The 72,089-nt window shown below is 41.9% G+C and overlaps 1 long non-coding RNA gene across 2 annotated transcripts; it reads left to right on the forward strand.

The window, feature by feature from the left end:
• The first annotated feature begins 15,577 nt into the window (after positions 1 to 15,577).
• Positions 15,578 to 40,249, forward strand: LOC129526415 (uncharacterized). 2 transcript variants are annotated; one of them, XR_008671088.2, is made up of 4 exons: positions 15,578 to 15,627; positions 27,334 to 27,489; positions 35,651 to 35,925; positions 39,891 to 40,249. It is a non-coding gene; the product is annotated as an uncharacterized lncRNA (long non-coding RNA). The 2 variants fall into 2 exon arrangements; XR_008671089.2 differs by having other exon boundaries at positions 35,651 to 35,832.
• The last annotated feature ends 31,840 nt before the right edge of the window (positions 40,250 to 72,089 follow it).

Genomic DNA, 72,089 nt, shown 5'->3' on the forward strand with positions numbered 1-72,089 from the left:
TTTTTGCATAATCTGTAAGTTTAGGGTGAATCAACACATTCTTGTTGTGTGATAAAAGATTTTTTTTTTCCTCCCTGTAAAACACTAGCAAGTAAAATGTGCTCTACCCTGGGTTTGTTATGTTTGTTCCTAAGGAAAGTCTTAAGTATTGCACTCGTTCTGCTACTCAAAAAGCACCTTTAATCACTTGGCAGATGTGTCAGTGGCAAAGGAAAACGTGAAATCCTGAGCAGCTCATTAGATGAGCTGTAAGATAGAATTGGTTACATTTAATTTCAAAGTTCTCTCACATTTCTCTGTAAAGGGCTTATTGCAATATAGAATTATGAACTGGGAGGTTGTCTTATCTTGGGAAAATTTAATATTTCATCTTGTCCTTTAATGTGCTTGCCAAGGTATTTAAAGAGCTGAGTAAAAATTAGGATGACTGGTATTAGAATGATGAAAAATGCTTTAAGCACTTTAAATTCAGGAAGATAAGGTTAAGAAGCCCGCGTATGCTGCCACATGGTAATGTCAAGGTTGAAATGGACATGGTGACATTCCACAGTGCAATGACTGACAACCGAGTGCAATCAGCTGCCTCATGTAGCCAGGTCTCCCAAGACTCATCAGTGGCACTGATGGGGGTCATATCAACACCGATAGCTCAGCTTGTGCCCTCACCTACTGACAGCACCTCCTGCCTTGGAAAGTTCCCTCAAGGCAGGTTTCAGTGTTCCTGGGGTTTCATGTGTGTATTTCTGAGTGATCACTCCCCTAATAGCTTTGCCATGTCTCCCTTCTCTTCTATGTTGAAGCCTGAGGAAGAGGTGTGGGGAAGGGTGAAAATGTCCCCATCTAGTTCATCTTATGCTCTGTGAGCCATGGGGAATGCAGGCTGCTAGTGCTCTCAATGATAGAGGCTGCAAGGAAGCCTCTCTCTTACTCTCCTTGCAACCTTTCTGTTCCTGGGATGCAGACCATGAAGACAGACATGGGATAGTCCATAGGACAAACACTGCCAGACTCAAAATAGCCGTTCTCCTCTGGTTCTGAGGTCTGATTACCTGGCCAAGTGGATGCTTCTGTTGTCTTGGTTCCTTAAGGGGGATTTTTTACAGTTAGGCTTTCTGTTCTGTGAAGGCAGGGGCCATACTTGTCTTGTTTAACTCTATATCACTGCAGGGTGGGCAAACAATAAATACTTCTTATCGCTCTGCCTGGGACTCTCAAGTCTTTTGGAAAACAGGTTCTCCTGGGGCTGGCCCCACAAGTTTGCTGGAATTGCCTACGTTCCATCTTGGGCTCAAGCTGGAACCCTCACTGAATTTAAAATGTCTCATAATATATCTTCTGGTAGTTACTTTATGCTTAATTGTTTTATTCCTAGAGAGCTTTGAAATTGTGATAACCTTTATTGCCCAGGTTGTTATCATTTCAACTTATGTTTTTCCTGACCTCCACCAGTTAGTTTTCTGTTTAAACGTAGACTAACATGAGCATGTCAACATTTTAATCATGACGAAATAATTGCCCCTTGCCTTGACACTAACAAATCATATGACCTTGGGCTAGGGTTGCTAGAGAAAACACTGACCACCCATTCAGTGCGAATTTCTGGTAAGTAATGAATAATTTTTGGTATAATTATGTCCCATGCATTTTGGTGGTAGAGCGTAGTGCCAAACTTATGCTAAAAATTCTTTTTGGTCTGAAATTCAAATTCAGTGAGTTTTCCTGTTTTTCTTTTTCTTTTTTATTCTGGACAAATCATTTTTATTTTCTTTGTTTCTGCTTCTTCATCTACAAAATGAAGTATCAACCTTGTGTACCTTGTTAATCTAAAGCTCAAATGACATTAAGTACATTAATATTTGTTCATAAGAATTTTCAATAAAATGTGAGATATTGTTAGTCATACAATAATGTTTATTGGGTATCTGTACTTGCTCTTGCTGATGTTAGCCACATTTGCTCTAGTGAATTAAAAACAAGTAGAAGACATGTTTTGCTTTTAGGAGCTTTGTAGATAGCTAAGAAGATAAGCTCTATGGCCTTTCAGACACTACAGAAGATAAGCAAACACAGTGTAAGGTAGTAAGAACTGTAGTGTAATGCTAGATGAGACTGGACAGGCAACACTCCAGGAGGATGCTGAGGATTGAGTCTTGCATTGGACCTGAAGGACTTAGTGGATCCTGGACTCCTTGCTGGGAATCCTCAGCAATCCTGTGTGTTTCCCTCTGTAGAATGACAGAAACAGGGAACATTATGAAGTCCAGAAACAAAGCTGAAAAACAATGAGGAAATTTGCCTCTGGAGCATAACTTCAGATCCATGTTCCAAGTTCCAATGTGAGTTAATTTGTTCCCATTTTTAATTTATTTTCAACTTGGAAAACAAGCTAACATAATGTTCTTTACAAATGAGAAAATCCTCCAGTCCCCCATATAATCCCTCTCTTAAGTACGTATTCAAAATGGAAGATTATGCTGTTTTTTAATTCATTTATTAATTATTCATTTAATAAATGGGTATTGAGCACCTGCTATGTACCAAGCAGGTGCTAGGTGTATAGGGTTTTTTTTTCATTATTATTTCAATAGGTTTTTGGGGAACAGGTGGTGTTTGGTTACATGAATAAGTTCTTCAGTGGTGATTTCGGTGCACCCATCACCAAAGCAGAACCCAATGTGCAGTCTTTTATCTCTCACCCCCCTTCCACCTTTTCTTCCAAGTCCCCAGTCCATTTTATCACTCTTATGCCTTTACATCCTCATAGCTTAGCTCCCACTTACGAGTGAGAACATACGATGTTTGGTTTTCCATTCCTGAGTTACTTCACTTAGAATAATGGTCTCCAATTCCATCAAGGTTGCTGCAATGCCATTATTTCGTTCCTTTTTATGGCTGAGTAGTATTCCATGATATATATATATATACCACAGCTTATCCACTTGTTGATTGATGGGCATTTGGCTGGATCCATATTTTTGCAATTGCAAATTGTGCTGCTATAAACATGCATGTTGATGTATCTTTTTCATATGACGACTTCAAATATAATCAACTATCAAATGATAGTTGTACTTTTAGTTATTTAGGGAATCTCTACACTGTTTTCCACAGTGGTTATACTAGTTTACATTCTCACCAGCAGTGTAAAAATGTTCTGTATAGGGTATTTAAAGATAAAAATGGGACAACTTCATTGAGGAGCTCACTTCACATGCTTCTATAAATGGATCTTGAGGTCTTGTGTAGAGATTCTAGTGGGACAGCTAAGCTTTGAGTGTGCCCTTGACCTGGGAACCCTCTTTCTTTCTCTGTGAGGAATTACTTTTCCCAGTGAACTTGATATTTGTGTAGGATCATATGATCTAACCAGCTGATCAACTCTGGTCTTTAAGAAAGTACAGTTCACTCCAGCCTGGGCAAGAGACGGAGACCCCGTCTCTTAAAAAAAAAAAACGACTGATGTTATAGTCAGATAACCATCATTTTTGAAAAACAAAATGAAGTCTGATGCAGAAGACAGGCGTGTCATGAACATAGCTAATACAGTAGGATAAAGAGATTGTGCAGATGCGGTAGAAGCAGAGGATACGGTGCCTGTGAGGGATTTCAGGTTGGCTTCTCAGAGTAGGTGGCCCTGGGCTTTAAAAGAGCAGGGAGCTCACTACGGTGTGAACGTGGGGAAAACATTCCTGGCAGGATGAACATCTTGTGCCTTTGAATAGCATTTATCGTATTCTGCCTCACGGCTTCCTGCCTTCTTTGCGCAGTTCCACCACCAGATTGTGGGTGCTTCCAGGCCCAATAGTGCTGTGTCTTAATTGTTTTTATATCTTCATCATCTAGCATAGTGTCATTCAAGTTGCAGTTTTCACTCAATGGGCTAAAATTGTGTTGATAACCTTTTTGAATAGAATTCATAGTGGCAAGGTGGTATATGCAGAATATGCTCTACTTATTATTAACAGGCACTGTGAAGACAAAGACTTTGGTTCAGACATTGGCTGGCCGCTCACTGGATTGTACAGTCTTGAGCAAGATACCCTCCCTGAAACTTTTCCTTAGAAGAAAAATGAGAAAAATAATATCTACTTTGTATGTTGAAGACTGAATGAAATTGTGTGTAAAATGTGACTGGCATAATTGCTGGCATCTTATTCAATATTAATTCCCCATACTCACCCATAATATACTCCTTAAGCTGACTTAGAATTTAGTTGTACATTTGTTGGAAGAAAAACTTAAGGACCTAAAATATAGTCCACTACAGAATAAAAATTCTGCTTGTGGGAAATATAACTATGTTTACAGCTTCTTACACATTGTTACGTACCCACATATTGCAAATAGATCATGTTTACATGATTCCCCTGTGGGGGATGCTTTGGTTGGCGGATGGTTATGCATGCATCCCAGATGTGTTCTGCTGAGGCTGCATCTGGAAATCAGGAGGATATTTGCAAGACATCATGAACATCTGAAATGTCAAATTTAACAAGTATTGAATATATATTTTGATGCAGAATCATTATAGATAAAGAATAGTAACACATGAGAGGTGTTTAAGAAAATAATTTTGGGGAAAGAAAACTATTCCCTCCACAAACCTCTGTGAATCAGAAGAGCTGATCATTATTTGATTTAGGGACATGGGCAGGGATTAGAGCTGTCTCAGGGCACCTACATTCCTCAGCAGCAGGGTCTGAGTCTCTGCTTTGTTAGATGAAGCAGTTTCAGTGAAAACTGATTTCTAAACATTTTCAACAGTTTGAAACTGGTGTGCTTCCAAATATAGACCCAGCCTTGAGAAAGGTAGGCTATTTTGGGGAATGGTCAATTTCTGGAAGACTAACTGAAGACTTAGTTTAAGCATTTGGATAATATTAGAGGATGTAAAAGTCCCCATTCCCCTTGCCCATCTACCGAATTCAGTATCACTTTTGAGACAGGGAGTCATTCTATATCCAGATTCCCAATCTTCTATGTTCTCCAATTGCCTGTTCTCTACCAGGGATGAAGAGAGGAAGCTGAGATTCAGGAGGACTGTGTTCGATGGACAGTGTTTTCTACTTTCTATCCTGGTTCAGCAGGATGCAAGAGTAAACCTCAGATTGGGTTGAAAGATGGATGAATGTCTTTGTTGTCTCTCATGAGTGCAATGCCCAGGACAGAGGGTTTAAGTGGCTTGATCTGTGTGAGACAGTTAACATTCCTGGGAAACATCTTCTAAGTAAGGAAGTGGTGAGGGGTGGAGGTCCTATGAAATTGAAGACAGCCTTGCCCCTCTGAAGAATATCACAGCCTAACTCCCAACATCTCCAGCTGCATCTCCTGGCACATCCTCTGTCTCCCAACACATCCAATATGCCAGCCACATTGAGCTGATAATGATGGTATCATGACCCTAGGAGGATTTCACAGAGCTGCAGAAGGGAAGTATGCTCCAAACACTATTTGTCCCTACACATGCTATTCATTTTGCTTGGAATACACTTCATCCCATTATTGGCTGGAAAGCTCCTATTCATCCTTCAAGAACTTCAGCAAATATCACCTCTTCTGTAAAATTTTCTTCAGCACCCCAAGGCAGTTAGTCAATTCCTGGGGCTCTTATGGCACATCTGCTATCTCAATTATAGCATGTTTTGCACTATTTTGCAAGTCACCTGCTTATGTGTCTGCTTCCCTGCTGCACACATTGTTTGCTGCCTATTAAAAACCTTTCCTGTTACCCACCCCTTATTTCTTTCTTTTTTTTTTCACATTGGACAGAGATTTTAGTAGATTCTTTGAACCAGTAAGCTTCTAGTAGTTGTTGAGGGGGCTCTGTGTGCATGTTAGGGCAGGCCTTTATTGCTCAGCTAGGCAGTTTATACTTCTGTCTTAGATTTCAATTCCTGGTTATGCAGAACCTCAGAGTCAAACAAAAGTGTGAAAGCTTAGGTCCTTCTCCGGTCTGAGAACACAGCCCTTGGCATATCCACAGCATTACACATGCACATGACCTTCCAGGTATCTATCAGAGTTTTTTTTAAGCCTGCTGTGGACATCTAATTCTCCAGTTTTTCCTGTTAATCTTTTTGCTTAGCCTGCTGGTTGCTCTCCTAAGATCCACTTGCCTCAAGCAGCCAAGATATTTAACAGTTTCCTCTAATTGTTTTAAACAATTGTCCAGGGAAAAGGCTATCCTGTACTAGGTGAGCTCTGAGTGACATCAAAAAAGACAGCCATAGGAGTGGTCTTCCTGGGAACCACCAGACAGATCAAATAATGATAGTTTTCTGGCAATGGTGGTTTGAAGGAGCTCCATCCAACCCCATTTTGCCGCCTCCATTGGCTGACAGGCTGCTGCTTTTCAAGACTAATGCCTCTTCTTTCTTACTGATGGAATCTTGATGTTGTTCAGGTAACCAGCTTCAAGGAAGGCTGGGCCTTCATTTCAGCTCCTGGGGATGTATCTTGATGAGCCCAAGCCAATCATGGCAGTTCTGGTTTGCCTGCCAGTAACTGATTTCAGGATGAGAGTGTGAGGCACTTCTGGCTGAAGATGAGTCACCTGGGAAACAGGGACAAGGCAGATTGCAATTGTGTAAGTCTAGGGTGGGCCTGAGTGTCTGGATGTCTCCCCAGGGGAGGCAGAACTAGATACTGCCAGTGTGAGGTCCACACTTTCAGGAAGCTAGATGATTTCTAGGTTAAGCCTCCTCCTTTAAAAAAAGAGATACAAGAGGCCAGGCATGGTGGCTGACGCCTGTAATCCTAGCACTTTGGGAGGCCAAGGTGGGCGGATCATGAGGTCAGGAAATCGAGACCAGCCTGGCTAACATGGTGAAACTACGTCTCTACTAAAAATACAAAAAAATTAGCCTGGTGTGGTGGTGCACGCCTGTAATCCCAGCTAATTGGGAGGCTGAGGCAGAAGAATTGCTTGAACCCAGTAGATGGAGGTTGCTGTGAGCCAAGATTACGCCATTGCACTCCAGCCCAGGAGACAGTGCGAGACTCCATCTCAAAAAAAAAAAAAAAAAAAAAAAAGAGAGATGCAAGAGAAGAACAGGTCCTTTAAATGTCTCTGATGTTGGCTCTGTGAAGTGTGTTATCTGGAGCTGTAGTGTCTTGTGGCCACTAAAGAAGTAGCCAACATGCTGGGATGGCAGAATGGAAGGATGCAGACAGCCCTGGCCAAGAGCTGATGCTGTTAAATTGTTGAGTGCAGCAACCCTGGAACTGCCAATTTTCAGTACATTTTACCGTGTGAGATGATTAATGTCCTTGTGGTTTCAATCATTTTGATGTGAGTCTTCTGTTGCTTGCAGCCAGAAGTATCTAAAGCATCCTTTGTGGGATGTGGGCTCCTTAAACTCAGGCGTCCTGTGTTGCTAATCTTGGAATTCCCAGCACCAAGTATAGAGAACCTGGCCCATGGTAGTCGTTCCATACATGTTTACTAAATGAATGAATGAATGAATGGATGAAGGCCTCGTGGGGTCAAGGAGATTGTCATTAACAGCTTGGTCCACAGGCCCTGAATTAATAGAGCAAGGCCTGAGATTTACATATCTGGATTTGAGGACTGTTGAATGTTGAACCCCACTTCTGCAACACATTCTATCTGAGATTTGGGTGATATTGATTAGCCTAAGTCCTGTAAAATGTTAAATGTTTGTATTCCATCTCCCAGAAAGCCCGACAACTCCTTCAGATGGGTTTAGGTTAGCGTTTTTCAAACTGTGGATTGTAACCCCTTGGTACCTTGTGAAATGTATTTAGTGGGTTGCAACCAGAATTTTAAATCAACAGAATAGACCAGGAAAGAAAGTATCAGAGTGCGTCCTATGTATCAAGGATAAGGCATTGTTTTATGAAATGTTTATTTCCATTAGGTATGTGTATATATCTACTGGGTCATGATGTAAAGCATATTTCTTACTCTAGGTTATGGTCATAAACGTTGGAAAAACGCCAGCCTGGACCAAAGGGCCAGTGTCCCTCCGAGGAATTATGCATGTGCCACAATCCCACAGGCGCTCATAGCCACTCCTCCCATTCCTTCCCTCTCCAGTCTCCAAGCCCCATGCTGAGTGGCCCGGCCTAGGAACTGTTCCTTTTTTTGAACTTTGCTGACTCTCCGAGGAAACAGCATTTTGCGGTCGCTTCTTTTACTCTTCATTCAACTGTTTCCTGTATTCAGCACTGAGGCTTCTGAGAGGCTCTCTGTATCCCCGTGAGTGAATCGGCCTCTTGCCAGCTAGCTGGCTCCAGGCCAGACCACACAGATCACAACCAGGGACTGCTTGGCCCCTGGGCCCAGCTGTCTGTGCTCTGCCCCAGCAGAGACCTTGGCCAGGGCCAGCATTTGGGGATCAAGGGGCTTTAACTATTTAGTGGCCTCCAATTTTGAGCCACATCTTGCTTTGCCTGCTTCTGGTTTGGGGCTAGATCTTGCTTTGCTTGCTTCTAGTTTTAGGCTAGATCTTGCTTTGCCTGCCTCTGGTAGTCCTGAGGAAGAGACATATTTAAGGACAGGACTTTGGTCCTGAGTTTGAGACATCAGTCTGTGTGGAGACCCAACAGCCATGCTTACCCTTTAGGGAGAGGATGTAGAAACCCAGTCCCCATCTCTTTCCCTCCCTGTATATCCCGAGTCCTACTTATAATCCCAGTCTCCCCTGGGTCTGCAAATCAGCAGATGTCGGAGGTGCTGGAGAGGGGCATTCTTACCTCTCCTTCTTCCTATACAGTTTCCGTCTGCATACAAACCATGTTTCAGCCAAAGCCAATCTTCTGCAATTTCCCACCTTTGGGCACTTTCTTAGGCTGTGCCCTTCATCTGAAATTGCTGCACCTCATCCAGCTTCTACATGTGGAAATCCCATCCATTTGCCAAGGTAGAGCTCCCATGCCACCATGGGCTTTGAAAACTTCTCACATCTTCCTTGCTGGATTGAACTGTGCTTCCCTCTGGGTCCCCCAGGGTTTTGTTGGTGCTCATATCACATTCTGCCTCACACTGTGGTTATTCAGTTTCCTGTCTGAGCTCCTCTGCATGATTCTGAGCTCCTTGCAACTGTATTTTCTTCATCTCTTCTTAGCAAACTGCTAGGAACATAGCAGGTACTACACACGTTGTAGGAGTGATGTGCTGTTATTTCGGGGTTAAATATGGTCAGTGACATATACGATCCATTAATTTTCAAAAAGCGTGCTAAGACCATTCAATGAGGGAAAGGATGGTCTTTTCAGCAAATGGTGTTGGGGAAATGAATCTCCACATGCAAAAGAACGAAGCTGGACCCTTACATTACAACACGTACAAAAATTACCTCAAAATAAATCCAAGGTCCAAACATAAGAGCTGAAACTGTAGAAAATGTAGAAGGGAAAAAGTTTCATGACATTGGATTTGGTGATGATTTTTTGGATATGACACCAAAGACACAGGTAGAAAAAAAGAAAATAGATAAATTGGACTTCATCAGAATCAAAACCTTTGTACATCAAAGACCACTATCAAGAGAGTAAAACGACAACCCACAGAAGGGGAGAAAATATTTCCAAATCGTGTATCTGATAAGGAGTTAATATCTGGGATACGTAAGGAACTCCTACAACTCAAAGAAAAATACAAACAACCCAATTCAAAAATAGGTAAAGGACTTGAATAGAGGTTTCTCCAAAGAAGATAAGCAAATGGCCAAGTAATCACGTCTGTTCACAATCTGTTCAAAATCACTAATCAGGCTGGGCACGGTGGCTCAAGCCTATAATCCCAGCACTTTGGGAGGCCGAGGCGGGTGGATCACCTGAAGTCAGGAGTTCAAGACCAGCCTGGCCAACATGGCGAAGCCCTGTGTCTACTGAAAATACAAAAATTAGCTGTACATGGTGGCCGATGCCTGTAGTCCCAGCTGCTTGGGAGGCTGAGGCTGGAGAATCGCTTAAACCCTGGAGGTGGAGGTTGCAGTGAGCTGAGATCATACCACTGCACTCCAGCCTGGACGACAAGAGCAAAACTCCATCTCGAAAAAAAAAGTCACTAGTCATCAGGGAAATTCAAATCAAAACCTCAATGAGATGCCACCTCATACCCATTAGGATGGCTGGTATATAAAAAACCCAGAAATAACAAGTATTGTTGGGAATATGGAGAAATTAGAACTCTTGTGCACTGTTGGTGATAATGTAAAATGGTACAGCTACTATTTTTAACTTTTCAAGGAAGCTGTATACTGTTTTCCATAGAAAAATTAAAAATAAAATTCTCATATGATCCAGCAATTCCACTTTTGGGTATAAAAAGAATTGAATGCAGGATCTCAAGGAGTTATTTGTACACCTATATTCATAGCAGCATTATTCACAGGAGCCAAAAAAAAGAAGCAACTCAAGTTTCCATCAATAGATGAATGGATAAACAAAATATGGTCTATACATGCAACAGAATATTATTCAGTCTTAAAAAGAATAAAATTCTGATGCATGATGAACCTTGAGGACATTGTGCTAAGTGAAATTAGCTGGACAAAAGAACAAATACTGTCTGATGCCACTGATATGACGTGCTTAGAACAGGCAAATCCATAGGGACAGAAAGTGGAATAGAAGTCACCAGAGGCTAGGGGAGGGGAGAATGGGCGGTTACTTAATGGGCACAGAGTTTCAGTTCCACATGATGAAAAAGCTCTGGAAATGGATACTAGTGATGGGTACACAACAATGTGAATGTGCTTACTGCCACTGAACTGTATTCTTAAAAAGGATTAAAATGGTAAATTTATGTTATGTATGTTTCACTAACATAAAACAAAGAAAAAAAAAAGCTCAGTGAATTGCTAGCCTAGATGAGTAGGGAGAATGGTATCTCTTCTCCCGAACGGAGAAGAGTGATCAAGGTATTCCCAAGTGCTCAGGACCCTGGGGGACCATGAGATGCCTAAAACCTGCCCCACTTCCATCTCTGCCCTCAAAGTCTCCAGCATCTCTACAGAGGTGCAGGAGGTTGCTAAGTTGCCTAGTTGTTCTCTAAACTTGTGGTTCTAGAGGGTCCTGGGGTTCCCAAACTTCTCAGGTATCACAGTCAGGGGAGAGACCAGTGCTCCATAATGTCTGTCTTTGGCTCTGATAGCCAGTCAAAGGAGGAGTCTGGGACCTCTGTTAGTGAGAACATGAAATTGTGGGCTACTTGGGCCAATGTGAGGAGTTCCGGGGTACTATATAGTATTGGAGGAGACAGTGCGTCAGGGCAAGAGCTTCCCACGGGGTGTCTGCTGCTCCCCGAGGCCTGTGCCCCAGGAAAAGTAGTCTGATGGGGACACCCTGAGAAATGGTGGAAGGGCCAGCTCTCCTGAGAGCAGCCCAGAGTCTGTGATCTGTGAGCTGCTGGCCCTTCTTGAGCAAAGACCTGGCTCTGGATCCCAGTCCTTGAACCAGGTAGAGGATCCCAAGTATTGAGAAAACAACTATCTTTCCCTTTGAAATAGGAATTTAGTTTAGCCTAAATGGAATGAGTTTCTGGTTGCTGTTCTTGTTTTTAACCCATGGCTTCTTGTTGAACAGTGGTTTCCTTCATTGCCTTCACCTAGCTCTCTTATTCTTAACTTGTGCTCCCCTCTTCACCCATGTCCTGGGCACAGTGCAACTTCATACAGATTCCTTTATCTTTCAAAAGTCCTTCCAAGATCTCAAGACCCTCTTCAATGGGTTGTGGCCTAATGTGATGGCTGCCACACACCCATGGTGTCTGGCTGACCATATGGGAGTGTGTTAAAACCAGAGACTTTGGGAGGCCAAGGCAGGAGGTCAGGAGTTTGAGACCAGCCTGACCAACACAGTGAAACTCTGTCTCTACTAGAAATGCAAAAATTAGCTGGGCTTGGTGGCGGGCATCTGTAGACCCAGCTACTCAGGAGGCTGAGGCAGGAGAATCGCTTGAACCCGGGAGGCAGACGTTGCAGTGAGCAGAGATCACGCCATTGCACTCCAGCCTGGGAGACAGAGTGTGACTCCATCTCAAAAACAACAACAACAACAACAAAAATAACAGAGATTTCTAGGCCCCATCACCCTTCATCCTGGGGTAGGACCCAGAGTGCTATATATATTTTTTAACAGCCCTATTGAGATAAAAGTCACATGGGATCTCTCTTTTTAATAGCATCTCTGGTGATCCTGATGAGAAGCCAGGTTTGGGGGCCACTGGCTTAAGAGGGGAGTCAACCAGACCAAGCATAGTTCCAGGGGATACGGAGGGAACAAGTTCAACAACAAAACAATCCCACTCTCATTAAGTCTACATTCTATACAGGAATATGATAGTCTATTAGTAGATAAATAAGTTCATTTCAGATGCTGAAAGGTGCTATGGATAAAACAGGGCCATGTGAAGTTGACTGACTAGGGAGGATGATTTAGCTGGAATCCAGGAAGATTCTCTGAGCAAGTAGAGTGTTGAATGGTGAGAAGAGACAGCTATGTGAGGGGACAGGAAAAGGGTTCCAGGCAGAGGGAGTATCCAATGCTAAGACCCTGGAGGAGAGTGAGGCTGGCAGGTTTGAGGACTGAAAGCAGGGCAGGTGGCTGGAGCTTAGTGTGTGGGTGGGAGCTGGAGGCAGGTGAATTACAGAGGAGGCAGCAGGCTGGTCATGCAGGCCCTCTAGGTCTAGGTTGGGGTAAGACAGTGTGAATGTTATGATAACTGTAATTATCATGTTAAGCAGAGAAATGACATGGTCTTATTTATAAAGATCATGTGGCTGCTATGGGAAGATAGACTAGGGGCATGTGGAGCCAGGGGCTGTTGCAGAAATCCAGTTGCAAGAGAATGAAGATTGGGTTAGGATCATGCCCTTGGAGATGGGGAGAAATGGGATCCCATCAGATTTGGGATCTACTTTACAAATAGAGCTGATGAGCCTAATAATGGATTGGATATTGAGCATGAGGAACAGAGAGGAATCAAGGATGATGCCTAGGTTTTTGGACTGATCAGCTACAGAGTGGAGCCATTTCTCAAGATAGATAAGGCTTGGGGTGGGGATAGATGGCAGATGTAGGGGAGAAAATGAATATGTTTTAGTCATATTCTTTTGAGATGCTCATTGGACTTCCTAAGACAATATGTTAAGTAGGCACTTGGGTGTAAAGTCTGGATCTGATGGAAGAGTTCAGGGCTAGAAACACACATTTAAGAGTCAACAGAGTGTATGATCACCTGAGGGAAGAATATGGATTGAGATGAAGACCAAGACCAGAAAGCTGGGGTCAGTGGGACACTTAGAGCTTTGGTGTAGGAGGGTGTGATAACGCAGGAGATGGAGAATGATATGTGGGAGGTGGGAGAGAAGCAGATGGATGTGCAGCCTAGAGAAGGCGGCATTCAAGAAAGAGACAGTGGTTGACCTTGCTGAATGCCACTGAGAGAGCAAGCAAGAATGGACAGTGAATTGAATGATATCTTTAGCAAGATGTAGGCCTTACTGGTTTAGTAAGGCCTACATCTTACTTACTGATGTTGTTTTAGTGGTAAGGGCAAAAGCATAACAGGAATAGAATGAAAAGAGAATCCTTGTCCTAGTTCTCAGAGGACAGCTTCTCTTCCCCACTCAAGAGATTGACTCACAAAACTGAAACTGTGTACCCGTTAAACAACAATTCTCCATTCCCTCTTCCCCCAGCCCTTGGCAACCACCATCCTACTTTCTGCTTCTATGAATTTGACTGCTCTAGATACCTCATATCAGGGGAATCATACAGTATTTATGTTTTCGTGGATGGCTTATTTCACTTAGCATAGTATTCTCAAGATTCATCCATGTTGTAGCATGTGTCGGATTTGCTTCCTTTATAAGGCTGAATATATGAGTTAGACTTTCAATGTATGTTTATGTTCTGTTTCCCTCTCCACCACCCCACAGTTTCAAACAGATAGTTGTACTTTTGTTATTTCTCCTTATCTCAGGGATTTTTGCAGGACTAAAAAGAAGAACCAGTTGAAATTAATTGCTCCTGTATTTTAAAAAAAATCTAAGCCACTGAAGACATAACTCAAGATTGATGGAGGCAGGGCATAGTGGGGACAGAAAGGATAGATGACACCTCCAGGACAGGAGGGGACACATGAGAGGGTCGAGGAGTGGCACGATCCTCAGAGGAAATGGCTCGTGGTTGCTCAAGGAGTATGGGCTCCACGATGCAGATTCTGTGCCTCACCTGTTGCATGAAAAAGCACGAGCTTCAAGGGATCACATGAGCTGAGATCAGAGAATACAGTAGCAGCTGCTATGGACTGGAGGTAAAGGACCCTTTCTCCGTTTCACAGTCATTTCTTAAGCCTCTTGCATCTAGGGCTATCATGAGTGATACTGAATTTTCTTCCAAACCACCGGGATGAGGCCTCAATTCAGAATTAAGCTGCTCTAAATAGAGTACTATGTCTTTTACACCTGAGTTTGTGGAGTAAAATTCATTCCCACTATGCTCTGCAGTTTCCTTCTAAAGCATTGTAATTAACTTCCATGCATCATAGCATAGAGGTTTATAGAACAGTAGGATAATGGATGTGAAAACACTTTGAAAGGTTATAAACACCAAATAAATGGAAGGGGAGAAATAGCAATGCCACACTCAGAATGAAAATCACCATCCCATTAACCCAGAAAGCTCCAATAAACCAGAGACCTAACTAAACTAGAGAAGGTCACTCTTTTTAATAGTGTATGATCAACAATATTAGCTTGAATATGTTAACATCTTTTGTCATCAGAAGTTCCAGGAGAGTAGGAACTAGTATGAGATGAGCCCAGCTAAATGTTAAATATTATTAGTAGATTGCCACTTTTTTGTTACAATTTATGTTAAACAGAGAGGAAATGAGGAAAGAAAGGAGGAAGAAACATTTTCTTTTCTCTACCTCCTTCCTGAAATTCTACCTTGCATCCTAATAATGTAAATACTGCTGGAAAGGGTAGGCTAGGGTAAGAGTAAGCTATTATCAGTCATTCATATTTACACTTGGCTCTTTCATAGGAGCTGAGCAGATTTGCTGGAAAGTGTAGTAAGCCTGTGAGCAGTTAGAGAAAGCTCCCTGCTAGGGAAAAGCACTTTCCCTCTCGCTCAAATTATTTAGGGTGATAAGAATAAACTTGAGTGACTTTGATATTTGGTCCAGGGCACTCCAATCAGCACCAGACCAATCCGCCTTTGATGCAGATGGTAATTTGATAATTTCTACAAGAAATGGTTCAGATTCCTGCCCTACACTCAACAGTTCAGGCTTCAATCTCAATGTAGTTTAATCTTTAGAGGACCATTTGTTTTTTGCCGCAAGGCGTTCTTTAAGTAGGCAGCCTGGCTCACTTGAGCACAGGCAAACCTGCACGTCGCAGCACCCAATCCAAATGGAAAAAAAAGTCCAGGGAAAACATTAATCAGGTGTGAATCTTACAGATGAGAAAATTGTGAGGGGCAGCAGGATAGCAGAGGAAAAGCATCTGTCTAGTGTTTGTTGGATCACCAAGCCCGGGAGGATGGGTTGCCTAGCAACTCCCAGTCACTTCAGACCAGTGCTAGGCAACAAGATGCAATCTGTCAGCCACATCTGATCGGTGTTTTCTCCTGGTTTTTAGAAGACATGTAGGTATTCCAGCAGCATCTAATTATCTTGATTTCATTCACTTCACTGTCTGCATCGGGTATCTAGTCTCCCCCCATCCCTCCCTCCTTGTAATGTTCAAATGCTCTTCTCATACAGGAAAGAACCTAAACCTTGGAGGGAAATTTCATCCATTTCAGGGAAGAGGAATATGAAAATGTGTCATTTTTGTTACATTAGGCATTTCCCACTTTTCATTAAGCCAGCTGTCTATGATAATTTTCAGGGTTCCTTACAGACATACAAATCGTTAGAGAGACAAAGAGAAATCAACTGACAAATGCCTAGGAAACCAGGACCTATATTTCATGATGATGGTGGCCATTCTACCGCCTTCTTGCTTCCCCATGGGAGGAGAGATGGGCACGTGGTAATATGGCTTCATCTGATTTCTGCAGTCCAGCAATCAATGGTGTTTATTGAGCCGATTGAGCGCTTTCTGTGTATTCATTTTTTTTCTTTTTAAATTCTCACGGTAACCCTATTGCTAGTTCCATTTCACATTTGAGGAAAATGTCTCAGGAAGCCCAAGTCTCTAAGACACACAGTTCCTTGATGGCTCTAGGTGTCCTTTGGTATCTTTCCAAAGGTATATGTGACATGGTCTGTGCTCATGGTCTGTGCTAGTTGGGAAACTGGTAATGATTTTGAATTATTGGATTTTTTAAAAATTCAAGACAAAATGGAATTTAGAGGGATTCAGAATAGGGGAAGTCTATGGTTGTCATCTTGCGGGGAATGAGCCTGTAAAAAGGCTTAAAGAAATTGAGGAGAGGATTCCATGCTCCCCTGAATATTCTTCCAGTAAAGCCACTAAAAAGCAGTGGCATCTTTTGGGTCTTCAGGCCAGTCTTTAACTTTCAGAGGGCAGTGCAAAAAGTGGAAACAAAAGTGAACCTAGACTGTACTCTGCCCCTGGTTTTGGTTGAACTTTAGACTCATAGTTTTACAAGCCCCTATATGCATGGATCTCCAGGCACCCCACCACTTCATATAGGTCCTGGCTGCCACGTAAACATCCACCTATTCAGAGACCAGATTGAAAATGAGATAAATATTAATCTTTCCTGGCATGGCAGTGCCTGATTTTCCAATTAGGAACTAGAAAACAAACTGAAAATCAAGTTGCCCAGAGAACAGAAAAGGGCGGGGGCAGGGGGAACGAATCAAGAGGATTGGTTCAAGGTCAAAGTGAATAAGGTGATAACTTACCAGCATGTGAGCTATCTTATTTTTAGAATAGCTCTTTCTAAGGTTTATTGCTTTTGGAAAGAAGTTTTAGGATATTATTATATTTGTATGTTCTAATGCCTGGGTATCATCCCCTACACACACACACACACACACACACACACACACTCACACACATCATGGCTTTGTTAAGCTATTGAGTCTCAGATCACCTGTAAAGGGTATTAAGTAGGGCAATGATTCTTAAACTTTAATGAACATATAAATCATCATGCCAAAAAGCAGATCCTTAGGTGAGGTGAAGCTCAAGATTCTGTCTTCCTAACAGACTTCTGATCCAGAAATCATATTCTGAGTAGCAAGGCTTTAGAGGCTTACTGATTAGAATCAGAAATTGGGTTAGAGGATCCCACAGGTACTTCTGCTTTTTAAGATAGTATTCATGATTAGAGTGTTGTTTAAACTCAAACCATCAAAGGTAGCAAAAATTGGCAGACTCACTGAATCTCAGCATTGGAGACCACTCTGTTCTCCGGAAAACTCCCTGCTGATGTAACCTATTCTTTTTCCCCAGCACCAGTGAGGTTTGAAGTGATGCTTGACACCACGGTACAGAACCTCTTGGAATCCTTGCCAAAATTCTTTGAAGTAACTGTTATTACTTTTATTTTCAAAGTGAGGAAATGGATAGGAATGGCCATGAGGTATGTGCATGAACTGAAGAGAGGTAAACAATGATCAATAGCAATGTCTGCTGGGCTGCTCCAGGGATCTTTATTGCATTTTATCTAACAGCCTCATTAATGGTCTAGAAGAGGTAGATGCTAACAGAACTTTAATTAAATTCATGGTGGATATTAAATTGGAAGTGATTGTGAGTCTCAGGAAAGGCAGAAAGGCAACCTCAGAGTACATGATGAGTAGAAGATAAAATGAAATCCACCATTAATAGGTGAAGAGAAATGCCTTCTGCACATGGCTGGCATGGAAATAATAAGGGTTTCAGAGACTGGGTTACTGTGTGCCAGACATTGTCCTGGGTGCTTTGGAGATTAAGTCTTTTGTTCTTTCCAATAACATGATGGGGTGGACGCTATTGTAATTCTAACTTTAGGTACCTAAGGAGATTGAGGCTGGGAGAGGTGAAGGGGCTGACAAGGTACCCTGGTGGCAAGTGGTCTAGAAATTTAACAAAATAAATCCTCCTGAGTCTTTTGGTCTTATAGTTATTTTCCTATAGAGTTACAAAAGAGTTGTAAAACTATGCTTTAGAAATGTTTCTGGTTATTTGGCTTAAGTGAAATATTTTTTGTGTATTAGCCTCAGGACAACCTATTTCAAGAAATCCTTTTTGAGAGAGATGTTTATAGCATCCATTTCATGACTGCCATGACTACTTGGGCATCCAGAAAGGGGCCCTGGGTGTCAGAAAGTGGCACACACTTTGGGGGTAGAGGCTTGATCTGTTGGTTTACTCTACGTCTCCAGTTTCTAGAAGAGTGCCCGGCATATGGTAGACATTCAAGAAAGAATTACTAAAAGTATGTCAATTAGTCCACGTTGATTTAGCATCAATAGCTTTAACTTGGTATTCAGAAAGCATTAGGTAGTGGGTTTAATGGCAGAGACAAAGGCTGTGGGTGTTGGGTGGTGACACATTTCTGCTCCATGGACTTAGAAGTTTGACCTTGGCCTTACTGCCATTTCTAATGTGTAGCCTGGGCAAGTAATTCATCAAGGTTTTCTTGCCCATAAGGAGGGATCATGGTTGTGCCTTTCCTTGCCTTCATAGATGGGGAGAATCATATAAGAAGAAGGCTGAGAAGGCATGCTGTCAACTGTAAGCCACAATACTAATGTTTGTTATTATCATACAATTAGGATCTCACACTGTGTTTATCAAATTTGATATCCCTAGGCTAATATTTGGGAAACAATTAAGCTAGCTTAACCACTCAAATAAATTCACTGTAACACTAAGCTAGTCCAAGAGAGTATGGCTCATCACTTTGGAGCAGATGGCAACAGACTATATTTTCTTTGCTGGGTGAACTTCAGAATCTTTGGAGACTGGGCCCAGGAATGTTGTTATGAAAAATGCCTCCATATGATTGTGATGTTCTACCAGGTTTGAGAATAATGACAAGGTGAAGAGAAAACTTGCTTCCTAAGGAGAAAGGGGAGGGCTCTGAGAACAAATGGCTGGAAGGCAAGTAAGTGGTCAAAGGATGCCAAAGGGTGGGGAGTGCTGGACAACCTTGACTTTAGACAGGAAAGAGGTAATAGGAAACAGTTTCAAAGTCGATGTCACAGGCTGTGCCTTGCGTGGGTAATGCAGGGGCTCCCATCACCCAGCTCAGGGTGGAGTGCTTAGTGTCTATACCAGGAGAGGAAGCAGAGTCAATATTTGCTAGTTCTGGTAATTGAGGATCATTTTGCAAACAGATGTTTCTAGCGTTGGCTTTCATGCCACTGACTGAGCTCCCTCCTTCACGTAGAGTTGCATTAGTTTCCCCTTTCTTTGTACCTTCTGACCCATCCATTTCCCCATGCCCAGCAGTGGGTGTAAGTCACAGTCATTCATTGATTCAACAATTATTGGTTGAGTGCCCGCTCTTTGCCAGCCCCTATGAGAGGCCCTGAGAACTCTATTCCCAGAGAACAAAACAGACAAGTCCATGCCCTCTTAGAGACCACATTGAAATGGGGAGACAGACATGAATGAAATAAATAAATGCACATAAAAGTTTAAAAAACCCCAAAACTCTGTGTGTACCATGAAGGAAATGTGTGGGGCTGATGAGAGCTTACAGTAGAAAGGTGTGCTGCAGTGAAGGTGTCCAGAATGGTGTTCCTGAAGGAGTGGCGTTTGTGCTGGTACCCAAGGGTGGTGGAAGCTGACTAGGTGAGGGGAGTGGAGGAAGGAGTAATTCACAGTGTTCAGGAGTGAGGGATCTGTCACAGGAAGACAGGCGTGGCTGGGGACAGAGATGGTGGCCTGGCAGGTGTCTGGGTTGGGCCTCTGTCTTAAGGGAAATGGGAGACCTGGAAGTTTCTAAGGAAGAGTGGCAGTGTGCACAGGAGGTATATGAGGAAGAGAGAGAGAGGGAGAGAGAGAGAGAGAGAGAGAGAGAGAGACAGAGAGAAAGAGAGAAAGAGAGAGAGATTGTACTAGTTTGCTCTGGCTGCCATAATAAAATACTGGGTGGCTTAAAAGTCAGGAGCCTGGAAGTCCAAGATCAAGGTGTTGGCAGTGTGGGCTCTCCTGAGGCCTCTCTCCTTGGCTGTCTTCTCTCTGCCTGGTGCTCTCTCGATGTAGTTCCTCTGTGCATGCAACCCCTGAGTGTCTCTTTCTCTTTTTATAAGACACCTATCAGATTGGATTAAGGCCCACCCTAATGCCCTTATTTTAACTTAACCATCTCTTTCAAGGCCTTATTTTCAAATGCACTCATACTCGGAGGTACTAGACTACAACATACACATTTTTTTTTTTTTTTGGTGGGGTGGGGTGGGGAGGGGGACACAGCTTGGCCCAGAACAGGGGTGTAGGAAGATTTATGGCTTTTTTCTTTCTTAAAAATTTGTTATTTCCATAGGTTATTGGGGAACAGGTGGTGTTTGGTTACATGAGTAAGTTCTTTAGTGGTGATTTGTGAGATTTTGGTGCACCCATCATTACCCGAGCATTACACACTGCACCCAGTTTGTAGTCTTTCATCCCTCACTCCCTTCCCACCCTTTCCCCCTGAATCCCCAAAGTCTGGTTTCTCTGGCCTCAAGTGGAGAATGAATGGAAGCAAGCACCTAGCTGAAGCTCCCACGGTGGCCTGGGCTCAGTTCATGCCACGTGCTGTGGAATATGCTCTATCCAGGCAGTGCCTCAACCCTCCGTCCTGTCTCCTATGACGACTATTCCCTTTACGTGCAGAACATTCTAGTGCTGTGAAAATCTGAACACTGCTTTACAAGCTATACTTATTTATTTATTTTCACTTTCAGTTGGAATTCATTTTTAATATTTAAGTACAAAAAGTGAGCACTGGCTTTATTATTATTATTATTTACACACACAGTTCTAATAGACAAAATGTGCAGAGGAAATGAGCTCGCATTTCTGTCCTTCACAGCCCTCATCTTGTGGCTAAAGCTGCAGCCGGCCTCCCTCCTGTCCAACATACATAAGGACTCACAGTGGCTGCTTTACGCTACGATTGTAATGCATTTTGTGTGTTTCATAGTGTATACACACTCTTTTCTCTCTCTGTTTCTTTTTAAAGCAGTTGTTAATGGTCAGGGGTGCCACCCTTCCACTAGCATCAGTTGCTACCTCACAATCAGATAGTGAGGAAATCTTCCAGTTAGGAGCAATTGATCGATAGGAGTTGGGGGGTGAGGGAGGTGGTGGCCAGGGCTGGAATAACCACTGCATGGCTGCACTCTGGCATCAGAGTGAGGACAGAAGTAAGTCAGGAGAGCATGGAGAGTACAGTTGCGAGTTAGGCTCTCTTTGTGAGACAACGTGAGGAGAATTCTCTCCACCAGGTTTAGATAAATCCATGTACCAAAGTTAAAAAAAAAATCAAAATAATCGGGAATTCAAACACTATTGAATTTAAAATTCTCCCACCGAGACAGCTCAAATACAGCAGTCACCATCTAGATCTTTCCAGGAAGTGAAGGAGGGCCCCTGGCATTCTTCTGGACAGCCGTGTGGCGCCGGAGACGTATCTGCCGCTGCTGCTGCTGCTGCTGCTGCTGCGGTTGCCCCATTTGCAACTTCTCTGTCTCAAAGATGACAACAAGAACCAGAATCATGAAGAAAGAGGTTCCAATCCACAAGGCTGCCCTGGAAAACCACTACATTTTTTGAGCCACGAAGAGGGGAGAGATGGAAAGTGGCTCTGCCCTCGGACTGGCCCCTCTCCGGAACATCTCCTTCAGGCCCCACAGCCTCTCCGACAGGGTCTCATCTGGCTCCTTGTGGTCGCCCTCATCCAGTTCCTCCTCAGTCTTTTGGGAGCAATTTATCCACCGACAGGGGTTCCCCAGAGCTGGCGTGGGAGCCATGGCTGTGACGAGCTAGACTTTAAAATATTAGCAAATTGGCCGAGCACGGTGGCTCACCCCTGTAATCCCAGCACTTTGCGATGCCGAGGCGAGCGGATCACCTGAGGTCAGGAGTTTGAGACCAGCCTCCCCAACATGGCGAAACCCCGTCTCTACTAAAAATACAAAAATTACCCAGGCGTGATGGCGGGCACCTGTAATCACAGCTACCTGGGAGGCTGAGGCGGGAGAATCTCTTGAACCCGGGAGGCGGAGGTTGCAGTGAGCCGAGATCACGCCACTGCACTCCAGCATGGGCGACAAGGGCAAAACTCCGTCTCAAAATTAAATAAATAAATAAATAATAAGCAAATTTGGTGCTAGAAAATTTTGCATTGGAACAGTACTTCCAAATTTGAGTTTTCAAGCAAACAACAAAAGAACCCAAAACAAACAAATAAAAAACCAATCACCTAAAGGCAACAGGAAACCATTTTCATAACTTAATTTTGAAAACACCCGATAAATAAAATAATTTTATTTTATTGCATTTTTCTTTTGCCGAAGCATTACTTAAAATAAGTGAACACATATTAGCTGTCCTTTAAAATGTGCTTCTCTGACTTGTCAGTATGTTTTAGAGAATGAAAAATGAGAGAAAGTTATATTACTTAGCTATTGAAAGTTAATTTCATATTTCCAGTCCTTGACAGTATAAGAAAAACGAGAACAAGAAATCAGAGTAAATAAAAATCATCTACCCATTCAAATAATCAGCACCATCAAAAATTCATTGTAAGGAAATGCTTTTTTTTTTTTTTTTTTTTTTTTTTTTTTGTGAGACGGAGTCTGGCTCTGTCGCCCAGGCTGGAGTGTCGTGATCTTGACTCACTGCAGGCTCCGCCTCCTGGGTTCAAGCCATTCTCCTGCCTCAGCCTCCCGAGTAGCTGGAACTACAGGCGCCCGCCGCCACACCAGCCTAATTTTTTGTATTTTTAGTAGAGACGGGGTTTCACTGTGTTAGCCAGGATGGTCTCGATCTCCTGACCTCGTGATCCGCCCACCTCGGCCTCCCAAAGTGCTGGGATTACAGGCGTGAGCCACCGCGCCCGGCCAGGAAATGCTTTCTAAAACTTCAAAAGATGGCAATATTGAAGAACCTCATTCAGAAAATAAACCGTGGCCTACAATGGGAAGAATGAGGGGTATCAGAATCATTGTTAGTCATTCAATGTGTATTTTGTACCTGCTATGCACAATAACGTTTCTCAAATATGGTTGCTGGACCAGCTTGCATTCAAATCACCTGGGAAATGTGTTCCACACGCACATTCTTGGGCCTGATTCTAGACCAAATCCAAATACCTGGGAAAGTGATCCGTAAATCAGCAGCTATAACCCATCTCAAATCACTGCAGGTGATTTTTAAATCCAGCTATGTTTGAGGACCACTGTCATTGACAAATGTGTTCTGTTACGTGAGGGGAAAAGGGGGAAATCACTTCCATGTGTCTGCCCTGAAGGATTTATGATTGGCTTAGGAAGCTTACATGGAAATATGAAACCGTAAGGAAACACATCACAGCCTAGAATTGCTGACTTCAAGAGACCACATTGGTGATTTAGCTTAATCCTTTCATTTTAAAAGTGAGCAACGCACACCAAGAAGACTGACTCAGGTCACACACTTAGGGTGAGTGCTGGGGTTTGAATCCAGCCTCTAGTTCAGCATTTGGTCTCCTCTATGATGACACATAAACCACTACCCTTGCATTGCTTCAAATCCATCCAGATGCAGTTCATAATTCTTACAAAGAGGACCAGACCAGCTTTCTACTGAAGAAGCTTAACTTTTGTTTTTAAGAGATCACATAATCTTCTCTCTTTTTCAAGTTTGAAATAAAACCATGCAAGCATTCTGCAAAGCATGTTCCTGGGAAAAGCTCATCATCTGTGGTGGTTGTTGACTAGAACATCAGCTAGGAAAAAAAAAAAAAAAAAAAAAAAAGCTAAGGTCATCCAGGTTGGGCATGTGGCCTGTTGAGCTTCACTGGTTCCTGGAATTCTGAAGTAGTCTCCTGTAATTAATTTTTAACTTATCTAGGTCTGTTTGTTACAATAAAATTTTCTTCTTGTGGAGGAAAAAAATGAAGGGATAGGAGATTATTTCATCCTGAAAGGCTGAGGGAGTTTAATATCATTAAGAATACAAAGTGTTTTATATAACTTAGAACCAGAGAAGAAACAAGTTCACTAGCTCATGAGGGATTTGGGCTCTAAAGAATAAAACACTTCCAGAAGCTGAGGGTTGTGACACATCAGGAACTGCTGCCAAGAGAAGAGCATTGCCATCTCCTCATGCAGGGGATTTTGGAAGACAAATGGACTATCAACTGTCTTGCAATTCTCTTGGGTTTTCTCATCCAGGACTATGGTTTCCACCATCCCCTACATTAGAAAGTCCTTCAGATCCTAATCCTCAGTCCTTACCACGATGATGATCCTATTCTTGCCTCCTGGGCTCTTGGCATAAGGAGCCCAAAGTGCCTGGGTGGCAGCTGTCAGTGAAAGTTCAGTGGGACTCTTGCTGTGTGCAGCAGGAGAAGTATCCCCCTTTGAGAGTCAGAACCTGTGACCCTACAGAGCTCAGAAGTGCAGGGACTGGAGGCAAACTACTACGCAATGTTTTTAAATTTCCAGTTGCCTTGTAGATATCTTCACTTGGATATCCCCCATCATTTCAGCCTCAGCTGGTCTAAAATCCGAAATCAAGCCCATCTTTTCTCCCAACCCACTTTTCTCCTTTTAATTGGACCATCATGGTTAAAAGCATTGCTCATCCGTGACACCACCAACACCGGAAGTTCCCGAATCATCTTCCACGATGTCCTCTCTGCTCACAACTTATTTGTTAACAACGCTTTCAAACTTATCATATGAATATCTTTCAAGGAAGGTGTCCAGTGGGTGTTAGTGTTAGTTAAAGTCTTCTGGAGTTAGTGTCACAGGCACCTGAATGCTGCCTTTAGTTGTCTGGGCTAGACTGAAGTGTGCAGAGCAGTGCAGGTGGCTCAGCTTGCAGCTGGCCCAGCTGGGGCTGGGGGTACCATTGCAGGTTGGGTTCCCCCTGGGAAGCATATCCTGAGATGGAGATTTGTGTTCAAGAAAAGGATTAGGGAGCATTCTTAGAATGGATATCTGTGGGGAAAGGGAAGGAAGCAGGATCGGGAAGAGGGAGAATTGAGGCAGCAATGAAGTCACAACAAGATCTCAGCCCACCCCACAGGGAGCACTAAAGCTGGGATGGCCTTTCCGAGTTGTCCCCCAGGTGGATCTGTCATTGGATGCAGGCTTCCCTGGAAAGGGGTGTGATCTTGGGTGAGGCAACTCTCTTCAGCCAAAGTCATTTTTGAAGGTGGTGACAGCTAAGAGCTATTATCAGATAATCTTCCTAACAGCTGGGTGAATGAATCCTTCCATCCTCAGGCAGGGCCCCTTGTTAGGCAGCACAGTCTCCACGACAGCTCACATTTTCCCCCTTTTGGAGCCTTTTCCTTCATCTGGGTACTGGGAAGAGGTCCTTCAGCTCTCTTGTGCACCCCTTCTCCTGGCGAAAACTTAGAACAGGAATGTGGGTGGAGGGAACCACAGTCACCACTGCTGTAGTTGGACTTGAGGCTGCAACTGCCTCATCATCTCCCTCCTCTATTTCTCATTCTGGATTCCCCTCTGCTTGTGCTTACTTGGTGGAGAGACCCAGACCTTCATCCCTGAGCTATGCAAGCACTTGTTTGCATTCATTTCTAAGGCCGTGGGTGTTGCACTTGTCTATGTACTGTACAATTGGCCAGGATTGGGGAGGTTCAATAGGTTCACCTGGGTACCAAACATATTTCTTCTTGCTCCTATTTGTAACAGCAACTTGACTTCCTCCTGATGATCAAGGTCTATTGTCTCTGTCAGAATGGAGATCTTCTTCTTGTCTGCTGGTCCCTTGGCATAAAGAGCCTGAGTGCCCAGTGGCAGCCATAGCTGAAAGTTCAGTGGGCTTCTCGCTGTATCCATCAGTAGTTGTGTCCCCCTTTGAGAGCCAGAAACTGTTAATCTATGGAGCTTAGAGGTACAGGGACCAGAGGCAAAACTTTTCTGCAAGATGATAAGTTGGGCCATTCCTGCTCCCACCTGTTGTTTCCTGGACCCATGTGCTATATGCTGCTCATAGGCTTAGCATGCAAACTGTGTGTTGCAGGGTGCACCCTGTCCATACAGGACATCACATCCTCATTGGCTCCTCATCTGTGCCTTTGGAAGACATTTCTGTCCATCTGTTAGGCCAGCAGCTTCAGGGCTGGATGGGATGTGAGATACTAGTGGGTCTCATGGTCATGGGGCTGCTGTCTCACCTCCTGTGCCGTAAAGTAAGGCTCTTGATGCTATGTGAGCACAGTGGTACATGGGATGTGAGAATGTGGATCAAACATTCTGGAGTCTTCAGGTGGTAGTGCTGGCTAGGGCCCTGCAAGCAAGAAAGGCAAACCCATACCAGAATGTCATCAGTTCTGCTGAAATGAATTGCCGCCACTTCCAACATAAAAGGGGCCCTATATGGCCATTTTGCTACCAAGGGGCTGGTTGGTTTCCTTGAGGGGAGTTGCCATATTGGAGGCTGGTGTTGATTTGTGTTGCGGGCAGGGTTTCCTTCAGCATGGGCAGTAGCCAGATCAGCCTTGGTGAGAGGGAGGCCATGCTGTTGGGGCCGTGCCTGACCTCCATCCCTGCCCTTTGGCTACCTCATTCATGTGACTATTGGGTTAGCACAATAAAGAAATATTTAAAACTTTCTTCAGTTTAAATTTCAAATATGGTAAATATTTATAAATATAATTCACATGGTCAAAAACTCTTGAGTCCACAATCTTTTTTTAGAGTAAAAAGGGGTCCTGAGACTAAAATATTTGAGAAGCACCATCCTAGGTCAGTCACTGTGCTTCTGATTGGTCAGAACTACTGGGTGTTGTGTCCATCCCTCCCTGTGGGCTGGGGATAGGGAAAGGGCAGGCTTCTTTGAAACTCTGTAGCCTATGAATGGGGGACAAGTGGCTCACAAAAGAAACCCCAGGAGCTACTGTCAGCAAAGCGGGGTTGCATACTACAACAAAAAGACAAAGAAACCAAAAAATCAAACAACAAGTGTCTACCACATTAAGGGGCTTAGTTTCATTGTTTCTTGAACCCTCAGGGCTTGGTATCATGTAGAATAAATACTGTTTGTTTAATTATTGAATGAATGAACGCATAAACAAAGGCTGGGAGATGACTCAGATAACTGCTTGAGGTCCTTCTAACCCCATATTCTGAAGGGCGTGTATGTGTGTGTGTGTGTGTGTGTGTGTGTGTGTACATTAAATAGGTAGGTGATCATGACTACAGAGTTGGCATTTTTGAAGCCCCCACAGCCAAAGGGTCAGACCAGAGCCCAACCAGGAACCTAGAACAAGCTGGCCAGTGGAGGCAGCAGGAGTGGCCACAGTTCACACCCCCCACCCTGGGAGGACACTGGGAAACCACGTGGAGCTCTGAAGAGGAGACCCACAAGTTCAGAGGTAAGAGACAATTGATTATGCTATTTAGAAATGACATGGCAAGTTCACGGACAGTGAGCCACCAGTATGCATGCTTGGAAGCAGTTGTCATTTGGAAGTGACCCAGTATGCCGTCTGTGTATCTGAATATGAGAGCTACCCATTTAAGGATGAATTTAGAGGGGCTCAGAAAAGAGTGCAACTAATAGAGCTCTGCAGGTCTGGGTGGATGCCAAACAGCTATGGGGGAACTGAGGGAATGACAGAAGTACTTTTAACAAATAATTGTGGCCAGGTGCAGTAGCTCACACCTGTAATACCAGCATTTTGGGAGGCTGAGGTGGGAGGATCATCTGAGGTCGGGAGTTTGAGACCAGCCTGGCCAACATGCTGAAACCCTGTCTCTACTAAAAATACAAAAATTGGCCAGGCATGGTGGCACGTGCCTGTAGTCCTAGCTACTACTAGGGAGGCTGAAGCAGGAGAATCGCTTGAACTTGAGAGGCAGAGGTTGCAGTGAGCCAAGATCACACCACTGAACTCCAGCCTGGGCAACAGAGCGAGACACCCTCTCAAAAAACAAACAAACAAACAGATCTTGCACTGTGGGTGCCCAGGGCAGAGATACTGCTGAAGAGAGAGCATTCTGCTGGGCCAGGAAGGTTGACATGGGATTGCTGCTCACATCCCAGACAGGGTGCTCCATGCTCCCTGGCTTGCGGGTGCTGCTGCTGAAACTCTGAGCAGGCCCAGCAAAACATGTGCTCATATTTTCCTTCTTTCTGTGACAGAAGATCGCATTACTTCGGGGTTTCCAGATGTCTAAAATTGAAGTGTGTAAAATTGAGTATGGCTAGCAGCCCAACAAGATGTGAAATTCTACCAGGGATTTCCCTGCCCAATAGACATGGACCAACTCCACTCAAGTGTAGGGATGACCCATGTTATAGCTGAATCCAGGAGAGTGCAGGAGGGGAGGTCTCCTGGTCTGCTCTGTGATGGAATGTGATGTCTGCATTCTGGATGGCTTCCCAATCTGGGGAGGAGCGGAGCTGGATAACTGGAATGTGCAGTGAGGTGAAGATGAGATTTCTCACCTTGATCTGTCCTCAGAGAACAAGCGTTTATCAGTTGAGATTATGAGGACATACACACAGATACATGGGCTCACAAAGTGAAAGCTATCCAGGAGACCAGCACCTCGGGGAGAGGGATAACTGCTTGGGAGACAAGGTCTTTAAATTGGAATTTAGATTAGAAATATTTCCTCTATATGCTGAAGTTATCTGCCCAGGGAAAGGAAGTCTTTCTTTAGAACGAGTGGACAGCTTTTTGCTTGGGGGTGTACATCTGTTTATTTTAAAACGTAGTAAAAGTTCACAATCTATAGCGCAGATGTTTAGGGGTGAGGAAAGTGGATACCAATGGAACAGAATTATATGAACACAAGGCTGATGGCAGGAGTGGCACAGCAACAGGACATGGGAGGAGACAGAGACTTAGCAAAAAAATCAAATGCAGGCTGTCAGGTGTGCACTCATTAGCTGTGCCAGGATGGAACAGACATCTGGGTGTGGAGAGAGTAATGCGTTAAGAAATCGAAACAGGGCTGTGTGGGATGTGAAGAAATAAATGAGCAGCAATTGATGACGGAGACAATAGTTGATATGGCCAATGGCCTCCTCTGGACAGATGAGTCTTTTGTGACCTCACATTTGATTCCTCCTTGTGAATGCGTGTGAGAGTGCTCTGTGAACAGCTTTTTACAGTCACTGGGAAGCAAAAGAGCTGCCAGATCCCCTGGAGTGTTGCTAGTTGGGGTCTTACTCTATTTGTGGGCATTTTCAGCCCAGAAACACTCATTCTGCCATAAAAATCTAGTTAAGGGAGTGCAGACACAGATAAGAAGATAACTGCAAATATAAGGCAGGATGTGGTAGATGCCAAATGAGAGGTCTAAGCAATGGATTTTCAGGGATTCCATGGTGGGAAGAGACCATTGTGGGCAACTCAGCTCAACACAGGAATCCAAAATAGGCTTCCAGTTGCAGAGGGAAATTGCACAAAAAGGTACCTCAAAAGACAGATCTCATTGCAGATTAAAGCATGGATGAAGAGAGGAGAGACTAGAAATTGGGAGGTGCCTGCAAAATGCCTGACAGAAGACAGAGAGGGCCTGTCTTCTAGTGGTGACTGTGGGGTTGTAAACTAGGAAACAGATGGAAGAGTCCACAGAACTTGGTGGCTGATGGCATATGGAGATCAGGAAAGAAGGAGGAATCAAAGATGGCTGTAAGCCTAGGAGACAGAGAGGGAAATGTGTTTCTTGGCAGGAATAGATGCTGGCTTTGAAAATAAAGCAATGAACTTGAGATGTGGCAAGTTCAAGATGACAGGAGGTATTCCATGAGGAACATCTGGCAGGCATTTGGTGGTGGGTTCTGGTGACACTTCAGAGCTGAGTGTTTAACTTGGGAGTCGTCAAACACAGCAGCCAATGTAACTGGAAATTGAGAGCTGATGTGTTCCCTGAGGGAGTTAGTGTGTAGAGAGACATGCCTAGGAACTTTTGAGGGGTGTGCCTACAGCCAGTCTCAAAACAAGGAACAAAGACAAAGAAGGCACACGAAAAGAGCGAGGCAGAGAATTGGAGTAGTATGTTACAAAAAACCAAGGCAGGAGAGTTTCAAGCAGGAATGGGTGGGCAATGTAGTGAATTGCTACAGATAGATTCAAGAGAACCAGGACAAAATAGTTCTTAACTTTCTAGGTACAGCATTTACTCTATTGTTCATTTATGTTTTATTTTTAGAGAAGTTTTATGTTCACAGCAAAATTGAGAGGAAGGCGTAGAGATTTCTCATGTACCTGCACACCTGCCCCATACCTGCACAGCCTCCACGTTATCAACATCCCCCACCAGAGTGGTACATTCAGCCCAACTGATGAACCTACATTGGCACATCATCACCCAAAGTCCATAGTTTACATTTGGATCCACTCTTGTACATTTTATGGTTTTTTTTTTTTTTTTTTTTTTTGAGACAGCGTCTTTGTTGCCTAGGCTGGAGTGCAGTGGTAAGATCGTAGCTCACTGTAACCTCAAACTCCTGTGTTGAAGAGCTCTTCCTCTCTCAGCCTCCTGAGGGTAGGTAGGACTGCAGGCATGCACCACCATGCCTGGAAAATGTTTAAAAAATGTTTTGTAGAGATAGGGTCTTGCTGTGTTGCCCAGGCTGGCCTTGAACTCCTGGCATTAAGCAATCCTCCTGCTGGGGATAACAGGTGTGAGGCACTGTGCCCGGCCATTTTATGGTTTTTTGACAAATATATAATGACATATATTCACCATTATAGTATCATACACCATAATTTCCCTGCCTTCCAGATCCTCTGTGCTTTACCTATTCATCTGCCACTCCCCGTTAATCCCTGGAAACCAACGATTTTTTTATTTTTATTTTTTTACTGTATCCATAGTTTTGCCTTTCCCAGAATGTCATATAGTTGGAATATGTAGCCTTTTCAGACTGGCTTCTTTCATTTAGTAATATATATTATATTTAAGATTTCTCCATGTCTTTTCTTGGCTTGATAGTTCATTTCTTTTTAGTACTGAATAATATCCCATTGTCTGGATGGACCACAGCTTATGTATCCATTCACTGATTGAAAGACATGCTGGTTGCCTTCCAAGAAAATTATGAATAAAGCTGCTATAAATATCCACGTACAGGTTAAAATTTTCTTATTGTGGCAAAATGCACATAACATAAAATTTACCATTTTAACCATTTTTAAGTATACAGTTCAGTGGTATTAAGTATATTCTTGTTGTACAATGGTCACTGCCATCAGTCTCCAGAACTCTTTTCATTTTGTAAAACTGAAACTCTGTATCTATTAAACAATAACTCCCCATTCCCTACTCCTTCCGGTCCCTGGAAACTACCATTCTTTCTGTCTCTGTGATTTTGACTACTCTACATACCTCATATAAGGAATCATACAGTATTTGTTGTTTTCTGACTGGCTTATTTCCCTTAGCATAATGTCCTCAAGGTTTTTCACGTTGTAGCATGTATCAAAATTTCCTGCCTTTTAAAAGCTGGATAATATTTCATTGTGTGTATCCACCACTTTTTGTTTATCTATTAATCTGTGGATAGATACTTGTATTACTTCCACATTTTAGCTATTGTGAATGTTGCTATGAACACGAGTGTGCACAAATATTTTTCCTCTTCCTCTTCCTCCTCCTCCTTCTCTTCCCCTTCCCCTTCCCCTTCCCCTTCCCCTTCTCCTTCTCCTTCTTCTTCTTCTTCTTCTCCTAGCATGACTTATTCCTTGACAAGTGACTCTGCTTTCAATCCTTTGGGTGTATTTACCCACAAGTGAAATTGCTGGATTACATGGTATTCCATGAGCAGGTTTTTGTGCGGACATAAGTTTTGAACTCATTTGAAAAAATACCACTGAGCACAACTGCTTGATCATGTGTTGAGTATATTTTGCAGTAAGCAACTGCCCAACTGTGTTCTGAAGTGGCTGTACCATTTTGCAGTGCCACCAACAATGAATGAGAGTTGTTGTCATCCCACGTCCTCACCAGCATTTGTTGTTCTCAGTGGTTTTGATTTTCACCATTTTAACAGCTGTGTAGTGTATCTTGTTGTTTTAATTTGCAATTCCCTAATGGCATAAGATGTTGAGCATCTTTTCATATGCTTATTTGCCATCTGTACAGCTTTGGTGAGGTGTCTGTTCAGATCTTTTGTCCATTTTTAAATTAGATTGTTTTCTTATTGTCAGAATTTTAAGAGTTCTTATATTTTGGATAATGGTTCTTTATCATATATGCCTTTTGCAAATATTTTCTCTTATTCTATCACGTCTCTTCTCATTCTTTTGACAGCGTCTTTCACAGGACAGAAGATTTTAATTTTAATGAAGTCCAGATCATTTATTATTTCTTTCATAGAACATAACTTTGGTGTTGTATCTGAAGAGTTGTTGCCATATTCGAAGCCATCTAAATTTTCTCCTATGTTATCTTCAGAAGTTTTATGGTTTTAAATTTTACATTTATGTTCGTGATCCATTTTGAGTTAATTATTGTGAAGAGTGTAAGGTGTGTGTCTAGATTTATTTTTTGCATTTTTGAATGACTGGATGTCCAGTCATTCCAGTACCATTACTTGAAAAGACTATGTTTACTCCATTGTATGGCCTTTACTCCTTTGTCAAAGATCAGTTAACCCTCTTTGTGTAGGTATAATTCTGGAATCTCTATTCTTTTCAATTAATATATTTGTCTATTCTTTTGCCAACCCCTCACTGTCTTGATTACTGTTTTGATTACTTTACAGAAAGTACTAAAGTCAGGTAGTGTCAGTCCTCTGAATTTGTTCTACTATTTTTTTTTTTTTTTTTTTTTGGGACGGAGTCTCGCTCTGTCGCCCAGGCTGGAGTGCAGTGGCGCGATCTCGGCTCACTGCAAGCTCCGCCTCCTGGGTCCACGCCATTCTCCTGCCTCAGCCTCCCGCGTAGCTGGGACTACAGGCGCCCGCCACCATGCCCAGCTAATTTTTTTGTATTTTTAGTAGAGACGGGGTTTCACCGTGTTAGTCAGGATGGTCTCGATCTCCTGACCTCGTGATCTGCCCGCCTCCGCCTCCCAAAGTGCTGGGATTACAGGCGTGAGCCACTGCGCCCGGCCTGTTCTACTCTTTTAATATTGTGTTGGCTATTCTGGGTCTTTTTCTTTTCCATATGAACTCTATAATTAATTTGTCAATATCCACAAAATAACTCGCTGGGATATTGATTGGTATTACATTTAATCTAGAGATCAAGTTGGGAAAAAACTGACATCTTGACGACATGGTGCCTTCTTATCCATCAATATGGAATATTTCTCCATTTATTTAGTTGTTGTTTGATTTCTTTCATTAGCATTTTGTAAGTTTTCTCATATAGATCTTGAACATATTTAGATTTATACCTATTTGAGTATATATTTTATTTTGGTGGGTGCTAATGTAAATGGTATTGCACTTTAACTATCAAATTCTACTATTTTATTGTATTTTAATTTCAATTTCCACTTTGTAGGAAAGCAATTGACTTGTATAATAACCTTCTATCCTGCAACCTTGCTATAAGTGTTTATTATTTAAAATTATTTCAGATTTTCTACATAGATAATCATGTCATCTGTGAACAAAGATAGTTTTATTTCTTCCTTTACAAGCAGTATACCTTTTATTTGCCTAACATGGTGTTGAAAAGGAATGATAAGAAGAGACATTCTTGCCTTGCTTCTGATTTTAGCACTAGTTTCTCATAATTGAGTATGAGGTTGGCTGCAGGTTTTTTTGTAAATGCCCTTAATCAGGTTGAGAGAGTTCCCCCCTATTCCTAGTTTGTTTAGAGTTTTAATCATGAGTGGATATTGGATTTTTTCAAATGCTTTTTCTGCATCTATTGATATAAAGTATGAAATATGTATGTATATATATTTATTAATATAACAATATATTACTGATATAACAACCACATGATTTGTCTTCTTTAGCTTGCTGATTTGGTGGATTACATTAATTTTCAAATATTGAACCAGCCTTGCATGCTTGGAATAAATCCCATTTGGTCATGCTGTATAATTTTTTTAATGCATTGTTGGAATTCAATTTGCCAGTAATTTGTTGAGGATTTCTGCATCTATGTTCATGAGAGATATTAGTCTGTAGTTTTCTTTCCTTATAAAGTCTTTGTCTGGTTTTAGTATTGGGGTAATTCTGGCCTCACAGAATGAGTTAGGAAGTACTGCTTGTGATTTTGTATTCTGAAAGACGTTGTAGAGACCTGATACACTTTTTTCCTTAAATGTTTGGTAGAATTCATCAGTGAGCCTATCTGGGCCTGGAGCTGCCTATTTTAGAAGATTATTAATTGTTGATTCAATTTCTTTAGTAGATGTTGGCTTATCCAGATTGTCTATTTCTTGTTGTGTAATTTTTGACAAATTCTTTCAGGAATTGGTTCATTTCATCTAGGTTACCAAATTTGTGAGTATGGAGCTGTTCATAATATTCATTTTCTATCCTTTTAATGTCCGTGGAGTCTGTAATGATGTCTCCTATTTCACTTCTGATGTTAGTAATTTGTATCCTCTCTCTCTTTTTTTTAAATTAGTCTGGCCAAAGTCTTATCCATTTTACTGATCTTTTCAAAGAATCAGCTTTTGGTTTTATTGATTTTCTCTATTGATTTCCTGTTTTCTATTTCAGTGATTTCTGCTTTAATTTTATTATTATTTTTCTTTGTGCTTGCTTTAGATTAAATTTGCTCTTCTTTTTCTTGTTTCTTATGGTGGCAGCTTATATTATTGATGTCAGATATTTCTTCTTTTTTAATGTATGTGTTCAATGCTATAAATTTCCTACTAGGCACTACTTTTGCTGTATCCCATACATTTTGAAAAGTTGCATTTTTATTTTAATTTAGTTCAAATATTTTAGGCTGGGCATGGTGACTCATGCCTGTAATCCCAGCACTTTGGGAGGCCGGGGTGGGCGGATCACTTGAGGCCAGGAGTTCGAGACCAGCCTGCCCAACATGGTGAAACCCCATATCTACTAAAAACACAAAAAATTAGCCGGCTGTGGTGGCATGCACCTGTAGTACCAGCTACTTGGGAGGCTGAGGCACAAGAATCACTTGGACCCAGGAGGTGGAGGTGGCAGTGAGCAGAGATCACACCACTGTGCTCCAGCCTGGGCAACAGAGTGAGACTATGTCCAAAAATATAAATAAATAAACAAACAAACTATTTTAAAGCTAATCTTGAGATTTCATCCTTAATTCATGTGTTTTTAAGAAGTGTGTTATTCACTGTCCAAGTATTTTGAGATTTTCTGGCTTTCTCTTATTGATTTCTAGTTTGTCATTGTGGCCTGAGAACAGACATTATATCATTTCTAATTTTTAAATTTATTAAGGTGTTTTTTATGGCCTAGAATGTGGTCTACATGAAAATCTGTCAGTTAGTGTAACCACTTTCACACATTATCTTAGCTAGATCTTCTGGATAGCTTGCTTCAGCTTCTACATCAGCACTTGCTGATCCACTTTCCACTTTTCTCCATGCTTTTTTTTTTTTTTTTTTTTTTTTTTTCAGAAAAGGTTCTTGAAGGAAGTGAAAAGTGCTACTCCACTGAACACACCCAACAGCTGTATTGCTGATATGGAGAAAGTTTGAGTGGTCTGCATAGAGGATGAAACCAGCCACAACATTCCCTTAAGCCAAGACCTAATCCAGAGCAAGGTCCCAACTCTTCAATTCTGTGAAGGCTGAAAGAGGTGGGGAAGCTGCAGAAGAAAAGTTGGAAGCTAGCAGAGGCTGGTTCATGAGGCTTAAGGAAAGAAGCCATCTCCATAACATAAAAGTGCAAGGTTGGCCAGGTGTGGTGGGTGGTGCCTGTAATCCCAGCTACTCGGGGGTCTGAGGTGGGAGGATCACTTGAGCCAGCAGTTTGAGACCAGCCTAAGAAACATAATGAGACCCTATCTCTAAAAGTTTTTTTAGTTAGCCAGGAATGTTGGTGCATACCTGTAGTCCCAGCTACTCAGGAGGGTAAAGCAGGAGGATTGCTTTGAATCTAGGGGTTCGAGGTGATGAGCAGGTAGAAATCAGTAAGTTCTGGAAGAAGATTGCAGATCTCCCGCCCGTTTGTCTGGGTGGTGTTCCCTGCCATAAACCCTGGGCAGAAGACACAAAAGAAAGAAACAAACAGTGGAAGGAAGACAAAGCAAAGGTCTTAAGAAATGCTGACAGCAAAAAATGGTGTCTTACCAGATGGCCTGTTCACAGTGAGCTAGGACTAATAAGAGAAGCATTTTTTTAAACCAGCATTTTTTTCCTTATTGTAACAAAATCGATTACACGGGAACATTGAGAGGTTATTTCTCTGTATAGGAAACTTTGGATAATATTTTGGATAATATCTACCAGTGCTCAAAGTCAGGCATTACACTTTTAAAATTTAGGTATGTAAGTATTATTCTATATGTTGCTGTGAAAGGACAAAATTATAACAAATTTAGAGATTTCAATTGGCTTCACTGCAATTCTAAAATCAGGCAATACTTCATCCCATAAAATAGAATGAGTTCTGATGAGCTGAGCAGAGATTGGCTTTATTGACAGAGGAGAGCTGAAGAAAGCAGAAGCAAAGAATGAAGAATAAAAGAATATATTAGTCCTTTCAAAGTTATTTATCTTGGAAGGTGGGGACAGAGAGACGGAAGAATAGAAAAGTAACTGATTAGTTAACATCAGGCTACTTCAGACTACCTTTTTTGTATAAGGATTAAAGCAGAGAAACTTCATAATCATGCTGATTGAAGCTGTAAACTGGCCTGTTTAGGATATTCTCTCTGTCTCTCTCTTTCTCTCTCTTGCTCTCACTCTCGCTTTCTCAGAAGGTCAGGAAGGTCATTTAACAGCTTAGTTTGGGTTTGGTGACATGGAACTTTAGCTGAGATGACTCCATTTTGATGGAGTCTCGTCTCCTGGGGCGCAGTACGGGAGTTTAGCCTGAAACAGTGGCCTCCTTCAATTTTTATTTAGCATTGCACATATAGATAATGCAGACAGTTTCGCATATTCTGATGCGTGGACAGCAATTTAAGCTTTAGGTTTATGTAATAATTGTGATATTTTATGGAAATAGAGGAATGGTATCACATGTTGCAGTTTTTCTCAAATGAGAGTCAGAGTCCTCCAGGAAAGGGGTCAGAGACTGCCCTTCTGAGCAGGGCAAAGCTTCGTGCACAGCTCCCCGCAAGAGCCCTCCCAGCACATTGTCAGTGTCTGAGCCCTCTTGCCATGGTCTCAGGCAACTGCCACTTGCCCTTCCTGATAGCCGGTCTGTAGCTATCTTTCCAGAGAGCTTTGGGGGAGGCATAATGGTGGTGAGAAAGGCATGTCAGCATTGTACGCCAGCTGGCAGACGAGGCGGACTCTCTGTGGCTACCATGAGCCTCTTGAGGGGAAATTAAGTGGCCACATCAGGGAGAAGGGTTTGGTCACATACTCCCACCTTGTCAACTACCACGAGGTTTGTTAATTGCCATAAGACTTTCTTCCCACTGTTAGGCAGAAACTCTTTTTTTTTTTGAGATGGAATCTGGCTCTGTCACCCAGGCTGGAGTGCAATGGCATGATCTCAGCTCACTGCAACCTCCGCCTTCCGGGTTCAAGCGATTCTCCTGCCTCAGCCTCCCGAGTAGCTGGGATTACAGGCACACCACCATGCCCAGCTAATTTTTTGTATTTTTGGGGTTTCACCATGTTGGCCAGGCTGGTCTCAAACTCCTGGCCTCAAGTGATCTGCCCACCTCAGCCTCCGAAAGTGCTAGGATTACAGGCATGAGCTACTGTGCCTGGCCCCTACAGTTAGGCAGAAACCCCTTCTAGGGAAACACTGCCTAACTGACACCCCTAATTTAGGGGTCCTGCCAGCAGCACCGATTGGGCAGGAGAATGCTCTTACAAACATTCTTTCCTGATAAGCAGCTATAGACCGTAAGCTGGTTCCAGCCAGCTTACAGACTGCATACAAAGGGTCTCTGCATGCTGTAGTTCACCTTCTGACATAAATGAGCAGAGTTCCTCCTCATTTTAATGTTAAAAGCCTGTCCCAAAGTGAACATGAAATATATGATACATATATGTTAACTCACTGTGCATGCTTTACTTTCTCCATAAATATTCATAGGCATTTCCCAAACCTGATAAATATGCATGTAAGACAGACCCTGGAAGGCTTAAATGCCACTGTTTTCTTCTCTCTGGAGACGTGTTTTTTATTTCCCTGGAAGCTACGTTTCCCCAATCTGCAGGTTGTTATTCAGAAAGTACGTTTTTCTCCTTTTTCCTTCCTCTATTGATCTCATGGTCATTTGTTAACAGGTAGATGTAGTGGCTAGGCGTGTGAGCTCCTGTTCTCCTAGTTAAAATGAGCCATTCCCTTTTTGTTCTTGTCTTGTGTTTTGTGATCTTGATTACACTACTTATGGTCTCTATTTCCCTATCTCCTTAGGTGGTGAGGTTTAGGAGCGCCAAGTTCTGTCTAATTGGCCTTCCCATCTCCTACAGGCTCAGCACGTGCCTATTATAGATTGGATGCTCCACAAGCATTTGATGGAATTGAAATGAAATGAAATAATTATGCTAAAAAGAAATGGGTGTTCAATGTGTGAAGCAGGACTGAATAATGGTTAAGAACTTAGGCTTTCCAGTAAGACCAGTGCAGTCACCAGAATTTCCACACTGGTTGGGTTTAGGAGGGACTATCTATGTGGGAGGGAGAACAAAGGCATTTGTCTTAAAGCTTCATTTGCATAGAAATCCTTTGTTTTGACTAAATCGAGCAGCCTCCTGAAAGTAATTCTTAACACTACCTTTGCTACAGATGGCTAAGGATTAAAATAACTTCTCCGACTTAAGTTTCCACATATGCAAAATAGATAATGATACAGTAATAATTCTGACCCCAGTAGGGTGTTGAGAGGATCACTGGGATAGTGTGTGTTAAGTATTCTTTGGCCTGCCACATTAAGTATTCAATAAAAAACTATTGTTATTATTACTATGATATTTTAAGTTGGTTATATTCATAACATGTTAGAATGTTAGAAGGGAGCTCAGAAACAGCAAAAATACAGGCTTTGGAGTCCACAGACCTAAGTGGGAATCCTGTCTCCACCCTTTCCTAGCAGGGTGACCCTGGGTACATTGCTCATCCAATAAGACCTTGGTACTTTGAGAACCACTTGGACTTGCTAAAATCATACTCCAGGGCCCCACCCTAGATATTCTGATTGAGTTGTTTTATGGTGAGGCCCAGAGAACTGCATTTTACAAGTTTTCCAGGTGATTTGGATTCATGAACTCTACGAACCATAGTTTGTGAAATGTTGACTTAGTCTCTTGAAGTCTCAGAGGTTTTTTGTTTTTTGTTTTCTCCCATAAAATGGAGCAGGAATACCTGCTTCATGGTTTTGGATGGAAAATATCTGGCCCCAAATCTGGCTTATTGCAGGGAATCTGGCTTACTGTGCTTAGAAGCTTTGGCTATCTTCCTTCTAGATATGGTCTCTTTAACTATTTCATCCAACCATGTGCAGCCAGTGTCACAGAAGAGACCAAACTCTGTGTTAGAAGTTGATGGAATTCAGGTAGCAAATCAAAGACCACCAAACATTAAAGAGTTAAAAGTGTCTGCGAAACACATCAGATGTATTTTGCAGAATATACCTCTGTAATAGAATGGGTTCCCCCTTCCCCTTGCAAATCAGCCATGTATGGAAATAAAAAAATTCCACTCTGATGAGCACATTTCCCTGCTTTCAAGTGCCAGAAACCATGTGAACAGTGAGCAAGGAAGGCCCGCACCATCACCATCAGCAGACAACGGTTTCATAACGAATTCTACAAATTTGACTTCTTGCCTGCCTCTAATTCTTTAATGGAATACTAGGAGAAAATTAACAGAGTCTGATGACCTCAGAGGACTTTTGAGGGGAAAGCTAAGTCCATGCTGGACTGAGTCAGCTACATAGAAAATGAAACTTCAGTTTGCCCACAGCCTGCTGCTTTCAAGGTTCTTGTTTGCTACGCGTGTGCTCGATCCACCCATCCCTCTTAGCTGATGTTTGCTGCTGCTGTTGCTGCAGAATGGGAACTTTGAAGCCCTGCTTCCTATAATAAGCTAGATGAGCTCATTTGTTAATGTTTTTCCTTCCTGTTATACTTTTCAGTATGTTAGGCTGCTATTTAACATTGAATTGTCACAATCTGTGGCATTATATAATGATATAATTTCTTTGCTGTGTAATTGGTAAAGAACTTTGTGATGATTCTGATGGGAGGGAGATAAAAACTATCAAGAAACATAAGGCTGTGAGTATATAAATGCAAAAATAGCCAATTCCATCAACTGTCCCCAGAATGAGTCGGGCAAAAAACATTTAGTTTCCTTTTTGGCTTTTTTTCTTCTGTGCAAGGAAAATATTTTAAACTGAATTTTTTCCCTTTTCATCCATTGTTTGTGGACACAGGATATAGAGCAGCAGGGGAGAAGACAAAAAATCTGCTGAAAGCTGGTTCTGTTTAACAGATTAGATTCAAATTTGTTTTTAAGAAGAACGGATTTGTGATGTTTTATTCAGGCACAGCAATGGCAATGTAATCGGAGTTGAAATCTGCCTTAAAGAAAGAATTTTTGTAATTATAAACTCCCAAATAAAGATTTGAAACAGAATCTGATTTGCCTATCTATGGGTAGCTTTTTTCAGTTTTAATTTATCCAAACACTCACTCATTCATTCAACAAACACTGGCTGCTGCCCTCTGTGCGAGACACTGGGAAAAGAGAGGTAAAATAATTTGTGCCCTCCGAAAGGAGTGCTCCGATACTCCTCTTAGTAGCTCCCATGGAATCCCCAGTGTACCCTATCACAGCATGTTTTCTATTTGATTGAAACTACTTATTCAACAAACATTTGTTTAATACTTTTTTTTATTTCAGCAGCTTTAGGGGTACAAGTGTTTTTTAATTACATGGATGAATTGTATAGTAGTGAAGTCTGAAAGTTTAGTGTGCCCATCACAAGAGTAGTGTATATTGTACCCAATATGTAGCTTTTTATCCCTCCCTGCTCTGAGTCTCCAATGTCCACTATACTAACCTGTATGCCTTTGCATACCCAGAGCTTGGCTCCCACTTATAAGTGAGAACATACAGTGTTCCAACAATTATTTGTCAAGTATTTCCTCTGTGTGAAGCACAGGGCTACATGGTTCCCGCCTATCCCATAGGGCTGTTGTGGGGATTAAGGAATAAGGATCAAACTGCTTGACACCACACCTGGGCCTAGAAGGTATTTAACAGGTGTCCGATGAATGACTTAATGGCCAGTAGGAAACTGTTGCTAGGAAAAGATTGCTAGTGACCCTGTGATTGTGAACTTCAGTAGGATGAGGTGGTGGAGAAGGACCAAAGCTTCCAGCATCTTCTGGCAGCAGTAATTCTTCACCTTTCCTGCAGTCACACTTTTTGAACTTCTGGTCTACCTACTTCTGCTTAGGTTTCTCTTTTTGGCCTCAGCCACTTTGTGACTCCCCTCTTTCCTTCCTCCCTCCCTCCTTTCTCTTTCTTTCTATCATTTTCATTCTGCACACACTGTGATCATAAAACTTGAGCAATATTTTACTCCACCAAATGTGTTCAAGGTGATAGAAGATTTGGCTGCTCAGGAGGACCCATCAGGAGCCCCAAATCATTGGCCTGTATGAGTCAGGGCAGTGGTCCAGGCTCAGTCCCTACAGGTTGGGCCAACCTGAGGATGACAAGAATGGTGTCTTTATTATAACTTGAAGTTATAATAAAGGTACACACACATGCCTTGCTGTATATTTCTACACATAAATCTTATTCAAGGGAGGTTTTGATATTCCAAATTATGGAACAAAAATTGCTGATTCTTCTGATAGGAATTCCAGAATGTAGAGTGAGTGACTGGAATATGTGGAGCGAAAGAAATGAGGGGTTATTGATTCTTGGAAGAAAAATACAACTTGGAGAATTCAGTTGTCATTTCCTCAGCACTCATTAGGATATTTTAATTATATAGGATCATGAATGAAGGAAATGATATATCTTCTACAACTTTACGAAAATTGTAAAAAGGGAAAGGGCCTTGTTTATCACCTTTCAAAGAATTAATCCCTAAGCATATCTTTTCCCCTTGGCCTGAGGGCAGTGTCTCTCACAGGTCTGAGGACCATGTTGGCTTTTGCTCTCCATAAATCCTCACAGCCTCATCCAGTGCCCGGTGCCCAGAAAGTAACCAATATCCATTTTTGATGTAAAGTAATCAGGTGTGTAGAAGTTACTTTGAAATACTGCATTCTGTAGCTCAAATTCTCTAAACAGAATTGTTGACCAAATGATAAAATAAAAAGTCAAAGAAAACATAGATAGCAAACCAGAACATGGCATTAAGGCATAACTTCCCAAATGGGATTTTAAACCATTAACATGAATGACAATAACATATTTTGGTTTTAGGTAATAATTGTTTGAGAAATTCAGAATTGACAGGGTGGCACTCCTAGGGGTTCAGTGCTGGCTGCTATTATGATGGTCTAGACCAAGCTCATCCAATCCATGGCCCGTGAGCTGCATGCAGCCCAGGATGGCTTCTAATGTGGCCCAACACAAATTCATAACTGTCTTAAAACATTATGAGTTTTTTTTTTTTTTTTGAGACAGAGTCTCACTCTGTCGCCTAGGCTGGAGTGCAGTGGCATGGCCTCGGTTCACTGCAACCTCCGCGTCCTGGGTTCAGGCAATTCTCCTGCCTCAGCCTCCCAAGTAGCTGGGATTACAGGCACACACCACCATGCCCAGCTAATTTTTGTATTTTTAGTAGAGATGGGGTTTTGCCCTGTTAGCCAGGCTGGTCTTGAACTCCTGACCTCAGGTGATCTACCTGCCTCGGCCTTCCAAAGTGCTGGGATTACAGGTATGAGTCACCACGCCCAGCCAGCATTATGAGATTTTCTTATGATTTTTTTATAGCTCATCTGCTATCATTAGTGTTAGTGTATTTTCTGTGGGGCCCAACAAAATTCTTTTTCCAATGTGGCCCAGGGATGCCAAAAGATTGGACACGCCTGGTCTAGACATTCACTGTAATAAGTGGGTTCAGCCTTTTGACTGGGAAATTGGAAAAAATAATTCATAAGGGACTATGAGAAAAACAAAATAAAACAAACCCTGACTTCAGCTTACTGGGAACAATTTTCTAGTCTTAGCATCAGCAAATTAAATTATCATACTCAAGCCATCTGAGTAATCCCTGGATATATGGAATCCAAATAGGTGAACTCAGCAGTGTTAGTTTATGAACGAACTCGAATCACTATCTAGTTCTGATTAATTAGATAACAATCAATTTTAAATCAGATCAAATTATGCATGAATGAAAAAGAAGTTGATTGAATAGCTCACCTAAAGGCATAGTCACATTCCAGGGACCAGAAATAAATTTAACTAAGCCTAAAAGAAATCAGGATATGAAAAAGTTTTGTTTTGATTTTTTTTTTTTTGAGCCAGAGTCTCACTCTATCACCCAGGATGGAGTGCAGTGGCAGGATCTTGGCTCACTGCAACCTCCACCCCCAGGGTTCAAGCAATTCTTCTGCCTCAGCCTTCCGAGTAGCTGGGACTACAGGCACCTGCCACCACGCCCAGCTAATTTTTCTATTTTTAGTAGAGATAGGGTTTCACCATGTTGGCCAGGCTGGTCTCGAACTCCTGACTTCAGGTGAAATGGAAAATAAAAATCTCAGTCAGTGATTTATTGGATTCCATCCATAAACTGTTGATAAAAGCTAACATGCATTTTGTCTGACTTGGGTTTTCTTTTCCATCCACTACATAGCATTTTTCATAATATTATGCTATTAATAGAGGATTCTTAACCAGTAGTTTCTTGTGTTAAGGATCCTGCCTTCAGATAGCAGGAAAGTTTGTCTTAGGGGATTGATAAGGTGTATCTGTAAGCAGGCGGCTGAATTGGACACAACTGAAAGATGTGGTTCTCGAATTTGCTATGGCTAATTATGATAGTTTTTGGAATACAAGGACAATTATTTCTTGGCTTCTGGTGCTTGCATCGTTGTATAAACAGGCCACCTAGAGACCAACCAAATCTTTTCTTTGTATCTATTGAAGCCTGCATGCATGCACATGGCTATTGTCTCTAGTGCCAGTGGACCCAAACACAAGAATATTATTCCTGAATCTTGCCAAGATTTTTAATGCAACTATGGTGCTTACAAAATAAGACTATGTAAGGCAGCTGTGCTATCATGTTGTGTTAACTTTTAAAATTTTAGTGTCAATCTCTAGTGCTTTCCTTTGGGGCTAGTTACTGTTGAAATGTATAGTACTCATGGACAGAGGTAAATGTGCCCAGGGCATCTTTCTCTAGAGGGTACAACTCTGGACTGTCAAACTTGAGTCCAGAGTCTTGAGTGCAACAGTCATCAGGATTGACCTGTCCTCATCTCTTCCCCTAACCATGCTGGGAGAGTCTCTGCTTGAGATTTCACGGGGACAACAATAGAATTCATTGAGGATGATTAAAATCATGTTACGGATTAGAATGGATATAATACAGTTATTTTACAGATAACTCTAGTATGCCTATGTGAAACATAGTCCTTCAATGTGGGGCCCTTACGGAGCCCAGTTTCAAAATTTTTAGATTTTTAACTTTTGGGGGGTAATAGAGCTAGCAGCTTCTCTGTACGGGCAGGAATGGGGGTTCCGTTGGAGCATATCTTTTTTTTTAATCCTGCTAAAATAGACATAAAATAAAAGTTAGCATTTTAACCATTTTTGAATGCACAATTTAGTGGCATTAAGTGCATTCATCATGCTGTGCCACCATCACCACCATCCATTTCCAGAACTTTTCATCATTCCAAACCAAAACTCTGTACTCATTAAATGCTAATGCCCCATTTCCTATCCTCTGCCCCCAGGCCCTGGTAGCCACCATTCTATTTTCTGTCTCTATGAATTTGACTACTCTAGGTACTCCATGTAATAGAATTATATAATATTTACCCTTTTGCGTCTCATTTATTTCACATAGCATAATGTCCTCAAGGTTCATCCATGTTGCAACATGTGTCAAAATTCCCTTCTCTTTAAGGCAGGAATAATAATCGCATAGTGAGTATATGCCGAACTCTGTGTATCCATTAATCCACTGGTGGACACTTGGATTGCTTCTGCCTCTTGGCTATTGTGAATATAATGCTTCTGGGAACGTGGGTGTACAAGTATCTCTTCGAGACCCTGCTTTCAATTCCTTTGTGTATATACCTAGAAGTGGAATGGCTGGATCATAGATAATCCTATGTTTAATTTTTTTGAGGAAGTGCCGTACTGTTTTCTACAGCGGCTGTGGCATTTTATATTTGGAACATATCTTTTTTTTTTTTTTTTTTTTTTGAGACGGAGCTTCACTCTGTCACCCAGGCTGGAGTGCAATGGCACAATCTCAGCTCACTGCAACCTCCTTCTCCCAGGTTCAAGCGATTCTCCTGCCTCAGCCTCCCAAGTAGCTGGGATTGTAGGAGTGTGCCACCACACCCGGCTAATTTTTTGTATTTTTAGTAGAGACGGGGTTTCACCATGTTGACCAGGCTGGTCTCGAACTCCTGACCTCAAATGATCAGCCTGCCTCGGCCTCCCAAAGTGCTGGGATTATAGGCATGAGTGACTGCGCCCAGCCTGTAGTATATCTTTTGTGATGCAACCTCTTTTTTGTTATAAAACTGTGAGGCAAGCAGGCCTTCTGCCCTGGGGAAAAGTCACTGGACATTTCACTGATCTCAGCAGTGTCGTTTTCTCTGGTTTTCAGTCCAGGGATGAATTGGCATGGGAAGTTCAGGCCTTGTCAACGTGAAGGGGTCTATATCTCAGTCCCTTTCAAGTTGGTAACACATCAGGGCATTGCTATTTGTGTTATCCATTAGTGTTTTCACAAACAGTTAGCTGCCCCACTGGAGAGAAGGGGGAACATCACGACACTGCCTGCCCTACCCCATGAAAACCCCTCTGTGGCCTTGGAGCCCCACAGAGTAACTGTTAAATATTCCTGCTTCTCTTCCTGTGGGTATAAAAGAGCTGGCATAATAAACATAAACATAATAAACATTTTCTTAATAGAAAATAGTATTCCAACATCAATTCCATTTCAGTGGAAGAAATGCTTTGCCACTCATAACAGCAATGCTTTGGCTATGGAAAATAATAGGACGCCTCACACTGTATTCGGAATCCTATAAAAACAAAGGATGCCACTGTGGAAAAAAAACATTAGGGAAGAGATTTCTATTCATATGTAGATCTTCTTTTAAAATTGAGAACCATTTTCTCTCTCTTAAATGAAGTTTCCCATCACCCACCAACCCCTTGCACAGCCCCTAGAGTCCCATAATGTAGTTTTCTACATGAGTGATTAGTTTCTTTGTCTATGCAGATTTTGGGGAATTGTCATTTTCTGCCTAAGAAATAAAAGAAAATTTGACTCAGAAGATTAAAAACACATTCTTGCCTCTTTAATTACAAAGATTAAAAGCACTGGGCCTCATCCGGACAATAAACTTAGAGTATAAAATACATGTTTGTCCTGATGGTTAGTGAGCTTGAGAGAGCACATTTCACCTGCCCCAAACCTCACTGAATGGAGCCTTGCAGGGGCTGGGCACTGACACTCACACATGCCACATGCCCTGTGTTGTCTACTGCGTGTGCAAGGACAATGATGCTTAACTCCAGAGCCAGGCACTCATGAATGTCAAGAGGCTCTTGGCTTGAGCTATTTAAGGGGTACAAATATAAAACAGTAAATCTATTTTTTTGGTGTTTTATGTTTGGGTTTCCTTGTACTCAGATGAACAAGAAAACACTTCTTTTCCACAGGTCTTGGCAAATTAAATGATCAAGAAAGAAAATGTGTCCCCATGTGATCAAAAGCAGAGGAAACTGCTAGCTAAATTTAAGATGCTATGTAGCGTAACAACACTAAAAATAGTTCTTTATCAGTCCAATTACCCTGGATCATTGAGGATCTCTGTATAGTTATTGAATTATCTAGGTTCTGGAGATGGTTAATTTTATGTGTCGACTTAGAAAGTACTTTTGAATGAGATTATTATTGAATTCAGTGAACTTTAGGTCCAGCAGATTGCCCCCTATAGAGGGGATGGGCCTCATTCATTCAGCTACAGTCCTGAATAGAACAATAAGACCTGCATCTCCCAGAGAGAGGGACTTCTCCAGCAGGCTGCCTTTGGACTTTATGTGCACCCCAGCTCTCCTGGGTCTCCAGTGCTGCTGCCCACACTACAGATGGTGGGCTTGTCAGCTTCCATAATTATGTGAGCCAATTCATTATAATAAATTTCTCTCTCTGGCTTGCCGTGTGTGTGTGTGTGTCTGTGTCTGTCTTTGTTTCTTTGTGTGTGTGTTTCTGTGAATGTGTGTGTTGTGTGTGCGCATATGTGTGTGTCTGTTTCTGTGTGTGTGTTGTGAGGTGTGTCTGTGTGTGTGTTGTGTGTGTACATATGTTTGTGTGTCTGTGTGTGTGTATCTGTGTGTTTCTGTGAGTGTGTGTTGTGTGTGTGTCTGTGTTTCTGCGTGTGTGTTGTGTGTGTCTGAGTTTCTGTGTGTGTGTGGTGTATGTGTCCGTGTGTTGTGTGTGTTTCTGTGTGTTTGTGTGCGTGTATGCGTGTGTGTGTTTCTCTGTGTGTTTGTGTGCGTGTATGCGTGTGTGTTTCTCTGTGTGTGTGTTGTGTGTGTATGTGTGTGTATTGTGTCTGTGTGTCTGTGTGTGTGTGGTGTGTGTGTGGTGTGTGTGTTGTGTGTGTTTCTGTGAGTGTGTGTTGTGTGTGCATGTATGTGTGTGTCTGTGTGTGTGTGTGCTGTGTGTGTATGCGTGTATATACACACACATATACAACCTATTGGTTCTGTTTCTCTGGAGACTCGTGACTAATAGAGCTCCTTTCCTAGATTTACATTTCCTTTCTTCAGTGAATTCATACATTTTGTAAGGTGAACTCAGATTAGTGTTTTGCTTTCTTTTTTCTTTAGTGGGAAATTAAGACAATTTATTCTATATAGCTATTAAAAAATAGATGTCATCTTCTATTTCAGTTGGGCTTCCAGCAAGAAAGGGAATTCTACTCAAAAGAGTTTAACCCAAAAGTGACTACTTACAGAAGTGTAGGCAGAATAAAGGGAATTAACCAGGCATAGTAAGATCCTCAAGGAACTAGCATCAACAGGAAGCTGTTACCACCTGGAGGTCTGAAGCAGCGAGGAGAAAAAACATTTGATCAGCGCCCAGGAGGGCTGGAGTCCTGGAGGGACCACCCGGCAGGGGCTGTCACTGAAGAGGGAGGTAACCATAGTCAGAGTATAACTGAAACAAGGAGCAGTGGGAGAAACAGCCTTATCTTTTTCTCATCCCATGCTCTGACCTCCCATTGGCTGAACCCAACCTGATGTCATGGCCAAGAGCGGAAAGTTGCCGCACAGATAGGCCAGCCTCCTGGGCACACAGTAGGCCAGAAGGACTGGATCTGTGTTTGAAAACAGAATAGCTGGCACTCATGGGAGAAGCCCCAGAGATTTTGCTAGGCACTAAGAATAGTCCCCCTTCACCTCCAGTGAACCTCCCCAGCTTTGAAGACTGTGTGAACACAGAGCCTGGATGACACTTGCTGCCCTGCCCACGTGGATTGACATGGCTTCCTCTCGCTCCACCCCCACCTCCAAGCAGCAGCAGATGAACAGCACCAGACTGACCAGGACCTCCTAGGCCATCACAGCCCTGTGACTACTGGACATCTTTTTATCTGTCATTTTATTTCAAGGTGGTGACACATATAGCCATGTGGAAACTGAACAAAACCTTTCTGAAGTGATTTTGAAGGATGAAAAAATTGATAAAAATCAGTCAACTTTTCGTCAAGTTTTTAGGAAGAATACATGTAAGTAAAAATTCCAGTCTTCTAGTCAAACAATGAAGCTCACTTTATTTGTCAAAAGAGTCTCCCACAGTTGCCATCTAGCGCTTTTAAAATGATTTGTATCAGGGTGACCCACTAGGCCTACAACTAGATGACCTGGAAAGCCAATTTTACAAGAACAGAACAGTTAAAAGGGGCAAGAAGAAGAAAAGATAGTGAAGCCGCAGGGTGAGGGGAGTGAGGGGCCTTGGCCCATATTTAAGGAGGCGCTCACTTTCAGGGTTGTGCAAGTGAAGAGCTGGCACTGAGAGTCAGTGCCTCCTTAAATTTTGCACCCTAGGTGTGGATACCTCCCCTGCCTCTCCCTGGTCCTGCCCCTGCTGATTTGTCCTTTTCTAAAGAAAGCACCACCAAGCACTGTGCACCAGCGCATCCTTTCTCAATCCTGGAAGGTTGCCCTTTTAGAGAGGCTTCGATGTGATTTCACTCACTGATGTAAAATAAACTCTTATAAACAAAGAAATGAATTTTCTAGAACAGCCATGGAAGATGAGATGGGATAGACAGGCATCCAGCCTGTTGGCAGAGCATGGGGGAAGAGCTAGAAAAGGCATTCAAAAGTTGAGTCTGATCCTGAGGCACCAAGCATTTAACTGCGAACAAAGCAAGCAGCCAGGGTGAGCAAATGCAAAGGAGCGAAATCCTGATTCTTTACAAAGAAGCCCTACTATTATTCTTATACACCAACAACAGACAAACAGAGAGCCAAATCATGAGTGAACTCCCATTCACAATTGCTTCAAAGAGAATAAAATACCTAGGAATCCAACTTACAAGGGATGTGAAGGACCTCTTCAAGGAGAACTACAAACCACTGCTCAAGGAAATAAAAGAGGATACAAACAAATGGAAGAACATTCCATGCTCATGGGTAGGAAGAATCAATATCATGAAAATGGCCATACCGCCCAAGGTAATTTACAGATTCAATGCCATCCCCATCAAGCTACCAATGCCTTTCTTCACAGAATTGGAAAAAACTACTTTAAAGTTCATATGGAACCAAAAAAGAGCCCGCATCACCAAGTCAATCCTAAGCCAAAAGAACAAAGCTGGAGGCATCACACTACCTGACTTCCAACTATGCTACAAAGCTACAGTAACCAAAACAGCATGGTACTGGTACCAAAACAGAGATATAGATCAATGGAACAGAACAGAACCCTCAGAAATAACGCCGCATATCTACAACTATCTGATCTTTGACAAACCTGAGAAAAACAAGCAACGGGGAAAGGATTCCCTATTTAATAAATGGTGCTGGGAAAACTGGCTAGCCATATGTAGAAAGCTGAAACTGGATCCCTTCCTTACACCTTATACAAAAATCAATTCAAGATGGATTAAAGACTTAAACGTTAGACCTAAAACCATAAAAACCCTAGAAGAAAACCTAGGCATTACCATTCAGGACATGGGCATGGGCAAGGACTTCATGTCTAAAACACCAAAAGCAATGGCAACAAAAGACAAAATTGACAAATGGGATCTAATTAAACTAAAGAGCTTCTGCACAGCAAAAGAAACTACCATCAGAGTGAACAGGCAACCTACAAAATGGGAGAAAATTTTCGCAACCTACTCATCTGACAAAGGGCTAATATCCAGAATCTACAATGAACTCAAACAAATTTACAAGAAAAAAACAAACAACCCCATCAAAAAGTGGGCGAAGGACATGAACAGACACTTCTCAAAAGAAGACATTTATGCAGCCAAAAAACACACGAAAAAATGCTCATCATCACTGGCCATCAGAGAAATGCAAATCAAAACCACAATGAGATACCATCTCACACCAGTTAGAATGGCAATCATTAAAAAGTCAGGAAACAACAGGTGCTGGAGAGGATGTGGAGAAATAGGAACACTTTTACACTGTTGGTGGGACTGTAAACTAGTTCAACCATTGTGGAAGTCAGTGTGGCGATTCCTCAGGGATCTAGAACTAGAAATACCATTTGACCCAGCCATCCCATTACTGGGTATATACCCAAAGGACTATAAATCATGCTGCTATAAAGACACATGCACACGTATGTTTGTTGCGGCATTATTCACAATAGCAAATACCTGGAACCAACCCAAATGTCCAACAATGATAGACTGGATTAAGAAAATGTGGCACATATACACCATGGAATACTATGCAGCCATAAAAAATGATGAGTTCATGTCCTTTGTAGGGACATGGATGAAATTGGAAACCATCATTCTCAGTAAACTATCACAAGAACAAAAAACCAAACACCGCATATTCTCACTCATAGGTGGGAACTGAACAATGAGAACACATGGACACAGGAAGGGGAATATCACACTGGGGACTGTTGTGGGGTGGGGGGAGGGGGGAGGGATAGCATTGGGAGATATACCTAATGCTAGATGACGAGTTAGTGGGTACAGTGCACCAGCATGGCACATGTATACATATGTAACTAACCTGCACAATGTGCACATGTACCCTAAAACTTAAAGTATAATAAAAAATAAAAAAAAAAACAAAACAAAACAAAAAAAAGAAAGGCAGGAAGGAATGGAGGGAGCGAGGAATGGAAGGAAAGAAGGAAGGAAAGAAAAAGGAAAGGAAGAAGCTGCCGCAATGAGTAAAAAAAAAAAAAAAAAAAAAGAAATGCTTCCATTCGTGCATTCCTTTGGGTGAAGGCAGCTTATTTTTTCAAAAAGACACTCCTTAAGTTGCAGAAGGGTGGGTGGTACAGTTAAATTGTTAACTTTATCTGGTGAGTTAGTTGTTGAGGTCATTTCCTGTAAAAGAGGAGGAGGGAACTGATGAAGCTACACTTCATAGTCTTCACAATATTTTTTCCCTAAGTCAAGCACTGAATTCCAGTGGCCCCAACTATGAGCTTGTGGATTGAGGGTGAGACTCGGTTGGCCTAGCTCATTGCTCAACATAGGATTCCATTTGTAGAGTAGAGACAGGCTGAAGAAACGATGAAGGAATATTTAGATTAAACAAGGCTGAATGTATCTATTCAGTCTCATGGTTATTCCCAGTCACACAGTACAAATAACATACTGTAAAGACGTTTGCAAAGACACTTCTAAGACAGTTGCTAAATGTTAGTTTTCTGACTTCAGTTTGATTTTGATGCATTCTTACAGATTTTTAGGTAGTTGGTCTTGCACACATGATGGTTAGATGGATTGCTCCTTCACTTACACAGAAATACGTAGTCCTCACAGTTTGGCAACAGATGGCTGAAGTTGACAAAACCACTAAGAAAACATAATCAATGTGTTAAAACAAAGTTCACTGCTAACGTTGAACCCTTTCTTTCACGTTTTGATTCATAAGGTAACAGTGCTCTAATCTGGAAAAAGAAAACACTGAAAATCATTTAAAAAGCACTAATGCCCCATTTAGCTGTTCAGAGCAGTTTCTTTTTTTTTTTTTTTTTTGGATTAAAAGGAGGTAAGTCATGCTTACTTCTAAGGAAATGGTTACATGTGCAACCTTGAGGGAAAAAAATCGTCAATATGAATGGCATCGTACTGCATCACTGTGAAGAAAATAGAATTGTTTTAATAATATCTTGTGGTTAAAAATTTGTTAGACAAAATGGTATTAATGACATGTGGAAAAGAATTGAGAAGTAACTATTGTTTACATGAAAGCTATTTAGCTACTTATGCTAGCAAATCTCTCAACTTCCATATGACATTCTCCAAATGTAAAGGGAAAATTTACATTCGGATGTCTGCTGACATTATATGTGTGTGTGTGTGTGTGTGTGTGTGTGTCTGTGTGTCTGTGTATATAAGGAAGCAGCATGGAGAAGAAAACAGTTCTCGGTAAATGAAATGATTAATAAAAAATTATATATATATATCAGATACCACTCTCCTGCTGAATTACAATATCTCGAGAATTATAGAAATAGGAAATCTAGGTAGAAAATCTAGGTACAAAATAATTTCCTGACGTTGACATCACAACCGATTCATTTGCTTATTTACATTTAATTAATTAAAATAAGTCTTTGAAAAAATATTTTTTAAGAAGCCCTTTGTTCTGTGCCCACATCCGCTTGAGCCTGCAATGGGATGGTCAGAAGGCCCCGGGTGAGATAACCGTGCTGCAGTTCACAGAAGCACACATGCATGTCTGTCATCGTCTCTGTTCGACACCTTCCCCGACTCCCCTATGATTGCAAGCGTTTCTATCATGATAGAGAAGGTGCAGAGCAGGGCATGCTACGACCTCGGAGTCCTGACCGGGAGGTACGGGGCAGCACTAGCACGGGGCAGTGCTAGCAACGCCTGCGGGAAGAGCTTCCTCTGGGTACCTCAGGCCTCCGTGACTGGCTGTGTTTCCAGAAATTGAATTGTGACAGTATTTACCTGGGGATTCCAAAGGAGGAAAGGATCACATCACCTGTGATCTTCCTTAACATGAAAGTGACTCTCACCATCCAGAGTAACGAAATAGAAGGCCACCATAAAGTGACACAGAAGTGTGACAATGAAAGAGAGGAAAGCAATGAAAATAATTCCAGAGAAACTGAAATTCTTCCATACGGTATCCAGTCTTTCTAAAAGTTTAAAGATCCTGTAATTTCTGTGTCATCTATAAATAACCCCCAGGTCCTTAAAGATCATACACGAGTCAGTGTAGTGAACTGTGGTCCATGTTTCTCTTATTTTTTTCTTGTCTTCTAATAATATCATTAAGTAACTCTGAAACATCTTTACTGAGAAAGAGAGCACAGTGACCTTAATTTGAATCATTTAGGTATATCATAAGGCAGCTATGCTATTTAGGTCATATGAGATAATTTCCTATGAGATATGAGAAACATACACTCAAATTACATACAGCAGTGATAACAATGACATGCATTGACTGCTTAATCTATGTCAGACAGTTTTATGTGCACCAATTATGTTAACTAGTTTAAAGAGAGGGAACAAGCATCACAGAAAATACAAGTTTTACTGTTGGCAAAGTTTATGTTTATCTTATTAGATTTAATAATTCCAGAGGCCGGGCTCAGTGGCTTATGCCTGTAATCCCAGCACTTTGGGAGGCTGAGGCGGGCGGATCACGAGGTCAGGAGTTTGAGACCATCCTGGCTAACACGGGGAAGCCCCTCTCTACTAAAAATACAAAACTTAGCCTGGCGTGGTGGTGGGCGCCTGTAGTCCCAGCTACTCAGGAGGCTGAGGCAGGAGAATGGCGTGAACTGGGGAGGCGGAGCTTGCAGTGAGCCGAGATCGTGCCACTGCACTCCAGCCTGGGAGACAGAGTGAGACTCTGTCTCAAAAAAAAAAAAAAAAAAATTCCGGATAAAATAATAAGATAAACATAAACTATTCGTAGTCCCATAGATCACAGGTGACACAAAGGGGTAAGATATTTGTAATGTCTAAACCTGACAAGAGATTAATATCTGGAATATACCAAGGAGCTTGCTGCTGCATATCAACAACAACAAGATACCCCACCAGAAAAATGGTCAATGTAAAGGAGAGACAGTTTACAGAAAACATTCTGAGTGAATAAACATATGAAGAGATGTTCAAAAGCATTATTAATAAGAGAAATGCAATTCAGTGATGAAATATCCCTTTGTACCCGTTAATTTGGCCATAGTCAGATAGCTGGCTGATGCCTCCTGTTGGAAAGGGTGTGAGGTTTGGCACCCTTTTGCCTGCTGGTGGGAGAATAGACTGGGACAGACATCTGGGAGGTAGTGACACCACTCAGTCCAATTAAGTGGAGCCATTCCACCCTAGGGTGCTCCTTGGGATATTCTCACTATAGGCTCATAAGGGAACATGTGCAAGGGTGTTGGTTGCAGGCTGTCAGTGGCAACAGGTTGTGGATGCAATCCAATGTCCACCATCAGGATGGGTAGAAGGTGAGGGGTGAGCAGCCATGGAAAACCATGCCATGGTTAGAAGCAATAGATTCAATTTCCATATAGCAACATGGATCGACCTTAAAATTACAGTGCTGCCTCAGAAACGGTAAGAAGCAGTTTGAGATATGTATCATATTTCCATTTATATGAATTAAAAATAAATCCACACAAAACAACAAATGTACATTTCAAAGGAATTCATGCCCAGAATTTTTTAAAGTGCACTAGAATGTTTGATGAGGGAAGGGGAAAGGGACTGGTTGCAAGGATCAAAAGGAATAAACAAGTAAGTAAAACAAAAGGGAAAAATACCTGTGGTGTCTCAACTCAATTCTATTTAACAAACATTTCTTAAGGCTCTACTTTTTCCAGACATTTTATTTGAATATGTTCTTTCTGGTGGTATATGAGTCTAATTTGATTTATGAACACAAGATAATGAGACTTTATAACTTTAGATAGAAAATTGCATGTGCCACAAGAACAGAGAGAAAAATGAAAATTAATTGCTGGAGAAAAGTATTTTCTAAGTGCTTAGATGATAAGATAAACTGATATATAATAAATGAGATTCTATCTTTAATGTAACTTTTATCTCAAGTGATGCCAGAAACCATTAAAAACCAAGAAATATAATTAAAAATAAGCTGTAACATAAAATAATGTTATGGATTTGGAGAAGATTAAATGTTATTTAAATTATTTGTACAGTTAACCTTCTATGGAAAATAAAACTTTAGAGGTATACTTAGATATTTCTGTTTATGAGTCCCTAGTTACTATGAACTCCACGCGTTGTAATAAAACGAATTCTTAGGTCCTCCCCCGCCCAAATCACTCATTAAACAAATATTTATTAAACACCTACCATGTGCCAGATACTGGGCCTTAATGACGATTTTACACCATAGCTTCCAAATTCATATCTTTACCTGGGACTTCTTTGAATTCCAAACTCATAGCACAGTTATTACTGCTTGACTGTTTCAAAGGTATCACAAACCCAACCCCTTCAAAACCAAACTCATGATTCATCCCCTAAAACTATTGTTCTTCTTTCCACTTTTTTTCTCTGACAATGCCCCACCATCCATCTACTTGGCATAAGCCAGACACTAAGTGGTCATCTTTGGCGTCTCTCCCTGCCACTTCTCTTAGCTAGTCGCTTCCCAAACTCTTGTTGGTTTTATTTTTTATATATTTCTCGAATTTATCACTTTCTCCCATCTTTAGCCACCATCCCACTTGGAGCTACTGTCATTATCTCTTCTTTCTTTCTTTTCTTTTCTTTTCTTTTCTTTTTTTTTTTTTTTTGAGACACTCTTGCTCTGTCACCCAGACTGGAGTGCAGTGGCATGATCTCAGCTCACTGCAACCTCCACTTCCCAGGCTCAAGTGATCCTCATGCCTCAGCCTCCCGAGTAGCTGGGATTACAGGTGTGTGCCAGCATGGCTGGCTGATTCTTTTGTATCTTTAGTAGAGATGGAGTTTCACCATGATGGCCAGGCTGGTATTAAACTTCTTGAACTTCTGACCTCAAGCAATTCACCTGCCTCCCAAAGTGCTGGAACAACAGGTGTGAGCCACGGCGCCTGGCCATCTATTTCTTGACAGGACTGTCTGGTCTGCCCAGCTCTCCTCCTCATTCTCTACACTGAAGTCAACTCTTCATGCCATTCCTTGTTCCTCTTCCCCCCTTAAAAATCAATGTCTCTTAAGTTAAAGAAAAAGATCTTTAAGGTGGCCTGTGATGCATTCATGGTATGCTCCTCCCCATCTTCCTAGCCTCATCTCATTCCACCCTCTCTCTTACTCTCTTTGCCCTCCCCCACTGGCGTGTGAGTCTCTTGTATGTATCATGCTGCCTTCTGACACAGGATCTTTGCACATGCTATTTTCCTAGCATCATCAGGAAGCTCTCTTTCCCTCTCTTCTTTTTTTCTCTCTCTTTTTTTTGCATAGTTAATCCATTTGCTCATAAATATTTATTGAGGACCTACTACATGCCAGACACTGATGTAGGTGCTGGAGATTCAGTGATGAAATAAACTCTCTTAATTCTTGAAGGTTTCACTTTGGTGAGTTGATCTTAGACTGGTGGATTATCTCTGATTCAGCTCAACTTTCTAGTTTCGGGGAAGTCCGATCCCCCAAACTAGATCAGACGTCCTTGTTCCAAGTTCTCAGACCCCATGTGCTCCTTCCTAGTATTTAGCACAGCTTGAACTTACTCATTTACTTGAGGGTTTATTTGAATGTCTGACTCACCCATTGGTCGGTAGGTTTCGCCAGGGCACAGGCACTTCTGGGTTTGCTCATCACAGTATCGTTGGGTCTGTCACAGTGCCAGGTGCGTAGAAGATGTTTGATATAGTAAATATTTACTGATTGAATGAAATGTAAATAGAAAAATGGCCACTGCCCTGAGGCTATCCAGGGAAGATGACGGATGGATACACAAATGGCACGTCAGAGGAATGATGCTCAGAAGTGCTGTGTACATGAAAGCTGGAACAACACGTAAGGTCCCTCGTTTCTTTCTTTGTTTTTTAAAACTGGAAGACAAGTACATTTATACACTGAGAATGAACAGCCAGTGGAGAGACAAAACAGATCTGACAAGAGGGAAAGACAGTGCTGGGGACAGCTTCCCTGGAGAGAGGGCAAGGAAGAGGTCTAGAGCCCTGTGGAGGGACAGCTGTGTGGCTGGCAGAGGGCGAGGAGTTCTGCCTGGTGGCATTGATGCCTTTGCGGAGCCTTAGGCTGGATATTTACTGCCCAGTACGGTAGCTGCTCACCACAGGTGACTACTGAGCAGTTTAAATGTGGCCAATACGCGGGAGACGCACTCCAGGTGCAAAATGCACATCATGTTTTAAAGACTTGTACAAAAAAGTGTAATATGTCTCATTAATAATTGTATGTATTAATTACTTGTTGAAGTGATGATGCAATCTATTTTCATTTTTCCAGGGAGTGAATTATGTTCTATCAAGTCACTGTGAACACTGAATTAGTGAATACTTACCCATCACTCCAAGAGGAAATAAAAGGCTAGGTTCCTACAGCAAGCCTCTGTCACAACATTTTCATCAACTGATCAACATATAACTTTGTTTTTCATGTTTCTGTTTAAAGACAACTTATGTAATCTATCTTGTTGATTTATTAACACTGAACTGACAGCCAACAGTACTATACCTCATGCCTGAATGAAGCTTCTCCAACACATGTATTTTCTCCATAAGGTACATCACAGCCTTCTTGTGCTTAGGAACCTTCACAGCTTAGGAATCCCGGACAGTACTTCAGCACTACGCTCGGAGACTAAAAAGGAGCACAAAAATGTAGAAAACATGGCACTACCTAGACCCTAAAAAGGACGCTTGCTTACAGCACGAGAGTTGAAACAAGAGGCAGCGCGCCGCCTTGCTGGACCTCAGCTGGGAGCGTGCATGTTGGGCGACTCAAGCTTTTCACCACTCTGCATGTCGGCAAATGAACACAAAAATGCTGCAGGTATTGATTTTGGGGTTACAAACACATTTTTATGAGTAGATGAATTTGCAAATACAGAATCAGTGGACAATGAATATTGACTATACCTTGGGTGAAATAGAGCATATTATAAGAAGTAATTTCACCTGTTTCTTTTTACATTTTAAAAATTCAGCTGCTAGTAAATTTAAAGTTATATATATGGTTCACTTTCTATTCCTATTGGATTGCCGTGGTCTAGATTATTATTGAGAGAGAGAATCAGAAATGGGTCAGACAGTCTTAAAGGGAATGAGGAGGGTGGTACTGTCTTAGACCAGAACACGCAAGTGCTTGCTCGGACCTGGCAACACTTCAATGCCCTTTGAAGCAACTTCCTCAAAAATGTCTAAGGCCACCCTTCTGGTGCCTGGGAGAGGCTGCAGTGCTCTTTGGGTGGGGCTTGTGAGCCCTGACTGGACTCTTGTGGGTCCCATGGTTCTCCCCTTTCGGGAGCTCTCCAAAACTCAACCCCATTCCCCACACAAGGGATTCGCCAGATGACCAAGGAGCTCGGAGCTCGTGCCCATGGGGCTATCCTGGGGTACTACAGGAGAGCAGCCTCTCAAGTGAATACCCTTTGCTGTCTGCCATGATATTTTTTTCTTGGATCATGTGGGATTGGGCCACCGGAATGATGCTAATTTGAGGTGACTCACTCACATAAGACCCAGGATCATGACTCTTCACAAGTACTGATTGGACAAGAAACGAGTACAAATAAATAAATGCCTTTTCTCTACCCATTGTTCTAAGTCTTCACTGATAAATCACTATACCTCACATGAGCCCATGCATTTTATAATACATGAAAATCACATTGTTTATATAGACAAGGTCCCTGAAAAAAAAATTAGTTGTCTGCTAGGCAGCCTTGGGTGAAGACGTGGAACGGCCATGGTGGGGGATAGAGGTGACTGGTCAGATACGCACAAAAGGGCTGCAAGCAAGGTGGATGGGTTAGAGACAGAAACTGGGGGCTCTGGCTGGATGTACAGAACTTTAGAACATTAGAGAATTAGGGAAGTCAGGGAAAATGTGTTCTTATCCTACAAACTATCCTCTAAACTTCAACTCAATTAATAACTGACTCCTAAGTCTAGCTCATTGCCCTGGGCCAAGGTCATTCCAGCTTTGCTCCTAGAATCCTTCCGGGCACCTCTGGCATGAGAAGGGGCTGGGGTCTGTGCTCTGCCCATCCCTCAGGTGTATTTCAGTGGTTCAAGAATGAATAGAAAATGCTCCTTTTGAGAAAAAGGAGTCTTCACCTAAAATCAAGTCTGAAAGGCATTGCCCTAGGTCCTGTAATTAAAAATCGAGGAGGCTGAGGAGAGAAGGACTTCCAGGATGGCTGGAGCTGGAGGTAGCAGTGGAGTTGTGCTGAGCTCAGCAAGGTGCCTCTTCTGGGGCATGCTGGCCCAGATTAAGAATGAGCTCTGAATTAGGTGACTATCTCAAGTGCTTCCCACATGGGAAAGCACTTTAGGTTTAAAGTGTTCTAGATTCTCACTCGTATTAAATTCTTGGAGATTCCCTCTTAATGCTGCTACATGAATATTTTATAGATGTGAGATTACTGTATGCAGGAGATGGTATTTATATCAGATTTGATGAGCAAAAAAGAAAATTAAAATATGAAATTATCTGTTTTCCTTAGATGGCTACTTTAAAATGCAGATCAATATGTTCTTCTAGTTTCTTAAAATTATTTCTTCTCTTGGACACATCTGTTCTTTCTTACCTCATTCCTTTTTTGTTTTGCAATATAACACAATTTAAGGAAATGCACTTGGAATCTAAGCTGCTAGAATTTTTGTACATACAGAGTAATCATCTTCATAGTTTTTATTCCTTTTTGGGTGTTTGTAGAAAAATACTTTCATTAAAATGGGTTTTAAATTTCTTTATACTTTTATTTCAGTTAGTGGCTTTCCATAACAATTGCCCAAACAGTGAATGTGACAGAGTATATACTGTAAAAAATGTTTTATTTCTTATCAGGTTTAAAGTAAATATCTCTATTTTCTTATCACGTACAATTATGTTCTTTCTTGTACTACATGAAATTCCTCTCTCTACTGCACATAATTTTATGTATATGCATCTTTGGAAACTGTCATTCTATACCTTTTAAAGCAAACTCACTTTTGAATTCAGCAAACTCACCTTGCTGAATTATTATTATTTAATGTATACATCACAGACTTGATTTCTTGGTGCCTATTTTCTAGGGAGACATAAAACAAATGTGACTCATACTCACCTTATTTGAACACAATATCTTTAATTTAAAAGCTACATTAAAATTAGTTTTGCCACTTTTTTCATGAACTATGATTATTCTAAAATTCGACTTGCCTCCTCTTGCCTTTGATGCTTCAGCCACTGCTGTTGACAGAGTGCTCCCACCAAAGGCAGTGAGAATAATTTGCTCATTAATGCCCGCAACACTATCAGTTTTTCCACACTGATACTCTGTGTTCTCTTTGTAACACGGTCTGATGTCTTATTAAGCTTCTGGTCAACTTCCTCTATTCAGCAGATGTTTTCATTAGGCTGCCTGTGATGATTCCTATGGCTTTGCCTATGAGGTTTTGGTTAATTCCAAAGCTATTGGTACACATAAATGGCTTACATTTTTTTTTACCCTGAAATAAATGACTTCGTGAATCTTGAATCTCGTCAGGCAACATGCCAATCAAGAGTCAGTTTCACTTTGTGTTCTCCACTCTTAATTTAAAACAATGATGCGGCCCTGGAAGATTCTGGTACTTCCTAGAACTTACCTGAGATATCTGGCAGCATTTTATGTGTATCAGCTTTGCAATGCAATGACCACCACCTTCACCCTGTGATTTTTTCATTCTGCTCTCTGACTTCTTCTGCAGCTGTTCACAATAGCAGCTGCTTGGCTATCTTGCAAACTTGTTGCAGATGTTTTCACTTCCTTTTTTTTTCAGATGATAAAACAAATAATCTAGAAAATTTGGAAAATATCAAAAGAACAAAGAAAAAATTAAAATAACTTATAATCATACCACACGGAGAAAAGTTCTGTGGTTTCAGGGGTGGAGCCCACTGAGGGCAGACATTGGCATCTCCCCCACTGGGCATTACCAGTCCTTCACATGCCTTCACCAGCAGTGGGCAAGGTCTGGGAAGCAGGAGCAGGAGAACATGCTGGAAGCCGTGCAGTGACTACACCCAAGAGATGTGAGCACGCGTGAAGGTCCCTTTTGGAAGGACTCTTAAAGGGGAGTCGCAGATTCTGCATCTGCAGGTCGGAAGCCAGAACAGAAACTTTGGCATAGAAATACCAGTGTGACAGCATAACTGTAGACTGGTAACATCTGCAATGTTCCAGTTACATATTTCTTCATCTTTCACATGTTCTCTATTAAAATTTGGATATATTTTGTGTATACTACTTTGTAACCTTCTCTTTTTCAATTAATAGTAGTATTCTCCCATACTATTTAGTACCTTATTTTAAAAGGCTTAAGTTTATAAAGAAATTATCAGAAAAAGGGAGTCCATCCTGTCAGTAGCCTCTCTGGACATAAATGACTTTGCATCACCAAAATTTAGTATATAGGGAAGATAAAACAGGAAGAGGAGAGGATACCTGCGTACCTCTTTATTTGAAAGTAATTGACATTCATAATGAACGAACACACAGTGACTGAGTTCCCATTCCTTAGACAGTGGTGTAGGAAAAGCAAAATATTTAACAACAGATTTTGCCTGAAGAAACTACAAATCTAGTTTGGGATACGAGATTAGAATTTATAAAAAAATTAAATAATACGAGAGTTAAGTTGTACTAAATAGTAGCATAAAATAGTTCCCAGGAAAGTGCATGCTAATGAGTACTCCAGGCAGGAGTGAGTCATGAAATAATCACTGCTGGAAAGAACCTTTGGAATCATGTTGCCCAAAATTCTCATTTGTACCCCTAGGTTTGCACACATGACATTTGGTTATTATTTGCTGTCTCTTCCTCCACCCATGACCCCCAGCACCCCCAGCCCCTTGAGGGTAAGGGCTTGGCCCGGGCATTGCCACAGGTCAGGGAAAAACTCATTTTAAGCACTCAGTAAAGTTTGTGGAAGTCACTATTTATCAATTCAACTAATGTCATCAGGAAAGTCCTATGATACTTTGAAGGTGTTTTCAGCTTGGATAACTGTGGGGATAGAGGTCACAATAATGGACCTAGGGAAGCCAGAGGATAAACTGGTTTTGGAGTAAAATCATGACTGGCATCTGTATTAGTTCCCAGGGCCACCATAACAAAGTACCACAAACTGGGTGGCTTAAACAACAAAAGTTTATGCTCTCACAGTTCTAGACGCTGGAATTCTGAAATCAAGTTGTCAGCAGGGCCTGCTCCCTCTGAGGTTCCGGGTGGAATCCTTTGTTATCTTTGCCTGGCATCTGATGGCTCTTGGCAATCATTGGCGGTCCTTGACTTGCAGCTGCATGGCTCCAATCTCTGCTTCCATCATCACATGGTCTTTTTCCCCGTGTGTCTGTCTCTTCTTCTCTCCTTATAAGGACAGCAGTCATATTGGATGAAGGGCCTAACTACTCCAGTATGACCTCATCTTAACAAATTACAACTGCAATGATCCTATTTCCAAATATGATCACATTCTGAGGTACTAAGGGTTAGGACTTCAACCTATCTTTTGGAGAACAAATTTCGATCCATTACTGTATTTTATCGTTCATCATCTTTAAATCTCCCAACAATAGAATATCCTGTTAAATTTCCCCTTCAGCCCTGTAAGGTTGCTATTACTATCTCCATTTTGCAGGTGAGGCTCAGAGAGGTTGAGAAACTTTCTAGGGTTACACAGATAGTTAGGTGATGGAGCCAGGAAGCAAAGCAGTCCACCAAGCCCACAAGATCCTCATAACACACACTGGTCTATTTATTCAGTAGCTACCATGTGTCAGGCACCCTACAAGGGGTAGGAAAGGAAACAGAAAAATTCCTGTCTTTATGGAATATACATTCACGTGGGGAAGCCCATCACTAAACAAGATGAGTTGATTTGTGGCATGTAGGTATTGATAAGTGCAACGGATAAAAATAAGGCAGGAAAGAGCAACAGAAAGTATTGGAGTGAGAGGTTGCAATTTTAGGTTGGGAATGCTGCTCCTACTCCCCCGAGAAGGTTAGGAACAGATTGCCTGATTGCCTGAGGGCAAGGGCAGAGTGGGAAGACCAGTGAGGAGGGACAGCACTGCAGTGACCAGGAGAGAGGGCATGGTGGCTTGGACCAGGGTATTGACAGGGGAGGTGGTGATAAGTGCTTGGATTCTGGATATTTTTTGAATGTAGAGTCAAAAAGATTTCATGAGTGATTGCATATGTGGTCTGAGAAGTAAAAAGGCAAGGACGACTGGGAGACTTTTGGCCTGAGCTACTGGAAGGAAGGAGCTGCTACTGTCTGGGTTGGGGATAAAATGGGTTGTGAAGGAACTCTCAGGAGCTCAGCTGGGGACATGTTAAAATGGGGATGGGAGAGAGGAATCAAGTACATCCATCCATGTGGCCAGGCAGCATTCTGTTACTTCAGAGAGGCTCATACAGGTGAAACTATCAGCAGTGGAGAAGGCTGCCTAGCTGCCCTTGGGAGGCTAAATTGGGTTTTGAAGAAGATGGGGTTGTCCTTTGTGTCACTGGTAGAGCTTACACTTTGGGCTTCACTTTATTTGTCTCCATGTAGCACCTTTCTCAGTTGCCAGACACATAACAGGTATTTCATAAATATTTGCTGAATGAATGATGGGTTTTACAGAAAGAGAATGAAAAGTTGTAACACAGGGAGACCCCATTTCCTCAAAAATAAAAACAAAAGTAAAATGAAAAAATTAGCCTGGTGTGGTGGCATGCACCTGTAGTTCCAGCTACCTGGGAGGCTGAGGCAGGTGAATGTCTTGAGCCCAGGAATTTGAGGTTATAGTGAACTAGGATTGGGCTGCTGCACTCCAGCTTGGGCAACTAAGAAAGACCCAGTCTCTAAAAAATAATAATAATAATAATAATTAGCCAGGTGTTGTGGCATGTGCCTGCGGTCCCAGCTACTCCACACCACTGCACTCCAGCCCAGGTGACAGCTTTGGCTGCATTTAGAACTGCTCACATAGTTGTGTTAACAGCCAGTAGCAAACTTTATAATTTTAAATCATCATACAGTTTTTCATGCTGGGCACACCTTACACTCGTCCAATTTAGCAAATATTTATTAAGACTAATTAATTTCTTTTTTCATATACATTATATTTCTGCATGTTCATTTAAGTATTTAAAGCCACTTTCAAAAACTTATTAATTTAATAATTAGATTCCAAGTGGGATCCATATCAGAGGCTAGAAAATCTAGGCTAAAAAATCTGGCAAATAAGTGTGAGTCATCTGGATTTGACATAGTGGGGAAAATATAGGTATATGGAAATGTCATGTTGGAAAATGAGCATGTTGGGTAGTTTCTTTCAAAACAAAGTTGTCAAACACAGAGGTGGTAATTATATAGTAACAAACATCTGCAAAAAAAGTTGAATCAAATATGAAAATTTTACAAATAATCAGTTTTAATATAAAGTAGGCAAAATTAATTAAAAGACTCTGAGGGCCATCCGGTATCAAATTGTGAAACGATGATGGCAAATCTAAGTGGAGATGTTTATAGAAAACTTTAATCGTCAAAACCCAGGCAATTAACTAACTTTTTATACTTTTTTTGGTAAATTTCGAGTGTGTTTAGTAATTATTAAGTGTATCTTAAAATAAATTACTTAGTTTTTTAAAAGTATGCACTCAATTCTTTAATCAATTCACTTTGTTCCCTCAATTCTGATTTGATTTCCTTATAACCAGGCAGAATGAATGATCAGCCTGTGTGGTCACTGTGACCCTCAGCGAGGGCAGGTAGACATTCTGGCCTGTAATCCTCAACATGACCCTCTCTTACTTTCGTTTCCACAAGTTTCGTTTCCCCACCACTTTCTTCTGGAGGAAATTCTGCATCTAGACACTTTCCCTGGGTCATAAACTTATGTACTTTTGGGACTGGCTTCTCACAAGTGAAGCTTCTGGAACAAGGCCATCCCGTTCTTCTATTTCCCACTCGCTTTTCATTCCTTCTCTCTGTTGCAGTGCATGTTATATTAGTACAGGCTTGCTTGTGTTTTCTTCTTCTCTTTCTTTAGAGACAGGGTCTCGCTCTGTCGCCTGGGATGGAGGGTAGTGGCATGGAGTACCTGGGACCACAGGCAAATGCCATCACGCCTGGCCAATTATTATTATTATTATTATTATTTTAGAGATAGGGTCTTGCTTTGTTGCCCAGGCTGGAGTGCAGTGGCCCAGTTATAGCTCACTATAACGTCTAATTCCTGGGCTCAAACAATTCTCCTGCCTCAGCCTCCTGGGTAGCTGAGACTACAGGTGCGTGCCACCACACCAGGCTAATTTTTACATTTTATTTTTCTTTTTATTTTTGTTAGAAATGGGGTCTCCCTTTGTTACCCCGGCTGGTCTCAAACTCCTGGCTTCATGAGCTCTTCCCACCCTGGCCTCCCAAAATGTTGGGATTCCAGGTGTGAGGCACCATGCATGGCCTGCTTGTGTTTTCTGTCTTGTTGAGGACATATCTTGCTTCCTCAATCAGATGATAAGCTGTATGTGCTTCTGATTTGTGAACATCTTTTCTAGTCCTCACAGAACACACTAGAGCACTCTAAGGAGTTCCCTTGCTGGACAATATGGGACGTTACCACCAACTTGGCCATCCCGGTGGCAAATGGAGAGAAAGGAGAAGCCCATCATTGGCCAAGCTTTCTCTGAGGGGGCTTTTGTAGCTAAAGTGAGAAGTCAGCTAATGGAAGCGGTCCCCCTTCCTCATGTTGTACAACATGACCCAGGAAAGGCTGCAGCTGACAAAAAGACCAAGAACAATAGGATCTAGTAGCTGCTGTGGCCCAAGCAGTGGAGAAAGTCTGCTCAGTGCAATGCCCTGCTCTCACTTCCTGCCAGTATTCAATTCTGGAGGAAATACAATATTAAGTTTCTTCAGATATTCCTCATTTTTATCAAGTTTCTGAAAAATAATTTTAAGAAGCCATTGGAATCTTTTTTTTTTTTTTTTTTTTAAGATTTTACACTCTTGAAAATCAACAGAACTTTTAAGGAAGGAATGGTTTAGTGTGCCCTATCTTCCAGGATCCTCTCAGAGGGGACCCAGCAGCCTATTGGTCTAGGTCTAGCACCAACACTTGGCCCCAGCATGAGCGCCACTGGCACGTTCGGCCAGAGCTAGGTTGGACTGATGCTCAACAGTCCATTCATTGCCTTGCGACTCTTCTCCAATCACTGCCCTAACTTCATAAGAAAGCTGTGAATCCTTGGAGAGACAAAACCAAGACACAGAATGAAAGGCCATTGCTTTTCCCCCACCCCGCACTTAACTGACTTTTTTAGTGGATGCATAGTAGATGCACATAATTGCAGGGTATGTGTGATAATTTAATACATTCATATAATTTGTAAAGATCAAATTAGTGTACTTGGAATATCCATCACCTTAAATATTTGTTCTTTCTTTTCTCTTTCTTTCTTTCTCTTTCTTTCTTTCTTTCTTTCTTTCTTTCTTTCTTTCTTTCTTTCTTTCTTTCTTCCTTCTTGCTAACTTTCTTTCTTTCTTTTCCTTTCTTTTTTTCTTTTTGATGGAGTTTTGCTTTTGTCGCCTAGGCTGGTGTGCAATGGCGCAATCTCGGCTCCCCAGGTTCAAGCAATTCTCCTGCCTCAGCCTCCTGAGTAGCTGGGATTACAGGCATACACCACCATGCCTGACTGGTTTTTTTGTATTTTTTTGGTAGAGATGGGGTTTCACCATGTTGACCAGGCTGGTCTTGAACATCTAACCTCAGGTGATCCACCCGCCTTGGCCTCCCAAAGTACTGGGATTACAGGCATGAGCCACCACGCCTGGCCAAGTATTTGTCTGTTCTTTATGCTAGAACCATTTGAATTATTTTCTTGTAGCTATTTTGAAATATGCAATAGTTTATTGTAGACTATAGTCACCCTACTGATCTAACACTAGGTCTTATTTCTTCTCTGGAACCATGTACTTGTACCCATCAATCAACTTTCCATCTCCCCTCCTCTACCAAAAGGCCATTGTTTTACCAGCAGCTCACAATACTGTACTCTTAGCTTATTATGTGCTATCCTCTTAATTCTATTAGGACTTTCTTTGGACATGTAATTTTATACCACTCATTGACAACTATCCATATCTTGTATATACTTCCTTAAAAATTGTTGTCTCACAAGTAGTGATGGTCTACTTGCAGAAATATGGTGAGACATTTACATTGAGTAGTCATCAGGATATTTGGTTGTGTTGGCACAGAGATTTGTTCTGGTTTCTCAAGTCATTCATTCTATAAATATTTAGGTGCCTATTCTGTGCCAAGCACCACCGGCAAAGAAACAGGACTCAGCACTGAACATTTCAGTCTCTCTCATAAAATCTAGATTCTGTCAGGATGAGACAGATAACACACAGAGAAACAAATGAATGTACACTGAGTCCTCACTTAACATTGTTGATAGGTTCTTGGAAACCGCTACTTTAAGGGAAATGACGACATAAATCGAAACCAATTTTACCACAGGCTAATTGATATAAGCAAGAATTAAGTTTTTACAGCACATTTCTGATCATGAATTTCTAAATAAATGTCAAAACACTTCTATATTACACATTGAAATGAATGTGAGCCTTACATATATTTAAGAAAGATTAACAAATACAAATAGGATATTTACCCCACTTTAAGTGAATCAGTGAGTGATGGCAGTTGGCGTGGTGGTAGAATAAATCAAGGAATAAATGTTTGGAAACCGGAAATTATGAGGAGCACCTTGTGCCACCACACAGTTAAAAAGTAATCACAGATCTGGTGGGCTTACGGAGCACCTTTGTACTTCACCATTTATTCTTGTGCATTTGAATGATTGTTGGAGACTTTGCAAATTTTTATTTGACAATAAGTTTCAATTTATTCACTTACTTTCCACCCTGCTTATTCCATTTCAGAGTTGCCAGTGGCCAAAGCCTTTCCTGGCAACACAGGGTGGAAGACAGGACCCAGCCCTGGACAGGATGCCATCCCATTTGTTGCAGGGCACACTCACTTACATGGACCATTTAGACACAGCTATTAATCTCATGTAACGTCTTTGAGATGTGGGAGGAACCTAGAGTACCCAAAGAAAATGCACGCAGACATGGGAGAACATGCAAACTCCACACAGACAGTGGCCCTGGCTGGGAATCCATGTTTTTGTTTTTCTCATCAACATTATTATGAAACGACATTGAAAGAAATGATGTTATTTGAAGACCTGCTGTATACCGGCAGGTACAACACAAGATAAAGAAAACCAAGTCACTGTAAGTGGGTAGATAGTGATAAGGTGAGGGATGCTATTTGAGGTTTTGTGGCCAGGGAAGGACTCTTTTTGTGGTGACCCTTAAGACTTGAATGTAGTGAAGAAACAATCTGTGTAGATATTTACAGATGAGCTTTTTTGGGCAGAGGGTTAGCGATTACCAATGAGCTGGGTCAAGGTCATGTCTGATCTGCTTAAGGAAGATTCTGGGGGTTCATATGTCATGAAAGAGGAATGACAGGAGATGAAATCTAAGAGGATGTCAAGGTCTAGATCTTATATGGCAGGTCACATGAAGGATTCAGAATTTCTCTATGATGGAAAGCCACTGGGGGATACTGAATAGGAAAATAATTAATTTGACATTTTGAAAGGATCATTCTGGCTGTTGCTTGAGGAATCAAGGAGACAGAATGGAAGTAGAGAGATCAATGAGGTGGTTGCATAGTCTAGAACATAGCTAAGGGTGGCTGGGAGGAGGGTGATGCGGTGAGTGTGGTGAGCACCATCAGATTTGGGAATGCATTGTGAAAGTAGAGCCAACAGGGTTTGCTGATGGATTGGAGGATTAGGGATGCAAAGGGGAGAAAATCACTGATGATTTCAGGGTTTTTGGCTTCAAATATGTTTTTTATAAAGGAGGAGAGAGCAGTAAGCTATGTTAAATGCTACTGAGAGATTAATTAAATTGAAGACTCAGAATTAACCATTGGATTTAGTACATACAGACTATTCATGATCTCCACAGTGGTAACTTTAGGGTGTTGACTAAAAGCATGATTGGGATGGTTTCAAGAGAGAATGAGGTTGTCTCTTTGGGAGATAGCCTGATTAGATAAAGGAGGAACTCATGGAGGAAAGTGAAGCCATTGGTAATCTTTCGGTTCTTAGTTTGCGTGATAGGGTCACATGCATTCATTGGATTAGTATGTGTTACATCTTACATATATAATTCACATACCGTTGACCCTTGAACAACATGTTGGTCTATTTACATGCAAATTTTCTTCTGCCTCTACCACCCCGAGACAGCAAGACCCAACCTCCTTTTCCTCCTCATCCTCAGCGTACTCAACGTGAAGATGACAAGGATGAAGATCTTTATGATGATCCACATCTACCTCATGAATAGCCAATCTATTTTCTCTTCTTATGGTTTTCTTAATAACATTTTCTTTTCTCTAGCTTACTTTACTGTAAAAATGCAGTATTTAATGCATACGACATGACAAATACATGTTAATCCACCACTGTTTATGATATCAGTAAGGCTTCTGGTCAACAGCAGGCTATTAGTAATTCAATTTTTAAGGAGTTAAAAATTAAATATGGACTTTTGACTGCACAGGGGGTTGGTGCCCCTATTCCCTACATTGTTCAAGAGTCAATTGTATTCATTTCCACAAATCAAATATTGCATATAAAGGTATTTTAAATTTAATAGAGAAAAAGAACAGAAAGAGGAATTGGAGACAGAGAACATAGATCATTTTGTCAAGGAGATTCGCTGCTAAGAGAGTGGCAGCTGGAGGTGATATAGAGGATGTGGTGTCACTCCCACATAGCACTCCCAAGTTTGTATGTGTGTATACTGATGGAAATGATCTTCCAGCAGAGACAGAAAGAATGATAATGGAACAGAGACATCATTTCAAGAGGGGAGCTCTTGATTATCAAGAGGGAATGGGATGGAGAATCCAGCAACAAGAAGAGGGTTGACCCTAGATAGGGGCAGGGCAGTTTCCTAAGATGAAAGGCAGACTACAGAAACACTGCTGCATGAAGGTGGATAGATTTATGGTGGGAGGTTGTGGAATTTATTTTCCAACACTTTTGTCTTCTCAATGAAGTATGCAGCCAGGTCAGCATCTGAGAGCAGGGGTGGGAGAGGAAGGATTGGAGTTTGAGAAAAGAGAAGGTGTAAATTAGGAAGTGGGAGAGAGGACACAGGAATTGTTCAGGGTGGCTTGGGTTGTGCTGATGGCCCATCTGTGACTTGTGGTAATGAATTTAAGTGAGACCATCAGCATGGTGGTGTTGTCTCTAGCCCTATCCAGCTGTTCAGGGGTAGAAGAGGAGTAGGTAGAGTTGAATTTAACTAGGACTGGGGTTTTGCCAGGCTAGTATTTGGAAGAGAGAGGGGTAAGTTCACTGAGAATAAATGCAAGACAGTGATTATAATGGTAGATAAAGGAATCTAAGCTTTTTAAGGAGGGAATGGGGCCATGAGCAGGGTTGGGATGACGGACAGTCGCAAGGTAGTAGGGGTTATCAATCCTAGTGGGGTTGCAGAAGTGTTTCCAGGAAGTGCTAGAGGGAATACAATGGAAAAGTGGCAGCTGGCAATTAGATAGTAGACTGCTTGAAGCTGAGATTCTAGAAGCAATGCAGTTACTGATGATGACAAAGTCCAGGGTATGACACGGGAGTCTGGAAAAAGCAGGCAGGAGGCCAGGATCATTAGAGATGAATTGAGGGGCCAGAGTGTTGGAGACAGAGTTTGCATGAATATTGAGATCATCACACGAGTGACAGAAGTAGTGGGAGAGGTAAGGGCCATGCCAGGTGCTAAAGTCTTCAGTGACTGAGGAGGAGTTTATGTGGTTGTAAGAGGCAGGAGCAGCAGATGCTACCATTCTTTAAAATCCTGGGGGTTGCTGGGAAGATGGAGAAATCACTGCCTGGAAGAGGCAATGAGAAACAAGGAGGACTCCCGCCCAACCTCTGTTTTCCTATTTTTTTATTTTTTATTTTCAAGATAGAGTCTCACTCTGTCACCCAGGCTGAAGTGCAGTGGCACAGTCTCTGCTCACTGCAGCCTCTGCCTCCCTGGTTCAAGCAATTCTCCTGCCTCAGCCTCCCGAGTAGCTGGGATTACAGGCATGTGCCACCATGCCTGGCTAATTTTTGTATTTTTAATAGAGATGGGGTTTTGCCATGTTAACCAGGCTGGTCTTGAACTCGTGGCCTCAAGTGATCTGCCCACCTTGGCCTCCCAAAGTGTAGGGATTACAAGTGTGAGCCAGTACG

The sequence above is a fragment of the Gorilla gorilla genome, chromosome 14 (assembly GCF_029281585.2).
Source record: "Gorilla gorilla gorilla isolate KB3781 chromosome 14, NHGRI_mGorGor1-v2.1_pri, whole genome shotgun sequence".
Lineage (NCBI taxonomy): Eukaryota > Metazoa > Chordata > Mammalia > Primates > Hominidae > Gorilla > Gorilla gorilla.